This window comes from Lutra lutra, chromosome 6 (assembly GCF_902655055.1).
Source record: "Lutra lutra chromosome 6, mLutLut1.2, whole genome shotgun sequence".
NCBI classification, from domain to species: Eukaryota; Metazoa; Chordata; class Mammalia; order Carnivora; family Mustelidae; genus Lutra; species Lutra lutra.
In genome coordinates, this window is record NC_062283.1 from 152,225,353 (window position 1) to 152,294,813 (window position 69,461).

The 69,461-nt window shown below is 55.3% G+C and overlaps 2 protein-coding genes and 1 long non-coding RNA gene across 4 annotated transcripts; 1 reads left to right on the top strand and 2 right to left on the bottom strand.

Annotated features, from left to right (window-relative positions):
* Nucleotides 1-6,262: 6,262 nt before the first annotated feature.
* Nucleotides 6,263-9,007, bottom strand: TTLL2 (tubulin tyrosine ligase like 2). The gene is made up of 3 exons (XM_047732033.1): nt 8,930-9,007; nt 8,092-8,216; nt 6,263-7,879 (listed from the first exon to the last, which is right to left on the bottom strand). The coding sequence occupies exon 3, from the start codon at nt 7,859-7,861 to the stop codon at nt 6,263-6,265; it is 1,599 nt and encodes a 532-aa protein (XP_047587989.1). The 5' UTR covers nt 7,862-7,879; nt 8,092-8,216; nt 8,930-9,007.
* A 13,191-nt stretch (nt 9,008-22,198) lies between these two features.
* Nucleotides 22,199-39,682, bottom strand: UNC93A (unc-93 homolog A). 2 transcript variants are annotated; one of them, XM_047733775.1, is made up of 8 exons: nt 39,337-39,682; nt 35,858-36,039; nt 34,625-34,854; nt 32,936-33,061; nt 31,283-31,494; nt 29,504-29,639; nt 28,376-28,507; nt 22,199-22,950 (listed from the first exon to the last, which is right to left on the bottom strand). In XM_047733775.1, the coding sequence occupies exons 1-8, from the start codon at nt 39,421-39,423 to the stop codon at nt 22,685-22,687; spliced, it is 1,371 nt and encodes a 456-aa protein (XP_047589731.1). In that variant the 5' UTR covers nt 39,424-39,682; the 3' UTR covers nt 22,199-22,684. The 2 variants fall into 2 exon arrangements, with proteins under 2 accessions (XP_047589731.1, XP_047589732.1); XM_047733776.1 differs by lacking the exon at nt 39,337-39,682 and adding an exon at nt 38,390-38,653.
* LOC125102483 (uncharacterized) lies at nt 39,498-50,142 on the top strand. The gene is made up of 3 exons (XR_007128140.1): nt 39,498-39,572; nt 48,259-48,429; nt 49,565-50,142. It is a non-coding gene; the product is annotated as an uncharacterized LOC125102483 (long non-coding RNA).
* The last annotated feature ends 19,319 nt before the right edge of the window (nt 50,143-69,461 follow it).

The window sequence follows — 69,461 nt, forward strand, 5'->3', positions numbered from 1 at the left end:
CACACCTGTGCCGCAGGGACCCACACCTGTGCCGCGGGGACACACACCTGTGCCACGGGGACCCACACCTGTGCCTTGGGGACCCACACCTGTGCCGCAGGGAACCAAACCTGTGCCTCGGGGATGTGCACGCTCTCATAGGTACGCAGGCTGCCAATCAGCCGGCGCTAACCCTGAGCCGGAGAGACCGGGAGTCTGCGGGTAGCCAAGCCGACTGCCTCCTATGTACGCTATGTGAACTGACCTTGTTTTTTATGCTTCCATTAAACAACCGCACTAGCCCGTGTTGTGTTAGTCTGTGTTTTCTTATTTAGAACTCAGCCTTTAGTCTCCTGTTGCCGAAACAAATCTCTACCCACAGTGGCTTCTAGTTTGGAAGTTGGGATTCTGAAGTGGGCTGGCAGGGCCGCGTCCCAGCTGGGGGCTCTCGGGGAGGAGCCGGCTCTCTCCCTTCCTCCAGCTGCTACCGCCCGCCTGTCCTGGGCCACGGTGCCCTTCCTCTGCCCCCAGAGCCAGTGACGCAGAATTGTCATGTCTCCGACTCTGCTCCCGTTACCAGCCCTTTGCTGCGTGAGATGACAACCACACAGGCCCCCGGATTAGGGTGCAGACGTCTCTGGGGGACATCGCTGCCTCCCGTGGATACCACCCAACAGTGTTCTCTCCGTGCGAAAGTTTCTGATGAAGTGGGGCGAATTTAGGAAGCTAAAAATGTCCTTAGTTCTGTCCCTCGCTTGGTGGTCACCTGCCTCTAGTGAGAAGCTCTGTGGCGTCCCTATCCCTCGGTGGCTAGGTTTCTGCTGATGGTGCCGTGTGTGCGGTGGCAGGATGCTGGGTGCTGTCCTCCCGGCAGCGGATCTCCGCCCAGAGCCCACCGTCCCCTCGTGACAGCCCGGGACTGGACGACACACAGGACGGCTGAAACACCCCTCAGCCTGCCACGGGCTCACGCACGCCTGGACTTCACGGAACCTTGTCACTTGCAGCCCTGTATGGACCCATCGCCCCAAACCTGTCTCCTCTCCGGGCGACTTTCTCCACGGGATGTGCCCCATGGATTTTATTTTTAGTACAATCTTTCATTTTTTTTTATTTTAATTCAATTAGCCAGCATATGGCACGGCATCAGCTTCAGATGTGATGTTCAGTGATTCATCGGTTTATGGAACACCCCGTGCTCATCGTGTGCCTCCTGAACGCAGCCCCCAGCTGCCCCTCTGGGTTGTCTCCCCTCCGTCCCCTGCGGTCCTCCACGCTGTTCCTTATGTTCCGCACATGAGTGACCCCACATGATAACTGTCCTCTGCTCGGCTCACGTCATCCCAGGGCTCTCAGGAACAAGAACACTCCCTCCTGAGACACTTCCCTCAGCACCAGAAGATGCCAGGCAAGTGTCCCCCTGGAACCATGCCGTCTGCGGATGGTGCGCGTTTCCAGACCCGGGACACGAGGAATGAAAAACATGGTCTGCGCGGCACCAGCACTGCTATTAGAAACGCGATCCCGGCAAATTTGTTTCCTTTACTTGGTTTGGATTTATAGATTTTATTTTTTAAAGAAAAACTGACAGGGAGGGGTTTGGTTAAAGGCAAGACTGATACTGAAAGTTCTAGTGGGAATGTCGGGTCGCAACCCCCGGCTGAGGGAGGTGGCCTTATGTGGCCTGGGAGCCCCCGCCTGGGAGCACAGGGGGCCTGTGTCTGTGCTACCGCCTGGGCGCCTTCTGGCTCTCTGGATGCCGGTCAGCAGAGAGCTACGTGAAAATGCTTGGAAAAACAAAATAAAACAGAAACCTCTTTACAAACCTGAAAAGAGTCCCCGTCAGCCTTGACGGGGTCCAGCTTTCGTAGGAAGTACAGGTTTGACGACAGAACAGTCCCAAACCGACCCAAGTCCGATTTTTTTTTTTAAAGATTTTATTCATTCATTTGACAGAGATCACAAGTAGATGGAGAGGCAGGCAGAGAGAGAGGGAAGCAGGATCTCCACCGAGCAGAGAGCCCGATGCGGGACTCGATCCCAGGACCCCGAGATCATGACCCGAGCCAAAGGCAGTGGCTCAACCCACTGAGCCACCCAGGCGCCCCCCCAAGTCAGATTTTTAATGACAATAATATTTGAGTTATTCTAGAACTTAAATTTCTTGCTAGTGAATCATGTGCTCTATTTTGGGACACTGCACTGGGGAGGAGGAAGGGGGGACACACTCCTCATGACACCTGCGTTCCTTCCCACCCCACAGGCCGGACCCCAACCTCTTCCTGTCTGCCCTTGGAAAGCTCGGGTGCCCTTTGCTTGTTCAACCTGGGTGCCGTCTGCTTGTGTGGACTTCGGGGCCCTTCCGTGCTTCTGCAAGGCAGCAGCACACCATAGCCGGGGCCCCGTGGCCAGGCCTCATGGCTGTGACCCCTGTGGCCAGACCTCATGGCTGTGACCCCCGTGGCCAGGCCCCATGGCTGTGACCCCCGTGGCCAGCGACTGTGGCGGTGCACAGAGCCAGCTCCCCCGCCAACTCCGGGCCAGCCCCACTGCCCAGGACCCTCACCACCAGACTCCCTTGCAGTTTTCTAGCTCATAAGTGGGACAGGAGGTGACTATGCGGGTCTTGGGAATGTCCGCTCACCCCCATTAAGGCACTGATCAGTTCTGCACGGCTTCCCGGGGCCGACAGGCACCCTTCCCCACAGGCCCATGGCTGGGAAGGCCCGGCTCCGAGCTCCGCACGCACTCATACTCCCGGGGAGAGGCGTCTGCTGGGCTCCTCCTTTTCTGAGGGGACAAGGGTCCTGAAGCCCAGTGCCGTCCTCCGGGGGTGGCTGTGGGTGAACATGGTGGGGAGCCCACGAGGTGGGAGGGTCCAGAAAGTTCCAGGAGGGCAGTGACCACTTGTGGAGCCCTCGCCGGTGCTGCCAGCCGCTGCTGTCTGTGTTCTTGCTTCCGTCTTGTCCGGACCGAGGGTGGAATCCTAGGCCAGTGCGTCTGTAACTTTCTCCTGCGGCAGATGCTGCCCGACTTCCAGTATCCACCTGCAGCCTTAGGTGGCATTGAGGCCTCAGGGACTACCCCCTTCCATTTTCACAGGCAAACCGTGCCTGTGTCTGCCGAGCACCCCTTCTTCCAAGAACTGTACCTCCTGCTTTCCTCAAGGAAAGTCTTCCTGCTCTCCGGGGGCTCTGGGAGCCCCCAGGGGTGAATCTGAACCCCGATTCTCTGGGATAAAGGATACCCATGTGACCTAGACCTGCCCTGTCATCGTGGGCAACGTGGGCTAGGGTTGTCGCTGGAGTTTTCAGAGAGAGAGAGAGAAGGTATCTCTTTAGCCTCTGATCCTGAGATGAGGTGTCAGACTGATGTCAGAGCCGAGCCAGGGGAGGGTGGCATCCAGCAGGGAACGCAGCGGCCCGTCCCTTCCCGCCTGAGCCAGTAACCCTCCTCCATCCCTCCACTATCCCGTCTAATACATTGTCCCCCCGCAGAGGCCCTGCAGACACTAGCCCCAGCGGGGACTGGAATGGACAGTGACTGCAGATGGTAGCCTGATTGGGCACATCAGCATCTCAGCAGAGGACGCGGGGATGTGGCTTACCTCCCACCATCCCTTCCTGATGGGTGCACCCTGCAGGGGTGTGGAGACACCCAGGCCGAGCCTTCCCCCGCGGGGGGGGGGGGGGGCATGCCGTCATCGCACACATCTGCAGTTGGACAGGGTGAGTCCGCTCAACAGACGAGAAGGGTCTTGAAGGGCAGGTTTTGAAGACACTGCGTGGGGGGCTGCCCTCCTTCCGCCTGTGTCCACCGGACCCCTGCATGCCCATGAGGGTGGCGGGCTGCAGCCCAGCTGTGCCCCGCTGGGTCTGTTTCCTGCCCTCGGGCCGCTGTGCACCTGCCGCCCGCCTGCCCCTGCCACCCCGCACTTTCGGGCTCAGGCTCCACCCACTCGGGGGGCGTCCCCCCCACACCCACAAGCCTTGCGGCCCAGGGTGACCCCAGTGTCCCTGAACCACGCGTTCTTCCCCATTCCTTCCTGAAGATTCTCGTCCTGACTTCCTGTGGCCCTGCTGTTGGTTTCATCCAACCCTGAGTCCAGGGGAGATTGGACCCAGTTTGGAAATGACGCAAGACTCTCCCCTTCAGCGGCAGGAGGGTCCCGCTCCCTGGGAGCGTTCTCAGGGCCCGTGATCCCATCCGCGTGCCGGGTCCTTCGCTCGGAGAGGCGGCTTGGTTCTTCGTGTCCATGTGCCTTGTCAGCTCCCTCAGCCCCGCGCATGGGTATGAGGCCAACAAACAAACAAACAAACTCAAAACACCCAAATCCCCAAAGCCAGAAAACCCAACGCTGTTTTTCTTGGGGCCCCGGGCGGCACTGCCTTCTTCTCCCCTCAGCGACCCCTTATGTTGGTCTGTTTGTGCCGGCCAAGTCTTCAGCTGTACTTAGCGAAAGGACGAGGAAATGCAGCCTATTCCGTTTTCCCCCAAATGCAAGTCTGGGGGTTTCCTTGAAGAGCTCCCACGTTTCCTGGAAGTATCTGGTCTCTGTAGTTTTGACCTTTCTGCCTGAGAAGACTGCGTTTGTGTGTCCCTCCACGTCCCTCCCACAACTGCGTCCCGGCATGCAAATTCCGCGTTCGTACGGTTTCCTGGCACGTTTGAAGCTTACATTAACCCACCATGATTTTGGCTTAATTGACTCACCTTTTGCCATTTAAGAGATAAACTTCCCAGAATTGGCATGTTTTTCCCGACAGGTGGCCCAAGGCTCTTGCCGTAAAACTTCAAATGCTCCAGTAAAACCATCTTTCCTTAACAGCACACGCTTCATGCCTCTCTGCAGCGTTCGTCCTCCTGGCAGGGTCGTAACACCGGCTCGCGGTGAAGGGAGAGTATTTGAAGACATGGAGGTTTTCCAGTGATGCCAGCCTCCTGGTCTGGTCTTGGAGCACACCTCAACACTTGTAGAAAGAACCTGTTCTTTTCCAAATACTCATACAAAAAATCCGAACAATCATGGTTCACTCATATTCCCACTCATTCCCTTCAGCCCCGGAAGCCGGGCCAGGGACACAATGGGCATGTGGGCCCCGTGTCAAGAATGCTGAATTCTCTCTCCCCCTTTTTTCTGAACCACTGAGATCAAGCGCTCGATTTTCATTAGCCACGGAGGGGCGCCGCAGGTGCGATCCCAGCTCTTAATGGTAATCGTATGCTGCTACCTCCTGCGTTCTGTCACCCACCGTGTCCCGCGTCCCCGGTCTCTAGTTCCAGCCGGCCTGACTTAACTCGTTCTGCTCTAACCTTTGATTGTGGTAACATAAGCTTAATGTGAAACCTACCATGAGTGACACTCGGCACTCACAGTGTTGCACAACCATCTCCAGAACATTCTTGTCTTCCAAAAGGAAACCCCCTACGCACTTGCAGTCACTCCCCTGCCCACCCCTCTGGGCCCTGCCAACACTGGTCTGTGTTCTGCGTCTGTGGGTTTGCCGACCCACGGCGTTCCCTGTAGAGGAAATGCTACGACATGAGGCCTCTGGTGTCTGGATTTTCTTCACTCAGCATAATGTTTTCAAGTCAATGCTGGAGACTTTGTGTCTTAGGACTTCTGCTTTCTTATGAGGCAGGAGTGGTAACATGGTGTGTCTGGAAGGTTCTGCGGTCGCGTGCAGGATGATCTCTCAGCGAAGGGACCAACCAAGAGGCGGCCACCTTCTGGGTATGGTCGATGGGTGTCCTCAGTGGGAAGCTACGTGGCACAGTGTCTAGTTAGGGCCCGGGACTGAGGAATGACAGAGTTGTTTGGGTATTTTGGGGGGAGGTTTTCAGCAATTGGCCTCACCCCAGATGACCGTTTCATCATTAAGTTGACAAAAACAATTTTGAACAAAAAATGGTGTGTTAAAAAACAAGTTAAGGCTTGACCCTTTTATGGTACTGTTTTCACATAAGAGTCCTTAAAAAATATTGTAATAATCTTGTGTCCGTGTCTACACAAGTGTGTAGTGTAATTGAGGTGACGCATTTCCAAGTGCAGGCAAGAGGCAGGGTTGTATTCTCCCAAGAATCCAGACCAAATAAACCAGTCATATCACATAATTTAATCCCCGCCCACATGTGTCTGACTTTGCAGAGACCTTCTATTTACATACACAACCCCATCGGGGGCCCCGGGGAGGTGGTCGATGTGCTGAGCGCAGAGGTCTAGGGCTGAGTCATTGCCGTCCCCGTCCCTGGTGGAGGGATCCCTGGTTTCCTTCAGAGCCCATCACCTTCTTTTTGCTTCCATGTCCACCACATGGGGATGCTGCTTATTCATGAGTTTCCGGAGCTCTTGGATTATTCTTCTGACATTTAATCCATTCCTAGAGGCTCCATAAGTCGCTTCATTGAAAGGAAAAATGAGCACGAAATTCCCTGCTTGGAGACCCGGCACATTGCTGCTGTCCAAGGGGACACATGGGGAGACGCTGGTCCTGCCCCCACACGACTGAATGAGCGACATGAATGGAAGGAGCGTCTTATGATAGGTCGAGTGTCTACCCGTTAGCTTTGCCTTGGTTCTGGGGGGTTCTTTTGTGGACAGAAGTAGGTCCTTCCTCCCGCTCACCATTTCCCTCGGCTGGGACGCATGTTTATTTTCAGGGCATATTTTTAGGTCTTTCTTCACGGCAGATTCATCCTCCAAAGTTCTACCCGTCCGCTGTAAGAGGGCCTCAGAGGGGCGCGTGCTGCCAGGCTTGTTGAGTCTGCCCGCGTGCAGCTTGGCGAGGGAGACGCTGTGTCTCCCCTTGGCACCTTCACGCCATTCTGCCCTCTCGTTTCTTGGACTGCGTAAGTAAATCAGCTCGATGGTGTCATGGATAAGTTTCCTCTTCACGGATGCGTCCGCCGAGCAGTCTATGGACAGGGCGGGGCTGAAGTTGACCTCCAGAAGCCATGGTTTCAAGTTGTCGTCGACCAAAATATCAAAGCCAAAGAGCTCGAAGCAGTTGGCCGCGACAGGGACCGAGGGCGCGATGGCGAGCACCGTGAGAATCACCACGTGGTTGATCTTCTGCCACAGGAGCAGGTCGTCCACGTCCCAGCTGCGAAGGTAGGAGAAGAACCTGCTGAGGGTCCACTTGCAGCCGTGGCCGACCACTTCCTTGACCTTCCCGTAGGAGGCGCCGCACTTATTGATGCTGCTGTTGGTCAGATGCGCGTGGCTGTTCCGCAGGTTCCCGAGGTCGAACTTCTCCGTGGCGAAACGCGCTAACCCCTCCTGGTAGATGTAAATGGTCAGAGGCTGAAAGCCGGTGACGCACACGTAGATGCGGAGGTCGCATTTGTACCTGCCCACAAGCAGAGGGTTGCAGATGTATTTCTGCACAACGTAGGTGTCGTCGAAGACTAAGTCTTTGATGTCCCTGAAGATGAGGATGCCCCTCCCGCGGGAGCGCTCCGCCGGCTTGCAGATCCAGCAGCTCCGCGCGCCGCCTGCCCGGTGCTTCTCCCTGAAGTACTCGGCCACGAACTTGCTGTAGTCGTTGGGCATCACAAACGTCAAGGGGATGAACTCGTCCAGGGCTGCGCCGTACGTCTTCTTCATGTGCCTCAGGTGTTTGGCCAGGTGGTCCTTCCTGGTGAGCCTGGTGGTGCCCGGGTGGTGGTTGAGATGTTGCCAGGGTTTGATGTTGGCGTGCTCGGCCATGCGGAAGGAGGAGGTCCTCCAGTACAGGTTCCAGCCTTCCACGTCCTGCCCTCCCTGCTCGAACTTGTCCCACCCCCGCTCCAGCAGGACGCTCTGCACCACTTCTGGGGTGCTGTCGTCAACGCGAAACACCAGTGGCTTCCCGGCAGGCCCCAGAGCTCTGTCCTCTGCCATGAAGTACGGTGTCCTTTTCTAGAAATTGAGGATCAGGACCACATTAGTGGGTGGGCGGGGGGGGGTGCCCTGTAGGGGAGCTTTCCCATAAAAGACTCCACATCCCACGGCCCGCCGTTGGGTCTGTGCCTTTCCCACACACCAGGCAGTCTAACCAGATGCCTGCATCTCGGCTACCCCTGCGAAAACAGACCCGCCCTCCCTGTACGTTCTGTCTGTCCAGACGTCACCTACTTTGTCCTCGTAGACACCTGTTCCAAGTGTCGGCAGCTCCGACCGCCGCTACTCCTGAGGGCCGCCCTGCTCTGGACTTGGAGGTACAGTGGATCCTCTCAGCCTAAAACAGGAACGTTCTCTAGAGAAAGCAAACGTCAAGTTTTCTATAGTTAGATGAATTTGAACGTGCAAAAAAGACACGAGACGCTGGCGTTAATGTGACTGGCAGGGTTCCTACTGGCCTGAGAAGCTCAAGGAGCTTTGACCAGACACCTGTGACGGCCACCAGCAACTGCCCTGTAGCCCCAGTGGCCGGAGGTTCACTCAAACACGTGGTAACTTGCAAGAAAAATAGTTAAGAAAAATCTGACATCTTAGAGACTCATTCTGCAAAAACAGGGATTGAAGATTGTGCCTCACAGTTTGCAACATACACAGAAAGGGCATATTCGACATTTTTCTGAGCTTTTGAGGACAGAAAATAAGATCGTTTTTGAGAATATCAGAACTGATGATGGGGCATGTTCCCTTACGACCTAGAGGGGAAAAAGTAATAAAGTCAAAGCTTCTTGGGGGAGACGTCACGTCTTCCAAAGCCCTAAACAACGTGCTCATCAGAAATTCCGAGTTCAGGCCATTTGACTTGTTTCTCTGACAATGTTAGGGCTCCTCATGCCTGTTTCATCATCTAAGGGGGCATACATCACTTATTCTGTGGAAATTCGGTGGTGTTGGAGAGATTTTGATCAATCAATAAATAAACTTTTGTACCGTATTTTCCGTGAGGCTGGTCTGACCAGAGCGGAAGTGGGCGGGAAGGAGGGAGGCGGGGAGGCTGTCCTGCTCGCTCACCCGCCTCCTTCTCCAGACTCGAAAGTGGGAAGAGTCAAGGAGCGAAGGAGACACCTCGTCCCCCATGACCTTGTTTCCAAATCTGAAGCCAACCGTCATGTCTGGCTGGCATCTGGTCCTGACACAGCTAACAGGCTGGGGCGGCAGCTCCAAAATTATGTCCGAAGGGACATGAACACAAGCAACGCCAGCAGCTGAACGGCTCCGGTCAGTGCTGGTCCCGCTGTGGCCGGAGGAGCGCACGGAATTGCAGATCTGGGTGGCGATGGAGAAGGTCAGTTGTCGCCGTTTACCGCACGTTTTCAAACTACGTTCAATGACATTAAGAGGTATTATAGCCGAGAGAGTGTGCGTGTGTGCGTGTGCGTGTGTTGCAGGGGTAGGAGATCCAGAGTCAAAATATTCAAGTTGGATGAAACGCGGCTGAACGTGTTTCTTCTCTTTCTAGCTCCGAGAAACAAGCCATCTTTCCCAAGCTGCTTTGATCATGAAATCCTCGTGAGACTCCAGTCCGCTGCCATTTCACCGAAGCAGTGTGGGAAACACGGAGTCGGACAAACCGACTGAGCACGGCCCAGGTTCTGGCGCTCTCCAACCCCAGCAGGGGAGACAAGCCCATCACAAGAGACAGGCTGGTGTTCCAGTTAGAGCCTCATTTCACGGGGGAGCAGCACCCCGGGGGCTGGGAGCCTGGCCTTCTCCCTGCTCCGCAGGTCCAGGCCACGGGCAGACAGGGAAATTCGGCTCCGAGGACGGTCTGCAAACTTGGATTTCCCTTCACCATGGAACCCAGGCGGCCACTCAGTTATCCTCTCGCGAGGTGCGGGACGCAGTGAAGGATGCGGCCTAATGGGACTCTGGGCTACTCATGCTGCCACTGGCCCTGGTGCCTTTTCTGAGTGTCCGTCTTCCTGCTAAAATGTCGTTGAGAAACCGGATGCAGCATGAAATGTTTTCTCCACCGAATAAAAGTTCATCTGGAGCCTCTGAAATCTCTTTCACTCTGCGCCTTTCGGACTTACAGGTCCCGATAGGACCAGATGGTTCTGTCTGACTGGGAAAAGCACTGGGGGTGGGGGGGTAGGCACAGTGACGGCAAGCAGGTTGGGACCCACTCGGAAGCGCGCCCTGGGAGGAGAGGGTCAGACTGTGTCTGTGGCGGGAGGAGGCCGCCGTGGGGGGTGGACACGGGTGTGAGGACCGAGTGGGGAAGAGCCAGCGGAGGAGCCTTCCCGGGGCAAGGCACGCCGTCGGGGCCCGTATGCGGCAGCACAGGGCACTCGCCCGTCCCCCGGCTTTGGCTGCCCGTAGGTATAAAGGAGAAAGTGCTCATTTTAAGGGAAGGGAAGATGTTCCTGTGAGTCTAGGTGTGGCCGTGATGCTTGCCTGCGGGGCAAAGCCTGCCTGCGGGAGGAAACCGGGACAGAACCTCCGTGGGCTTGCAGGCACTGGGGCCACCCAGCCTGTGCCCCTTTCTGGAGCAGGATGGCCGAGCCAACAGTCACACCCTCATCTCATCGCGGAAGACATTGTCTTCCTCGTGGGTAAGAGGGAAGCTGTCCATGGAGGTTTTTGTAATTGCCATGTTCTTCCTTGGTCTGAGCTAAGGGAGAGGAAGTCCTCTAGGAGGGAGGAAGGTGACAAGGTGACAGCGATCATGGCCACTGCGGGCCCGGCCACAGGTCTGCTCTCGCCAGCCTGCATGGCCACGTGGTCCATGGACAGAAGAAACACCAGGAAATGCACGTGTCTTCCCCTTATGGGGCCCAAAGTCTGGTCTCCCGCTGCTGAAAGCAGAGCTGAGCAGGGAGCAGGGGGAGAAGCAGTGAGGGGAGGGAAGAGAGAGGTGAGGGAGGAAGGGAGGGGGGGCAGTAGGGGAAGAGGTGGGGGAGCAGAGCGGGGAGGTGAGAGAGAGATGGAGGCAGGTGAAGGGGGAGCAGAGAGGGGAGGTGGGGGGAGCCTCAAAGCCCAGCTGAGGCTTAGAGGTGCCCCCGCCACGGGGTGATGCACACTAATGTCTGTGTCCGCTGGGTGGTAGCTCCGCGGTCATAGTCCTTCATGTATTTTGTAGGATTAAATATCACGGGACCTTTTTTAGGAGGAGGAGCCGAATGCCCAAGAAGATCAGGGCCCGGGCGGACCTGGACGGAAGCAGGGAGGCCTGCGGAGGCAGAAAACACCTGAGACCACCACTGGGGTGCGCGGCCATCGAAGGGCAGAGAGAGACGGGGCCCTGGAGGTGGGGCTTCAGGCCCCAGAGGGGGTCAGACTGTGTCGACTGCAGAGAAGCAGCATCACGTGTCTCTCCTGTGGTGAGGAAAGGGGGCTTTGTGCTGGATGATTGTTCACCTATGACCGTGTCTGCGCTCACACGCGTGTTCACACGGAGGAACCGCTGCTGGCCAGGCTCGGACGCGGGCAGCAGCCCTGGGGATGGTGTGTGCATACCGAGCTCTCTGCACACCCACAGTGAACCTGCTGGGGCTGCCGGTGGCCCATCCAGTCTGGTGAGCGTGGGGCCTGCATGTCTGCGCTCCGGAGGGGCAATCGGGTCTGTCGCTGCTCTGGGGCCTCGGTGTGAGTCTCCACTTTCCGGGGGCTGCAGGCCAGCGTTGGTGGGGCAAGGCCATCCGTCTGCCTCACCCACTGAAGTAGGAGTTTACGAGGCCAGGGTATCCCCGCATTGGGCACCATGTCTACTGGAGGAATAAAGGAAGGAACCAGCAGACCAGTGTAGGCCGGGGCAGGGGAGAGAGCACGGGGATTACATTTCTCCTGTAAATTAGAGAAATACGAGATATCGCCCATTTTTCCTTCATTTCAGCCGCAGACAAATAACACCGAATACAGATAGATACCAGATTCCTACTCCATTGCTCTTTTCTGCCTAAGATCTTCTCTCCTTTTTATAACAGTTTAACATCCCATTTGTCTAGGTCAGAAGCCAAGAGGTTTATGGATAACTTGGGCTTCTCGGACTTGAACACAAAGTTCAGTGGAAAATTCTATTCCCAATTAAAATAGACATCACCAAACCTGACATTGTACCAAATAAACTCTAGACCTTCCCACCTTTTCTCCAAGTGCTTAAATCAGTAACTACGTGGTTATTTGGGTATCTGGGCTTGTAAACTGTGACATACTAGCTGTACCGGTGGGAAATTGGAACGACAGCTAACATAATGAAATTAATTAAAGATAAAATAACTTCTGTCATGAGGGTGGTGCTGGGCATTTCACTAGCACTGGCAGAGAGGCCCAGCTATTTCTCAAAGGTGTCCGTTTATATTAATTGGTGCTTATAATAAATAGTGAAGATATTGAATTGGGCTCACTGTGCTAAGGCTTAAGAGGCAAAGTAACGTGTCATGTGATGTGTCATATGTGAGCACACACGCATGACATGAATAATAAAATATGACATGTTGATTATTTTTAACTATTTGCCATTCGTCCAGGACGGAAGCGGAGGCCCCGGTCACACCAATGCCGTGGTTCTCAACCTGGGTGTCGATGGTGCTTCTGTTAGAAGAGCTCGCAGGGACCACAGACTTTCTCCAGAAAAGCAGCCAGTAAGCATTCTCTCCCAGCGTAGAAGCCCTTTATTTGGAATATAGTTCTCAGCCTCCTGGGGCCATCACGCGGACTATCATGATTGACCCAGAAATGTGTCCGGGTAACAATGATCACTAATAATACGTACACTCTCCCAGTTTGTTGCAAAGCAATTATCATCTAGACACAGTCGTGCTGATTCAGCCGTGATCTCCCGCCTGCACTTCCAGATGCTCTCTCTGGTGGAGGCTAAGCTTTCCAGGTGGGGCCCGCAGAAGGGGCACTGGGACGTGGGAGGCGCATGGCAGGTGCCCGGCCGCACACCCGCAGACACTGGAAACAGCTCGTCTGTCAATGAGGCTTGATGATGGGGGGGGGTCCCCGCGTGGCATTCCAAGATAAGGTCATTCCCCACGTAGAAACCATCCCCAAAGGGAGGGGGGTTCCCCGGTCCACGGGACAAAGGCCACATGCTTTCACCTCCTTCAGGCGAGGGACAGTCTGTGACCAGGAACACTGCTGGAACATTCCCAGGGTCACAGGCCTGGTCTGGATGGAGGTCATGGCCACGCGCTAGAACAGAACCACTGCCTGACTCTGGGCGTGAACCGGGAGCAAGTAAAAGCCCAGAGAAGCAGGGACGCGCCGCCAGAGACCCACATCCTGGGGCAAGCCATATTCTCGAGTCTTCCTTGGCTGGAACTCAGCCGGTGGCCACCGAGACTGCTCCCAAAGGCCTGATGAGCTCGTTACTATAACGATGGGGCTTGATGACCTCCGTGTCCCGGCTCGCTCTGTCCTGCGCTGTGGGGACACTCCTGGGCACATGGGACCCCACAGCAGGGAAGTCAGCCGCACACGGCGTTGCCATCGCTGCGGGAATAGCAGGTGTGCCGCTTCCCCCTGAAAAAGATCGATTCCCAAACGGGAGTCCTGCGGGGGGTGGGGGCCGTCCCAGCACGAGTCCTCACGCGCTTGCCCTTCCAGCCAGGAACCCCGAGAAGGAATCGGTGCCCATTCTCTGTCTGCGCACCCCTGCTTCAGCTCACTCACTGCCTGCGGGACCAGCAGCCCGCTGGGATCCAACCACGGTGTGAACCAGGTGGCCAAAGGCCACAATGTCTGTTGTCCATGGACGGAGACGGGGACTGTCTGGGGGTCGAGGAGAGGGATCCTCCTTAGGTGACCTTGAGCTGGATGCGGCGAGGGTAAACACAGATTCTGCTCACGCAGAGAACCTCGGTCCGTGGGTTAGCGTGGCATTCAAGGCGTCCCTCGTTCACATACAGAGGATGAGGGGATGAAACCGCACCCATTTCTACCAAACGGTCTCTGCTTTCTGAACCTCAACCACTGATGTCCAAAGTGTCTGCTGGGCCTTTGAGGGGATTACTGGGGATTTGCTCTACGTGCCTCGATGTTCACGTGTCCCACGTGGAAACCTGGTTTCCTTAACTTGCCTTCAGCCCTACCGCAAATCCAGAAACACACGCGCGTCCCATGGCGCACATGACAGCTCAGCACGGCCATTCTCACGCTTACGAGCGAGCAGTTCACGCGTGGAAAGCTCTCCGTTTGTGTCAGCTCTGAACAGGCAGCGGCCGTGGGCCCCTGCGGAGTTTCAGGCGGCGAAGCCGGATGGTGGAGGACGGCCCGACCCCTGCAACCATTTTTTGTTTTGTTTTGTTCTGGAAACATTATCAACTTAAACTCAGCACAACTTTAATTATTCTCATGTACTGTTCTTTTGCATCGATGACTGTTTTCTCAGGAAAGCCATCAGTTCCCGAGGGAAAAGACCACGTCTGATACCGCCGTGGCCCCCAGCCCCCCGGATCGCCGCCCCCACAGCAACCCCGGGGAATGGAACAGACGTGAATGGAACAGGCCCACCTTCCCAGGACTTGCGGGCCCTTTGCACACTGTGAATGGGAAGCCAGTGTCTGTCTGTCTGTTTTGTCTACTGGACAGCCTCAACATATCCCGTCTGTGTCAAAGGCCGCACTTCTTAGCGTGGGGTTTAAGGCTCCCCTGAGTCTTCAGCTTCTGTTCCGCGGAACCCGTACCCCGGCCGCAACGTCCCAGCACAGCACAGGAGGGTCAGGAGCCTGGGGTCTGGCACCAGCCCCTCGCTGTGGCCTCTGTGCGTCCCTACTTCAAGCCCCCCTTCCTCCCCTTCTCAGGGGCCCACGCCCTTCACACGCACCTTAGGGAAAACTGTTCCCTGCAGCCTTCTGCGTTCCAGGCGGTGTCTTGTTCTGCCCTGACGCCATGGCGTCCATCCGATCTAGGAAAACACAGGCTGCTCGGGATTCTGGGCCTGAATGTCCCCCTCTCCGAGGGGAGCCGCTGAGTTCCCGCCTTCACCCCCTTGTCGCAGAACGTGCTTACCCTGTCTGTCCTCTTGCTGCAGACGTGCACACAGTAGGTGCGTATCTGTGTATTTTCTGGACTGTTGAAACGATGCAAGCCAGCTGGGGACGAAGGGCTTTTCCTCCCGAGTCCTACGAAGTCTGGAGCACAGGGGCCCTGCCGGTCAGAGCGCACGCGGGCCGGTCCCGGCAGCCTGGGCCCCCTGAGCTGTAGGTCCGGGGATGGAGGCATGCACTGGGGCCCCCTCCTGTGCCGGGCGTGACTTCTATGCACTTGTCCCCAAGGCTGGCTTGGGGTGAAGGAAGGCAGGAACGATCCGAGGGGTCTATGGCTCGCCTTCAGCCGTGGCAGAGCCCAGGTCAAGGGCAGAGCTGGAAGGACGCGGGCTGGTCGCTCAGTGATGCAAACCCGCTCTCCTCACAAAGGGGGGCACGCAGCGCCTCAGAGGCAGGGCTGTGGGCTTCAGAAGCCCTTCGGATGTGGGCCCAGTGTCATCGGCATCTCCTCCACCTTCTTCCTTCTGCGGGGACCACACTCAGCCTGGGGCTCCGTGGCCCCTGTCAGCTGCAGACCAGAGACACAGAGGGGCTCGGGGAGGTGGACTGACAGACCAGAAGAGGCGGGTGGGCTCCTCTGAGGGACTGCCTGGGATCTCCTTGTGCTTTTCCCTGGTGGGATCTGAAAATAGATCACTTCCACACCAATGCAGTTGAGTTTGCAAAATGAATGTCTGTTTTCTTAAGTCAAGTTTATACCTGAGACCCCGGTCAGCGCCACCCTTCCCGCGAGGCTGTGCACTGCCCAACCCCCCCACCCCCCGCGACTTTGCCTGTGTACTCAGCTCCCTCGGACTCTGGCATCTGATCACTCTGTCGATCAGTGTTTGATGTTTCGATGCCCAGGCCCTGCTCCCCACTCGCAGCCCCAGTAGATCCCTCCCATGATACGTACAACTGCACAACAGAACAACCAGGGATGTCGGCCACGCTGTAGACTTCCCAGTTAGCACACCAAGACAAAAGTAATTCATTGTCTGTAGCCGACAAGGCATTTTTCTCTTTTGGTTCGACATGTTCACTTGGGGCTAATTATTTCTGGTCCCTGCGGCCGTAGGCGCTGGCCAGTAACGTAGGAGTGGACTCATGGAGTCCTTCCCCCAGCTGTCTTCACCAGCTCCTGATGACGGGGCGTTTGGCCATGATTTGGAGAGAGGGACAGAGACAGGGTTGGCAATCCAGACAGGAGTGAGGAGGGTATCTGGGCCGAAATCAGCTAGTTTAGAGATCTACAAATTCTGAATTTGCTCAGTAGTTTGAAATCTTCCCCTTCGACTGGAGACGTTCACACGAGCTTCCGAGACCACCGGTAACTTTCGGAGCGAGGGGGCGGCTGCGGAGACCCGAGGAGACTCCAGGGGCCCCAGGCAGTGAAGCAGCACCGGCTGCGCTTCCCAGAGAAGCTTCATCCACGTGCGGAGCGTTCCTCCATCGAATGTTGGTTTCATCCGAAATGAGCCTTCTTCCCCATGATCTTCCACTGGGTGGTTCCTCTGAATTTCTCGGTGAGCTCAGTTCTCCCTTGGCTCGCATCCCCCGTGGGGTCCTGTCCCCCTCAGACAGGGAGAGGTTCGGGGGGCCTCCTAGTAGCTGACCACACAGGCCTCGGAGCTTGGGGTCAGAGGATGAAGCCATGACGGCGTCGCTCCAGGACCTGTCACTCCTCTGCTCCAGGCGGGAGCCAACAGCCTTGGGGTTCGAGGTCCGTGGCTCTGGGGCTCACGAGTGTGTGCTGTTCACGGCGTCCATGTGGTCTCAACTTCAAAGGCAAATGCTCTTCATCCAGAACACACTTACCTTCTCTGACAGGCTCCAGAGGACGTTGAGTTCACATTATGATGTTTAAATCTAGAACTTTGGTGGCGTCCAAGGAAACGCTGAACCCACCTTTTTCTAATACCCCAGTCCTACCCACCAAGTGAGCACCAAAACTCACACCCCCGGGGGCCATTGGAAAAAGAATTCCTTCTACCAACTCCCAAGCCCAAGGGAGAGCCACGTGAGGAACAGCAGGAGCTCCAGGAACCTGGAAACCTCCCCGACCCCTGCAGGTCTTCCCAACCAGGGGCCAAGCCCCCGGTTAGGAGCCACCAACAATGACACCAAACCTGGCTCCCTGGAAAGATGGTGAATGTTTATTGAGAATGGATTTTGATTGATTGCCGTGATCACCTCAGTACTTCTTGAAGGACATTTACAAACATGATTCTTTTACAATAAAAGCATAATCAAGAGAGAAATACATGGAATTAAGTACAAAAGGAGAATCTATAGTTTTGGAAGTTGTTGCCCCCAGAGGAAGGGAGGGACTGGGTCCCCATGAGGCTGCACATGGCTGTGCTATTTCCTGGTCTGGGGCTGGGTTTTATGGGTTTTTTCAGTTTGTGAAGTCTTATCAAGCTATAATTGCACAATTGTACATTTCCTGTCTTTATTTTACAATTCAGTGGAAAGTTCCCCAAAAATTAAGTGCTTATATTTCAGCCGAAGAATGCCATCTGGGGTCCCTGACATCAGCTCCCCTTTTAGTAGAAAAATGACCAGGAGTTGAGAAATCAAGTTCTGTCCCATTTCTTCAACTAACCAGCCCCGTGACTTTAATCTTACTGATGATCCCTGCCTTCCCCATCACCGCGTAGGGAAGCTGAACTACAGTGACCCGAAAGCCCAACATTTCAGCCACGGAATGAGCCTCCAGCCCCCACCAAGGGCTGATGGCCAGACTCAGATACCCTCTGGCTGTGGGATCTGCCCACCGTCTCACTTACACTCACGCAGGGAGGGGACGGATAAGGGGACAGGCTGTCTTAGGTTCCAGTGTGGAAGGGAGGACAGAAGGCACTGGGAACCCGTCGAGAGGGCGACTAAGATCGGTGGGTTGCCGTCTGCAGGGCACAGGGTGGTGTTAAAGGACGTCCCCGAAGAAGGGACCGCTAAGCTGAATCCCAAGCCCTCAGGCAGACAGGAGGAGGAGGACAGGAACTCCAGGAAAGCCAGCAGGACCTGCAGTGTCACAGGGATGCGAGAGACATTTATGTCGCTGCGTGGGGAAAGGACGGGGTGGGGGGCCAGGGTGAGGGGGACCAGCTGTGGGGAACCCTGTAGGCCAGGTGAGGGCATTGGGACTTCATCCTGATTGAGAATGGCCATTGCTGGTGGACAAGGAGGGACAGCAGCGTGTCCCCCTCTCACTTTGAGGTCCGGTCCGTCGGGTTACCCACCGACAGAGACCATGGGGAATGACGGGGTCAGAGGATTCCCCAATAGCAGCGTCGACAGAGCAGGTGACTGACGGGGCTGAGAGCTGGGCTGCAGAGGCGTCCGGGAAGGGCCCCCAGCAGTGGGCCTGATGCCTGCAGTGGCTCTTCACGGGAGGGGGCCACAGCAGTGGGACGGTCACTGGGCAGGCCGGACCTTGGGATGCCCACTGCCCGAAGGAGCTGGGGACAAGGGGTCACGTGGCCCAGGGAGGGAAGGCAGGGGCTTCTGGGAGAAGTCTGCTGTCAGGCCAATGGAGGGGCCCGGACGTGGGCCCGGAAAGGGGTTCAGGAGGAAGAAGTATCCTTGGCTTTGAGTGGACGTGAAGCTGGAAGTGGGCGTCAAACACCCTCGCACTCACGCAGCTGTCGTTTGCCGTCACCTGGTGTCTTCTTTCTGGCCAGTGAAACTCACTGCGGTCACGCAGGAACGGGAAGCTCAGGCTGGAGCAGACCCTCACCAGCCAGGGGTAGGGGCAGGGGATGGGTAGAGGTAGGGTAGGGGCAGGGGTCGGGGCAGGGGTCAGGGTAGACATAGGGAAGGGGTCAGGGTAGAGGTAAGGTAGGGGCAGGGGTGGGGTAGGGGCAGGGGTTGGGGTAGACGTAGGGTAGGGCAGAGGTAGGTAGGGGTAGGGGCAGGGGTGGGGCAGGGGTCAGGGTAGAGGTAGGGTAGGGGCAGGGGTAGGGGCAGGTGTAGGGGTAGGGGTAGGGTAGGGGCAGGGGTAGGGGCAGGGGTAGGCATAGGGGCAGGGGAAGGGGTAGGGACAGGTGTAGGGGTAGGGGTAGGGGCAGGGGCAGGGGTAGGGGTGGGTAGGGGCAGGGGTCGGGGTAGAGGTAGGGGTAGGGTAGGGCCTCCGAAAGGCCCTTGGTCCGCACTCGGACTGGGCTCATCCACACTCTTGGTGGAACGTCCCTTTCTGATCTGGGACCTGGAAGGTGATTCTCTCTGAAAACACTGACAAGGCTGCTGTCCTCCGGGAATGATGATGGTGTGATCTGCGGGTTTCTTACTGCCCTGGCTTGGCTGCCCCTAGACTTGGGCTCGTTTCTGCAAACTGGAGGGACTGCCTAGATTTCTCTCATGTTTCTCTTCATTAGATGCTTTTAACTTTGTTATTTCTACATTTAGCGTTTTCTTTCCGCTATCTCTCCCGTTTGCAGGAAGTTTTTCTTAACATATCGTGACACACGTCCCCACGGTCTAGAATTTGTAACCCTCACCCTTGTTAGTGACTCAGAGGGGGTAAGCACGGCTTAGCTGCTGGGCCCTGGGAGCCGTGCCAAGAGGGTGAGAACGGTTGGGTCAAGCCCTGGGAGGCTGGGAAGTGCCGTATTTCAACCTTGGTCCAGGGGATGGACGCCCCATCGTGCACAGCCCCTCACAGACGTTCACAACAACACTTTGTCGTGCTGACTCCTTATGACACGGGAAGAGTCTCACCGTGGGAAAGGAACACAAAAAGCAAGGTGACATCACTTACTTTCCGCTACAATCCGGCCTTCGTGCCGGCATGTGGGGAGCTGGAAGTCCTGGTGTAACCTTGGGCGCTGGCCATTCACCCTTCACCTGCCGGCTGGGCAGAGGCCAGAACTGGGGCGGGGGGGCTCTCTGTCCAGGCCCCGCACCAGGGTTCCGGGGCACATTCTCAAACACTTCTCACCAGCGAGTTCAAAGCAGAGAAGAGAGAGGAGAGAAGAGAGGAGGCCCTCATGCCATAGGCGATGGTCCCGGGAGAGCCAGGGATGCAGCCGAGCAGCTGTGGGCAGAGGGGAAGGGCTGTCTGCTGAGACCCTCTGCGACGAGCCACCGCCCGTGTCTGCGTCAGGGTGCACCTGCGGGCCTCCCATCCCTTGAGGGGGCCTGGGCTCCGGGCAGCCGTGCCGTCTGGCACACTTCCCCACTGGCATCAGCAGCAGCGGACAGGATCCGGGCTCAGCCATCTCTCCAGCACCCTGGCAACCCCTTAGCCTCGAGGGAAATCGTTCAGCCCTTGCTATGGGGACACTCGGAGATTCCACCCTGTCTCTCACAGTCCGTCCTGAGGTGGCCTTTGCTCCTGGTATTGGGACCAGGGCGGTCTTTGGGCCAAAAGTTCGAAGCTAGGCCCCTCTGCCCACGTTCTCATCTCCGAGGGTCTGATGGATCAGGGAGACCCCTTCGGGCAGGGAGGGGTGGGGCACCCCCAGCAACAGGGGCAAGGGTCCAGCCTCTGCCTTTTAAGCCTGGTCAGCCCGTCCTCCTCCCTCAGACACTCGACAGCATGCCGCCCCTGGGTCAGGAAACAGCCAATGTCACCAATCACAGAGGACACTTCCCTAGCCTTCCAAAATAAATAAATAAAATAATAATAATAATAATTAAAAAAAAACAAACAAACTAAGACAAAACAACAAACTATCAGGATGGCTTGCATCCCCTCTGGGTCTGGGCTCTGACGATGGACACTGGCTGGGACAGGTGTCCCCGGAGGTCTCTAGCCCTTTGCCCGACACGTCCCAGCTCAGCTCGCAGCCCATGGGGCCTTTCCCCTGAACCTTCAGCTCAGGACACACTCCTCAGTGCCGTCTATGTGTCAGCAGATGTCTAGCAGGGTCAGGTGCGCATGGCCCATTGTCTCTAGGATAACCTTCAAGGGCGTCTCTAGAAGGTACGAGGGTTCCTTAAGTGAGGGTGTCTCACTTTCAAAGGCTCTGAGCTGAGTAACCAGAGATCAGTTCCGAACCAGCCCGTCTTATCCTGATGTGCGTCCGGGAGCCACACATCCTCTACGCACAGAACCCTGAACCTCCAAGTTGGAGGCACCGCACTTATCATCCACCGCTCGTGCCAGGCCTTCCTACAAACACCTGCTGAGTTTTGAGTTTTCGTGAGATGACCGAAACTCTGTGTTTGGAGACGGTCAAGATCGTACACAGAAATGCAATGCGAGAGGGAAAACACACACGAGATTCAGAGAACGTGAAGACTCGGTCTTGTGGAGCCCACGGAGGGCTCAGGAAGTTACAGAATTCTGTGTGGGCCCGGGAGGGCAGGAATGCTTTGGATGGAGAGACGCAAGGGGGAGGTCTGGCCCGTCCGGAGGTGGAGGAGAGAAGAGGAGGGTGTGAGGTAGGTGGTGGGTCCACGAGGCCACGGAGGAGGTGAGCCCACTGGAGGGGAACCGCGGGGCCAGTGAAATAGGCTCAACTTGTACTGAATGAGGGAGGGGGGCAGGGTTTGGCAGGAATTTCATGGAGAGACCCAGGAATGGGTGAATAATTCCTTGAATTATTGATAGATTTTCTTCACTTGACAAACAGTCACGAGGTGCCTGTTGATACTGTATCGAAGCACAGCGAAGCTCAAGGTTCAGTTGGGGGAGATGCTGAGGCAAACAGTACGGCAGGATGGAAGTTGCTTGGCCTGTGAGGACGGCCCGCCTGAGCTGTGGGGTGTGGGGGCTGGAAGGTTCTCAGGGTCAAGGAAGCCTGTGAGCAAAGGTCCAGAGCGAAGTGTCCGGAGAGGAGCCCGGCAGCCCCCGTGGGCCTCGGGACTGGACTACACTTGCCTCGTTGAAGGGGGGTGTGTGTGTGAGGGATTTACACAGATGACAGGACTTTGTTAAAGGCCGGAGGAGTGCGGGGCTGGCGTGCGGGTTGGGGCCAGAGGGGCACCGTCCACAGGGAAGCAGGAGGTGTAGGAATGTGCAGAAGACCGCCTCCTGGGACTGAGGATGACGGACAGCACCGCGGGGTGAAGGGGGAGGGAAGAGCCCAGGGACGCTGTCAGGGGGGCCGGGTGTGCTGAGCTTCAGGGAGAAGGAAGACGCCTCAGGGGCGGCAGAGGCAGCGTTGGGGGGCGTTAAAGACCATGAGGGTGGGGGCAGGCTGCGGCGGACACGGGTTCTGAACGGACGGGGCGCGGGGCAGGCGTCAGATGCACCCCACGGGCCGGGTCTACCGCGTCGTCAGCCTCCACGTGTTAACCGCCTGCACTAGCTCCCCGACCCGACGGCCGCGGTGCATGCGAGCCTCCAGTGCTCAGAACAGAAGCACCTGAGTGGGAGACACGTCTGTACTGCATTTATTTAGAAACTCACAGTCTGTAAACTTGGAGGGACAGTAACTCTCGTCTGGCTATGTCGCTCACTGACCCTGGGGGTGTCTGCGGACTTGCCTGCGCTTCGGGTTACCCGTGGGTACGACTATAGCGTCACACGCACTGTCGTCACATCCTTCCGATTTTTAGGGACAGCAGCGCCCGTGGGCACAACAGCAGGTGGGAGCTGGGGGCTCTATCTACCCAAGCCTGGTGCCGCTGGCCGACGACGTCTCCCTTGCGTCTGGCGTTGAAGGATTCCTACGTGCACACTCTCCATCCCCACCGGAGACACGGTGGGCTGCAAACTTGTCAGAAGAGAAAAAAACCATACAGAAGCAGGTAACTATGTGTTGTGCTCAGGACGGCTGGAAACCGCTGACGCCGCTGGGAAGAATCATCTAGAAGCCCAGAGGCACGCGGGCGTGCGTCCCCATCACATGGCCGTCTCCATAACCGCCTCCTCTGCTGGCTTTTTCTGTTCTGTGGCAGCTGGCCTGGCCAGGCTCTGGGCCTCCAGATGCTCCACCGTCCCGTACGCCACCATGGCCAGGCTCAGGACGCCCAGGAGGATGTAGAGCTTGACGTTGACACACAGGAACGTGCTGTACCCAAACGCGACGGTGAAGCCCAGGGCCTCCCATAGGCGGTAGTTCGAGAAGGCGGCCTCCTTGTCCTTCTCGAACAGCACACCGTAAAGCACTGTGGGGAGACACGGCATGAACACGTGGTTGTGAAACCTGAAAGTTTCCCATTACTGCTGAAAACAGGGCAGCTTTTCTGCTGCCCAATTCTCTCAACAACATCAGGAACGTTTCCTTCTCAAAAAGACAGAATTGCGTTACGTTGGGGATTAGGGAAGTCTGGAGACAGTCTTTAGCTGTGAAGAACCAGGGCACATAAGAGAAATGCAGAACTTGTGCAGGGGGAGCCCTGGGGGGAGCCCCGTCCAGCCTGTCCCTCGGTGGGTGAGTACGCAGGAGAGTAAAGTAGGGCTCAGAGGCCCAACCTGGGTCAATGAGGCATGGCCCTTCGCTGGAGTCTAAAAGCAAAGACACACACGGGCAGCCCGAACCCCAGGACCTCAGAACATGACTGTGTTTGGAGCCAGGGCCTATAAAGAGGTGATGAAGGTAAACGAGGTCACTAGAGAGGGCCCTCATCCCACCACTAGTGTCCTTATAGGGACAGGGGTCAGGACACAGATGTGCACATAGGGACGACCATGCGGGGACACATGGAGAAGACGCTGTCTGCACGCCAAGGGGAGATGCCTCAGCAGGGGCCAGCCTGCCCGCACCCGGCTCTCCGACCTCCAGCCTCCAGAACTGTAAGAACAAAACGTCTGCTGTGTAAGCCGTCCACCCGTTGCGCTCTGTGGACAGCCCGAGCAGGAGACCGTAGTCTGATAAGTGCTTCCAGAGGAAGGTCAATTACTGCTGTTCCAGTTTGCAGGATGGGAAAATGGTGGAGGTTCCTGGATGAGACCAGAAGCCCCTCTCCCGACCTGAGTGGGGTGGCCGATGGACGCTGAAAGCACTCAGCAGAGACATGCCCTTCCTGCGGGATGGGCGGTGGTGGCAGGGAGGGCCCTAATGGACGTCAGTGCACAGTCCTTTGCCAGCTCTCTTCCTGTTCTTGCCTCTGCCCATTTCCTCCTCCCCACATTTCGCAGGGGAGGGACATAGGGAGGAGAAGCCTCTCCGGCCCTGGTTTGAGGCCAGAGCAGCGAGGTCTCCTACAATCCTGCCTGGAAATGTCAACGCTGACAAGGCCCTTGTTGGCATTTGGTTACTCGGCTGTTCACCTACCATGGGAGGAACCAGGAGGATGAAGCCATCAGAGAGATACAAGATCAGATATACATCATAAATGACTTCATGCACTTGGAAAACAAGAGGCCGTTGGAAGGCTCAGAAGAAGGGGCTCTTCTTGTCCGAGACTGTGATGTGCCCGTTCTCACGAAAGCACACCCACGAGGATCTAATAACAGAATCTGGGATTTAGTGACTCCTAAGCTTATTTTAAAGGTTTCTTGTTTGTCTTTGTACAGATGGCCAGCAGGTACAGGAAAGATGTCCACCGGCAGGAAATGCCAATCAGAACCACAATGAGATCCCACCTCACTCCTGTCAGAACGGCTAAAATCAACAACGCAGGAAACCACAGGCGTTGGCGAGGACGCGCAGAGAGCAAATGCTCCTGCACTGTTGGTGGGAATGCAGATGGGTGCAGACGCTCTGGAAAGCAGGGTGGAGGTTCTAGAAGTTAAAAATAGAGCTGCCCTATGGCCCAGAAATTGCGCTACTGGGTATTTATCCAAAGATACAGAAATACTAAGGGTACATGCGCCCCTATGTTTATAGCAACATTATTTACAATCGCCCAGTTACAGTAGCAGCCAGCGCCCAGCGACTGCTGCATGGGTGAAGACGATGTGGGTGTTTATATGCAACGGAACGTTATTCGGCCACAGGAAGGAATGAAACCTCGCCATTTTGGCGGGGAAGGGGCAGATGAGGATGGGGAGAGAGACTCTCAAGCAGGCCCCACACCCAGTGCAGAGCCCCCTGCGGGGCTTGATCTCACGACCTTGAGATCATGACCTGAGCCAAAATCAAGGGTTGGATGGTTAACCAGTGGTATATGGGGACATTCTGTACAGTCTTTGCGACTTTTCCGTAAACTCAAATTATTCTAAAATAAAAAGTTTATTTAAAAGAAAAAAAGCCTTGCTCCTGCCTCGTCCTCCCCAGGAAGGCACGGGTGGGAGTGACCAGAGGCTGACCTCTGACCACGTGTGAAGGTGTGGACGTGCCATTGGGCCGTCCTGTTTGCTTGGAGAAGATGGGCCGGTGACCTGAGCCTGTAACGGGGGCACGTTTTCTGTGTTAATCAACACAGACAGCCCTCTGGCCACTTACATTGCAGAAGCGTATTTTTAGACCAGAAATTCTGAATCTCAAACAACGGTGCCATCTTTGCTGAACCGTCAGAACAAATGAATAGATGGGGGTCCGCAGCCCAGATCGGCAGCCCCGAAGGCTGCAGGAGCCCCGGAGCCCCGTGGGAGCGCTGGGGCCTCTGGTCGGCTTCTGAGTCAGGTTTTAAACAGAGAAGCCGTGGCGGAGAGGAGGGCTAAGTTGCATGGAACCGAGTTCAGGCTCAAGAATTAGGAAAGGGCAGGACTCGCCTTGCCTATCCTCCCAGACCAGAGACACGCGTTTGGGGAAACTGAGGGGAGACACCAACCTGCTGTTTAGGAAACCAAAACCAAGAGAGCGCTCTAGTGGGGCGCGGCAGAGGGCACACACTAGGACCTGGGGACGGGCGCTGCAGGGACGCGTGTCTGCGGGGAGCCCAGCGCGGGTCAGCACGTGCGGGACTCAGGGATGAAAGTGACCGTCCCCACGAGGAGGACTGAGAGCTCAGACTCCGGAAGAAATCCTCAAGCAACGACAAGAACAATTTTCCCCAATAGCTGATGTGTCCTTGAAAAAAATGACTTTTTGTCTGCACGAAAAGACAGAAATAACTCCTTTCACATCTGTGCCCCTATTCCAGGGGGTCTGGCTTCAGGCCACCCGCTGTGCTGGACCATCCCAGGCTTTGCCGGGCCTCACCAAACCCCATCTGCACAACCTTGACAAGGCTCAGCCTGCCAGGCTCTTCCGTCCTCGGCAAGAAAAGGACGGTGAAAGACGTCACCATTCCTGTGTCTCCGGGAGAAAGAAAGCCAAGCATTTTCACGGCAGTCGTCCGGAACATCTAGAGGATTATGCCTGGGGTGTTCTGGGACCCCCTCCCCCTGTCCCCTACCTGACTTGTAAGGTGTAAACACTTGAAAAGTTCCCGTGAGCTTGGAGGCATTGCCTAACACTGTGGGAGGCAGGACAGCGTGCGTGTGCGCTCCGGAACGCCCTGCGGCTCTCACACCTGCACGCGGAGGCCCAGAGAAATTCTCTCCTGATGCTCCCGGAGGACGTGGCCTGACCCGGCTCACAGTTCTGGGCTGCCCAAAAAGTGAGGGTGTTTCCATCTCCCATTCCTCACGGAATCAGCACGTCTCTGCAGGGACCCTCCAGCCCAGCCTGTGACAGTGTCCGTCCCTGCTGCAACCGCGTCCGATCACGGCCCGGAGTCCACATGTGCTTGTCAGTGGCTTCGGGAGTTTAGCAAAGACACCTGCACCCGCGGGGCCGTTGGGAGGCCGGGAAGTCTGGACCCCTGACTCCTGCAGCACCGGATTTGTGCAAAGACGTTTTTCCAGCTGTTCTATGAGCCGGCCACAACGCAGCTCGCAAGGAAGGGGCCACCGCCGGGACACCGAGGCCACGGTGACCGAGGTCCTGTGTGCTCCTCCCTGGAGGCAGGGGCAGCGGCCAGGCCCCTGCCCTTGTGTTGTCTGTGGATTGGCCTGACCCACTTTCTAGCCCCCACGCGTTTCCCGGCTTGGGGCCGGGCAGTGATGTCACTAGGGGAAGAGGCTCTCCTTGGAGCCAAATCCCTGGGCCCAGCACTGGCTGCCCATCCAGGCTGGAGATGGGCCTGTGGGAAACGCGGGCTGTTACTTTCACTCACCTCTCAGAATGGAAGCCCTTGGCCACCGGCCTTACACGCATGCTGCCGCACCCCTGCGTCCTGCCTCTCCTCATGGCATCTCCGACACCCCTCAGCCACGGCTCATCTCACCACGGAGAGCACGACCCATGGCTGACACAGGCGCCCTCCCAGACACCCCACCCACACGGCTGCTGCTGCTGCCCACATCAGCCCCTGCTCCGATGGCCGCTGGGCCTTCCAGTCTCCCGCTGGTGTGCCTGGACCTGCCGCTGCTGTGTGGTGACCATGACGTCCCTCCTGCAGGCGGCCCTCGGCGCACAGCTCCCTGCCCAGAGCCTGAGCGGTGAGCCCTACACACAACCACGTCTTAGAGCTGCGTCCCCCAGCACCGTCCTCTCTCTGCTCTGGTTGTCTGCCCTTCATACCCCATCCTGGGGACGCTGCACCCGAGGCCACACGCATCCCCCTCCCCCGAGCTGGCCCTGTCACTTCCTGCTCGACCCGCTTCCCCTCTCCTCCTGCTCCACGCCACGTCCCCCTCGATGCCGCTCTGTCTTCCCCAAGTGAATGCAGCAGCTCCCTGTCCCCCCATAACCCGAAGGGGCTGACCTTGCCGTTTCCCACCTGGACCCTTTCTGTTAATTGCCCCAACGGGGAGCAAATCTAGACCCCTCCCCAGGCAGCCTGGGCCTCCATCAGGCCCCCAGCCTCTCCATCTCACCCCCAGCACCTGGCCCAGCCTGTCCCTTCCGCATGTCCCATCTGCTATGGCCAGAACACTTGTGTCCCCCAAATTCATAGGGTGAACCCTAACCCCAAGGTGTCCGTGTTAGGAGGTGTGGCCTCTGGGGGGCGATGAGGTCTTAAGGGGGAGCCCTTACAAGTTGGATTTGTGTCCTTGTAAGTCTCCAGAGAGCTCCCGTGTCCCTCCCGCCAAGTGAGGAACAGCGAGAGAGGAGAAGGCGTCTCCACGAGCCAGGAAGTGGCCTCTGGCGACCCAGACTCTGCGCCGTGGTCTCAGACTTGCAGCCCTCCTCCCAGCTCCCTGGCCTCCCATCTGCAGCCCGGCCCCAGGACAGTCAGCCAGGCCCTGACTCAGGCTTGACCTCCAGACAAGCCGCACTGACCGGCCCTCAGTTCCCCAAAGACTGCGACCCGGTCCCAGCGCCCCTCTTGGCTGCTATCACAGTGACCTGCCCGTCTTCCACTCAGCTCTCTCCCCGTCGGGGCCGAGGGTGCCTGGAGGCCTCTCCAGCCCCATGGCTCCAGCACCCAGCACTGCCGTGTCACTGCACAGGGACGCTCTCCAGACGGAGAGCCACGAGGGGACCACCATTCTTAGGGAAGAAAGCTGTCCCGTGGGTCATTTCCCTTTTTCACGTCCTGGGCCTGAATAAACGCTCCAGTCCAGGCCAGCGCCCGGAGCACCCGTGGTCCCTGTTTGCCTCCTGCTCTAGGCTCGCTGCAGGTGCCACCTCCCCAGGGAGCCCTGGGAGGGCGGGTCCCCCGCCTGCCACGTGTCCCCCACGCTGGCCCAGGTACGGACCCCCGGGGGGAGACTCACCATTGTTCTGTGTCTGCCAGACGGCGTCGGCCACGCCCCAAAGCCCAGAAAAGACGAAGAACACGGCCAGTTGGCGGGGGTCAGGTCTCCAGAGCAAGAGGGCGACAATGCAGGACAGGTGGGTCACTGCACCTGCGGGCGCAGAGGGCGGAAACCGGCAGGACGTGAGCGTAGACCCCGGGAGGCGTGGACCAGGCAACGCTCAAGGAGCCTCTTGTTTGCTTCAACGTGTAAGTAATGTTCCCAGAAACGCTCCCAACCGCCCTCCGCCGCTGGAGGCTGACACTGAGCGCGCCAGCAGACCTGGGAGTGCGCCCTTCACAGCCCCTCGCCGCCGCGCCGGGTGGGGGGGCCGCTCTGCCCACCTTTGCCCCCACCCCATCAGCGGGGCTGGGCCACGAGCCCCTGGACCTTGCAGGGGGTCTCCTCGTGCTCCAGACGAGGAGACCCCAGAGTGACAGAAGGGGGGAGTCGTTGACCCCTGGACTTGTGGTGAGTGCTGGGGGCGCGGGGACGGTGCTGGGCTCCCCAGCAGGTGCAGATGTGAACAGAGAGGTGGGCAGAGTCCCCCAGGCTCGTTCCTCCTGACTTGACACCCATGTCGTGAGTTCTGGCCTTGTGATTCCTGTGGACACTGTGGCATCTAGGACGACGGGTCAAAGGGAGACACCCGCCGCGTTCGCCGTGGCTGTGTGGTCCAGAGCAGCTCACTACCTGCTTTGTTCCTGAATTCCCTCATCTGTAAAGTGGGCAGTGTCCCCTCCCCAGGGCGACCAGAAGGATGAAACGGAGAAACCTAGTCTGATGACGTGGCCCCTGGAGGGCGCTGACTAGTGTTTGTGGCCTCTTTGCTGTGTCCCCGCCACAGCCACGTGAGACCTGGACTGGGCGGCCTGGTCGTGGTATCGTCAATGCCCCGGCTATCCATGCTGCTGTGAATCTTCCCTTCCGAGAGACCAGAGGGTGAGGTGCGCTTAGAGCGCAGTCTTGTCCCGACGGGCGAGGACAGGAAGCCTCCCACAGGGCCGCGCACACTCAGCCCGCACCCCTGAGTGCTGAGCCCCGCGTGCCCTTCCACCCGCCCGCCCGCTGCCGCTGCTGCCCGCAAGGGGCCACGGGTCCGCCTACCCAGCGCGTAGAGCGTGATCCTGCCTGTGTGCTGGGAGAGCCTTCCGTACAGCACGGAGCACAGTGCGTTGGTGGCCGAGAAGCAGATCATCACGTACCCGACAAACTGGATCCCGAGGGCGCAGGTGGTGTAGGACTGCGGGGGAAGCACAGGGCACATTACGTGGCCGCGCGGAGTGCGGTGGTGGGTCTGGGTCAGGGATGCGGGTGGTGCTGGCACGAGTTCTGCCGTGGGACGGCGGCCGTGCTGGGTTGGCCCGGACCTTCATCTAGGCCTCGAGGCGGCCAGGGGAGGACAACATGCCCAAACCGGGTGGGAACGAGCGAGGACGGGCCCTGCACCCGGTCGTCCCCACACGTCCTTCACCGTGTATCACGGAGGTCCTGTGAGCTGCGTGAGGATCTGGGCAGCTCTGGCTCCACTCACCGCGCGCTGACAGAGCTGGGCAGGACGAACGGGGGGAGCACAGAGGACTCTCGGGGCAGCAGAGCCTCCCCGTGTGACACCGTGATGGTGGACGCGTGTCCTTATGCACGTGTCCATACCCAGGGAACGCAAGCACCAGGAGTGACCCCTGACGTGGGCGATGAAGACGCATCATGGCAGGTTCACGGGTGGGAACAAATGTCCCCTCTGGGGCAGGACACTGATAGTGGGGAGGCTAGGCCTGTCTGGGGCCGGCAATGTGGGGCCCTCGGCTCCTTCTGTCCACCGTGTGGGCCCCAGAAACAGCTCCGCAAATAAAATTCCGATAGAAAAGCAGCAGATGTGAAGGAAATGAAGGGACTCTCTGTGCAGACAGGAGGAAGGGAGTGTTCCTGCACCAGACGGCCTGGGTACTGAGTGACCCCGGCCTGGACCCGGGACAGCCCGTGCCGCCACTGTCCCCAGGCAGAATCAGGACAGACGCACAAACGAGTGGGCTGGACAAAAGCTCTGCTGCTTTGGGACAGCGGGGGCCGTGGCTGAGTCACATGCCACGTGGCCAACAGCAAGGCCCACGGGAGGACCGTGGCCAAGTGCCAAAGGACTGTTTTGTCATTTTTGTCCTCAGTCTTTGGAACTCCAAGATTCTCCATCAAGACTGTCCCTGGAGCAGGGGGTGCCAGAGAGAACCCAGGATGCACGCATCCTGCACAGGGTGTATGTGTCCTGAAAGAGCTGGGGTTCACTGGAAATTCGGATTTAACTGGGCATCTGGCTAGCTTGGCACATCGGCTCGTCTACCTGGGAGCGAACTGCGATGGGCACGAAGCAAGAGAAGTTTTCTGGTCAAGGAAAGGCAACCCTCAAAGAGCGGCCTTATTCCCGGCTCTCGGCCCCTCGGCTCCCCAGCCCCAACCGGCACTTTCAGGAGAAGGCGTCTCTGTTCTCTACTATCCCCGTCTGAGGCATCCCTCCCAGGGCACCCCGTGACCATCTTCAGGACAGGACACCACACGGTGGGGAGCCCCGGGGGACGGGTGTCTCTGCTGGCTTGCCCCTGAAGAGGCCTTCCCTGTGCACACAGCGGGCAGGCCGGCATGGCACAAGGACATGTTCTACGTGATGGCTCCTGGAGCGCTTGGGCCCTTGCCCTGAAGACACATCTCCGGTGAGAGCCAGTCCCCGGAGTCAAGGCCAAGCTCTCGGGGAACGGGGAAGAGACTGGACGCTGAGCTTCTAAACCCTGAACCTGCTCTCCGGCCCCAGAGGCTGCGCCTTCCACTCGGCCCACGGGCAGGGGGCCCCAAGACACGGGGGTGCTGGGGTGCACGTCCTGACGGGCTCCTGCGTACCCTGGTGTAGTCGCCCGCGAGGAAGGCTTGCTCGAACCCGCTGTACACCGGCAGCAGCACCAGCAGACGAAGGCGCTTGTCTCGAAGAAGCCTGAAGGTCGACAGGAGGGTGAACCAAAAAGGTAATTTCTTCTCTCCTTCACCTTCCTGCTGAGCGTCCTTGATGGGTTCGAGGAACACGGCTATGAGCAGGACCGCCAGGACACCGCTGCCTGGAGGGGACACAGAGGGCAGGTCTGGGGCGCTCTCAGGAGCCGGGGTCTCCTGGTCGCTCCTTCTCTCTCCTTTGGGGCATCGGGTTCAGATACTAGTTTGAGGGAAACGAGGCTGCCGAGCCTGAGCAGGGCCTCTGGCCTGCGCCGCACACCCCACGAGGCCGGGGTCCTCTGCGGCCCTCACCGCCACGGTTCCCCTCGTCCGCACCCGCAGGCGGCTCCCAGCGACGGACAGTCCCCCTTCTTGGGACCGCGGGTCCTCCGTGGCTATTGTTTGCCGAGCGTGACGGTCACCCACAGGCCTCAGGCGGGGAATTGCGACCCGAGCGCCGGGGGTGCCATACACGTGCCGACAATAGGAGGCGCTGCATTTACCCGCTGTGGTGGGGTATCTGCGTGGGGGGCAGCTGGGCGAGAGCCCCCGTGCAGGGCCGCTGCGTTCAGAGAGGAAGGGCGTGACGTGGCGGTCACACCTGCCACTCGTGTCCAGGAACTACCGGCCACGGGGGTGGTCTGTGGGGGGAGCAGCGAGGAGGAGGGACGGGGGGCTTTCCCTCTCACCGTGGTGCGTTCTGAACTACGTGAGTGGGCTGACAGCTGTCCGCCCCGGAGGGACACCTGTGCCCACCTAATCCCACAGGCGTGACGGCCCCTATTTCTGCACCATGCACCCCGGTGTTAAGTGGATCGAGGGCTAGTGTTTCCTCCTTTCCCTCTTTGCCCAGAAGCCTCCTCAGTCCTTCCTGGCTTTGTGACACCTGTGTGCCTGTCCCGGGTTTCTCCTCTCCCCCACACCAATGACACTCAGTTCCCCGGGGAGCCGAGGGTTCTTCCAAGAGCCGATGCCTTCCTCGTTTCTCTGAAAGGCAGTGAAAACCCTTCGGAACGAGTTTCAGCCACGATTTCCAGTCCAATAGCTTCGACCCATCTGCCTCTAAAGGTGACCTGAATTATTTTTTTTCTCTTTGCTTCATCTCACTAGCCTGATGTGACACTGTGTGTCCTGCCACGACGTGCTGGCTGGGTGCTTCCAAGCCCACCGCGCTTACAAACCAGCCCTCTCCGGAGGTGTGGGCAGAGCCGGTGGAGGTGCGCAGAGGAGGGGAACGTCGCACAGGGGCTGGGGTGCAGAGAGCACGTTCCTGTGGCCGGGGCTGGTCCTCAAGACCTGCTGTCCTCGCCCCTGTGACTTTGGAACAGGGTTTCTAGCTTGGTTAACAAAACCACAGATAAACACCTGTGGCTACTGGCTACTGTATTGAACTTTGCAAAAGAAAACGATCCTATCGTGGTAGGGAACTGTTAGACTGCCCTGTTCCGCTGTCTTTGATTCCATCTGAAGAACACCGGACGACCCAGCTGAACTCGTTTTGCAGGAATATTTGCACTTTGGGAAGACACTCGTTCTGCAGGGACTCCACCCGCAGTGAGCACCTACCTGTGTAGATACCAAGCAGCGTGTAGATGAGGGTCTGCGAGGGACGCTGCGTGCTGTTGGTGGACGCCGTGGCCATCAGGCAGTCACTGGCCCCACAGAACAGGAGCTGCTCCTCAGGGATGGCCTCTGTGCATCGGAAGCAAAAAGGTGACGTGAGAACACAGGGAACCGATAGGACAAGGGGCCCGAGTAAGGAAGCACAGAGCTAACAGGAGCCCAGACACCCCGTCGCTGAGAGTCATGATAGGTCAAAGTCAGGGGCTTGTCTGACCACGTACCTCCAAACACGCTTGCTTCTGGGCACACATCTGTGTGTGTGATTTTACACAGACACATGTGCCATAAAGGCTCACTGCTTGTGTGACTTTCTGCACATTATGAAAATGCTCAACGTTTCCAACCTAACCAAGAAGGAGTAGGTACATTGACGTGAGAGCAGGTGTCGGGTGGAACTGCTGGGCCTGTCTGAGATTCCTCAGTAGCCATTCCGTGACCTTGGGCAGGTCGATGCCCGCCTCTTCTGAGTGTTACATCCCCTATCTGCTAGAAGAACAAAACGTGCACCTTCCGCGAGTCTCTGACCCCATCAGAGTCTCTGGAGAGAGCAGGGAGACGCCGTGCAAGAAAGAACATTTGTCATAGCAGAAATTTCCTCACATAGAACTTGGCTGCTGAGATCCGCAGCACGGAGACTGAGCGGGGGTGGGAGGGAGGCTGAGAAGCCTCAGGGGGATCTGGGGATGCCTCACTCCTTGGAGTCTGGGTCCGGAGACCCCTTGGAGAATGAAGCTCGCTTGTCTGGTGTCTTTAAAAGTAAAGATGTTCACTCCATTTTGTACCAGTCATGTGTTAGAGACTGAAGCTTAATCCCAGTTCCTGTTAGGGTCTGTCAAGGTCAGCAATGAGTAAAGACGGGCCTCCATCCTCCTGAGGGGTTCCCTTCTTCCAACGCACTTAGCAACTGATGACATCACGTGAGAAACAGGAGGAGGATTTTGGAGTTCTGCGAAGGTGGGACTTTATAGGGGATGGCAGGATGGAGGGCCAGGACAGAGAGATAGGCGTAGTCCCGATAAGAGTCAGGAGTCAGGACTGACCCTCACCCCAACCCATGAATTAGGTTTGTGGGTGAGAATTGGTGACATTTATTTCCTCTGCCCTCGGTTTAAATCCTCAGACATCAAAGGGTGCGGATATTAAACAAATACACACGTTATAGTCATGTCTGGCCAAGGTCAGGTCAAGACGTGAATTAAGTCATCAGCTGTCAAATGTTGAATCAGTCAAGGGACAACTGGTCTTAGTGGGACATTTGAAACACTGGACAGTGGAGCAGTTTAGTGGGACAGTAAATCAGTTGAGCCTGTTCTTGGTCTGAAAGGACGGTGATGACTCCGTGAACCCAAGTTCCACTGGCAGTGGCCTCCATTTCCCCCGGGCACTGTTCTGCAAGCATTCCCCCTGCCTCCGGGAGGGCAGAGCCAGCAAGGCTGGAGAACTTGTGGACAAGACCGACCCCCAGAGCTGCACAGACTGTCCTGGAGAAGAGCTGGGCACAGGAGAGGCTGGGGCCCAGGCGGTCGAGAACCATGTCAGGTGGTGCACCTGCCCTTGTCGTGGAATAAAGACGCGTGTGAGCGGGATGGGGGGCCCTCTCGGGGGCCATCACTGAGCCCCGTGTCCTTTTACCTTGCGTGGGCGTCTGGCCAAACACCAGCGATGAGATCAGGTTGCCCCACACGCTGGACGACTGGAATATGAAAAAGAAGATGCCGAAATACTGGTTCACCACGTCTCGGCCAACTTTTCCCACCTTCTCTGCTTGCGTGTTTCCCATGATGGTGAGGTACGTGCACTGGGCGGACCACAGCGGGGCTGCTCCGAGACCTAGCACTATGGAGGTGGGAATCAAGGTGTACCTGCGAGATAAAAGGCAGACAGTGTCCCTTCCTCCTCCGTTCTCCCCTGCCTCTGTGGAGAAGGAGACTCCATGCCTCATCCTCACTAAGCTTTACCATGCTTGTGGATTAGCCAGATCAATGGGTTCCCCATCCATCGCCCCCAGAGAAATGACCAGACCCACTGCTCTTTCTGGTTCAGGTTCATTTGCAAGAGAGAAATTCACTGCCAGGGAACTTCCTTGCGTTTGAAAGCAACTACCAATGAGCTGGTACAAGTAAGGCTGAGTCTCTAACAGCTAATGTCGAAAATGACTGATTTTTTGAATCCCTAACTGGCTGGTTGGCTGGTTTACCCTCTTCACTGAAGGCTCCGTATGGAACCACTACAGCAGGATGAAAGAGAAGACTGTGAAGTCACTGGAATCGTCATGTCCTAGATCACAGTGGCCATCTCTCCGAAGAGACGCTTGACGGGTGTGTTCTTGGGAATATGCGCGTGGGGCCAGTGCTCGTAGAGCTTGGTCCCGGAGGACCCCTCCATCAGGGAGTAGGCAGAGCCCAGCCCGGGCCCCTGCACCAAGTGCAGCCCTGCTGTGTCCACTTTCTGTGTTGCGGGGAAGGTATGGTTTGGGTCCACCGGTCACATTCTGCTAAATCCCCTGAAATTCACCCTGAATGCCAGGGTCCAGTTCTCATCGCTGGGGACACAGAAGTGCCCTGGTGCAGGGAGGGGAGCTCCAGGCCCACAACAGACCTGAGGGAAGGTCGGGGCTGGGAACTGGGGGGAGAAGATGGGCCCGACCAAAGGGACAGAGACATCTCGAAAGGAAAAAAATGGGAAGAAAGCCTCCACGTTATCCTGTCCAGAAGCAGAGAGGAAAGTCAGGAAGTGGCGCTCATGTTACAGGGGAGGCAATGGGGCATCCTCGGGCAGGTGCCAGCTGAGGGCTCGTGAGCAGCTGACCCTGAAGCCTGACCCAGAAGCCGGGTGGGAGGCGTGCGGGAGGCGTGCGGGCTGTACCAGCTGGCGTAGAAGTTGCCCAGGGAGAAGGCCACGTAGCAGCACATGGAGAGGACGATGGTCCACTTGCAGCCAAACTTCTTAATCAGGAGCGGCGGGAGGAACATGGAGGACAGGAGCACCCCGCCGTACAGCGTGCTGAGTGCCGTCACGCCCAGGCCTTCCTCGCTGTATAGGCTGCTCTGTGGGGGACAAAACCACCCTGGTCAGAGGGGCCGGCAGCCAAAGGAAAGAGCGCTAGGTCAGCACTAGGTTCCTGAGACCACCAGCAACAGGCTTTCCCTGGCTGGCGGCCCCTCCCAGCTGACAGGTACGGCGCTGGGGGAGCCAGCACAGTCCCAACTCTCTGTTGGGCAGGGGAAAGCCCAGGGCCCACAGTGCTGGGGTTGTGGTGCGGCAGAGGGCCTCACACCTTCTGTGACATCTGCTTTATCTGTAGGACAGCTTTGCACGCCTCCCCTTTAAGGCTGAGAAATGGGTGCTGTTTTCCCCATGGGAGAGATAAGGAAGGGACGTTGTCTCCTTGTAGCCTCATATGTGCGGCTAGACAGGCGGACTTTCAGGTTCCTTCCTAGCTGCTGTGCCACCCCCTACCCCTGACATGACAATGTTCTGCGACAAGGGACCCTGCACTGGGCAGGTGCAGCCCCCGGCACTCCCTCACTGTCATTCCGTCCACTGTGGACCCGCACCCTTGGGCTGAGCTCTGACTCGGCCCAGCACCCACCACTCCGAGGTTCTCTCTTCTCCCTCGCTTCCTTTCTGGCCTCACCCCTCAACGTGCGGGACCTTCCTTGTTCTCACTTTCCAAAGGGCTCCCATTCTTCAAGGGCAGATCAAGGGTCTCCAAGGGCCCCTGGATAGCACCATCCGCAGAGACCTCTGCGTCGATCCTGCGCTGGAATGTCACCTGACCTCTAGCCCACACCACCTGGTGACCCGCGATGTCACCCCCGCTGACAATGATCCCTGAACACGGGAAATGTTCTGCTCTTTCTGGATCTCTCCCGATGCCTTGCTCAAAGCAGGGACATAATGGTATTTGTGGATTAACTGGAACTGAGCATGACCACAGCTAGTGCCACGAAAATTCTGAAATCTGCCTGGAAGATGGAAATTGAGTGCTTTGCTCTGAAGTGGGGGTTATCTGGAAATTCCCGCTTGTGTGGAGTCGGGGAGATGGCTCAGCCTGAGCCTTTTGCTTCCTTAATACAAATGTAGGAAATCCAGTGCTACTGAGCTCGGCTCCCCGTACGCTCGTGAGAAGGAAGCATGCAGCCTTTCTGTGCCCTGGAATTTCTCGTCCGCACACTCTGCTGCTGCAATCTGCAAAGGTATCTTGGTCACGAACAGTCAAATCTGACTGCAAACCACTGAAAAGGAAGACAGATTTCAGTAGCCAAAGTGGGAATCAAATTTTAAAAGTAACCCTCTTTTCTACGTGAATGCCGGTGTTGAGATCCCTGTGTCTGCAAATGTCAGCAGAGCAGGGCGTGCAGAACAATCCAGAATACTGTGGGAGGATGGGTATGTGTGCCTGTGAGATCTGCATTAGGCAAGACCCACTCGCATGAGCAAGTAGGACGTTCACTCAAGTCACTCAGCAAATACATCCTTAAGCACTTGCCAGGAGAGGCCCTGTGCCCTGCTCTAGTGAAACCAAAGGGAATTACAGCAGCCCCGCCCTTCCAGGAGTGCGCGGTGGACCCGAGCTGCCGGGGGTCAGGGACACCAGCAAACAGACCATTGCAATCGGGCCCGAGTCCTGCAAGGGGCGCTAGCCCAGGACAGCGGGAAGACCGTCGAGAAGGCGTGAAGACCGTATGGGATCGGGAGGACGAGCGGGTAACGGGAGGAGGGGAGGGGGTGCGGGAGGCAGGAGTTGTGGGAGAGGAGCTGCCTGGGGCTCGTCCCAGGCTGAGAGGCAGCAGGGAACATCGCGCTGCTTTATCCAGAGCCGTGAAGCTCCTTTGGGGAGGCGAGGCTGGGAAGCCTGCCGGGCTGCTGCGGGAGGGGTGCCAGCTCCGGCCGGGGGAGGGGGTCGGATCTTCAAGCCCACGGAGAGCCTGGGGCAGGAGGCAAGCTGGAGATTAGATGCAGCACTGCCTTCATGCCCTGGGTTAGCCATCGACTGCCTCCTGTGTGTCGAGCACTGTCTCAGTCAGGGGGACAAGGTCATGGAGCAGTGACCTTCCTTCCAGCGTCGCGGACTCACGGGCATACTGCGGGGCCTGCCACAGCATCGGGGGAACACACACAGGTGTGCCCCTTCCAGAGTTCAGTCCCAGGGAGCAGGGAAAGGGGCGAAGGGGGTGACATCCAAGGGGAGAGCCCAGTGACTTGCAGGTGACCATTAGCCACAGGAGGGAGAGGCCACAGCTGCTACAGGGGGAGGCTGTGTAGGTGTGCGCCTGGTGGGAGTTCGGATCGGGGATGCCTGGGACCTGTGGGGATGCCTGGGACCATCTGTGCCACCCCTGGAGGCCTGAGAATGAACTTGACCAGATGAGAGCCGAAGGAAATGACAGGGACAGGCAGGAGCCTCCAACATCGTGGGGACGCAGCCATGCCTAAGGTCACATCTGTCCATGTCATCTCATTCTCTCACCAGTAGGCCACTCCAGACTGGTGGAGACAATGGTCCCCGTTAAACCACGGTTACGTATTCAAGATCAGCACGCAAGGAAATATGGTGAGTTAGGGCTGGGATAGAAGACAGAGAGGTGGACGGGGCAGACTGCCCCACGCCAGAGCTGGAGGTCTGGTCCCCTAACATCTCTGCTCTTCCCAGGAAGAGGGGGTCTCCTCAGCACTGACCGTGATCACGGGCAGACCGGGGAGGACTTGGGTGTGCGGGGGACAGGGCCATCTGCTCTCCCTGAACCGCGGCCACTGTGCCAACTACACTTCAAAAACACAAGACAAAACAAAACAAAACACCTATTTGGGGAAACATACAGCAAAACTACTCCCGGCACACACGGCCCCTGCTGCAGCTGTTAGAGAGGCCCAAGGGGGAAAGACTGCTGTGGGGGACAGACTTACAGAGACCAATTTGTCCAAACTTTGTCCGAATTCACCATATTGCCTAACCAGGCTTAGAATCTAGAGTTTAGTGAAACCTGAAAAATTCCCATTACTACCCCAGCCACAAAGCCAAAGTTGTGAAACCATAGAATTCACAAAGACTCATCCCGTGTCTCTCCCTTTAACTATCCAAAGGCAAAGAATATCTTATCTCAACACTAACCCAAGACCCACACCCCCGTCCAAGGGTCGAGTGCACACTCCCCCGCCCTGCGGTCCTGCCGGGGTGGGGGAGGGGCCGTGCTCCCTCGCACACGGGAACTGCCGCGGGAGAGGGAGTGGGAGCGAGGGGGTGCGGGAGAAATGCCCGGTTCCCGCCTTCCGCGGCCGTGGGGCTTCTTGGAGGCCAAGAGACAGACGCTCGCTCGCAAGTGTCCTCGCAAGTGCCTTACCTGCAGGCTCTGCAGGCCTCCGTAGGCTGTGAAGAGAAGCAGAAACCCGAAAGACACCACGAGGACATTCCTCAGGCTTCTTTCCATCGTGCGGATTCACGGTGTCAACCATCCGTGGGCACCACACGCGTCGTCCCTGAAAGACACCGGCCGGAGCGCAGGGACGCCGTCTGTACCAGAAGTCCCGTTCCCTCTCTCTGTCCTCTGAGCGAGGTGTGCAGGTCAGCGAGGTCCTGGTGAGTCAATGGACTTAGTTATTGCAGAGGCCGGGGAGCGCCGTGGGGGGTGTTAGTCACTCGTCATCTCGTGAGCTGCAATAACCACTTCTGAGCAGCGCAGAGATCAGGACGCTCACTGCCCGCGCCCACCTGCAGTCCCCCCCTGATTTCTAGATCGAGTCCTTACAGTAACAGAACGGCTGTCGTGAGAGTGTGTGTGTGTGTGTGTGTGTGTGTGTGATGGTACCTTCCGCATTAAAAGAAACCATCAGAATATGGATGTGTTTCAGTCATAAAGAATGAAATATGAGTGTGGGCTTCGAGATACACGGCTCAGTTTCTGAGAAAGACTTAAGGTGATGGTGAGACCTGAGTGGCCCGGTCCGGCTGTGTCAGACTCTGCGTGATTTTACCGCACTGCCAGAATGAAAGGAACAAGAGCACGACACCTCCTGAGCATAGAGTCTTACAGTTTGCGAAGGACCTTACATGTGTCCTTTTATGTTGTCCCATGGGCAAGCTGTGGCGGTTGTCACTGGGACTCCCAGACGTGACCAGGTGGAGAGCTGAGCTTCTGAACAGGTCACAGATTTGGGTTTTGGAAGCGAGGTGCACTGTGCAGGAGAACTTTCTGCCCTGGCCAGGGCAGCCACAGGCTTCATGTGGCCACTGAGCCCTTGAAACATGGCTAGTGCAACTGAGGGGCTGAACTCATGGCTGCACTTAAGTTTAATTAATTTAAATTTAAATAGTGACCTGTCGCCGTGTCTGCCACACTGGGCATCACCCATCTGATTTCAAACAACGTAACCCAGGGGCTCCTGGGTGGCTCAGTGGGTTGGGCCCCTGCCTTCCGCTCAGGTCGTGATCTCAGGGTCCTGGGATCCGGCCCGCCTCGGGCGCTCTGCTCAGCGGGGAGCCTGCTCCCTCCTCTCCCTCTCTGTCTCTCTCTCTCCCTGCCTCTCTGCCTACTTGCGGTCTCTGTCAAATAAATAAATAAAATCTTAAAAAAAAACAAAACAAAACAACGTAACCCATATCTCACAGCTAAGAAGCAAAATCATCTTTCACCCAATTGTCCATTCAACTGTTAGTTCATTCAGTTGTTCTTGAACTTGATGTTTGTAGCCTGACTCCAAAGTGCTGTGAAATCACCCATTTTTATTTAGTTTGGGTTGATAAGAAAAGCCTTACGGTATTGGCAGACCTAACACAGTTAGGTTACTGGCAACACTGTCCCTGCGAGCGTGCCGTTCCATTCAAAGACCACGATGGAGCCCTTGCAGCGTAATTTACTCTTGTGAAAATAACACTTTTAGGAAAATAAGGGTTTTACACACAGACAAAACGTGGATTGCCACGCTCAATACAGACGTGCAGGGAGCCTCGTCCAGTAAAAGACACTAACATGGAAACAGACGGGACCTGTGGGTTCAAATCCCAACCCTGTCACTTCTCTGCCCGAGAGTCTCACAGGAATCACTCCACTTTCCAAACCCACTTTCCTCTTGGAAAAGGAGAGTTGCGAAAGTTCAGAAAGCTAATAACTGTGAAAGCCCCTGAATAGCCATCGCGCATCGTCATCACCAGGAAGTGTTAATGGGCTGGTATGACATTCTCGCTTCCAGAGAAAATACCACTCAGGACAGTTTTTTAAAGAAATCTAATACCTAGCACAACACGCACTTTTCCACACCAGTCTTACTGATTAATGCACTCTGGCTTCTTTCTTATTTTCGGCAATGTTCTAGCTTGCTCAGTTCTGGCCTGTAACTACTCACAGTGACTTTCACTCTGATCTTCGAAGACGCAGCTGAGGTTTCTTCCGTCGCCCACTGTTCAAACATGCCAGGACCACCTTCTGGGATTTGCTCACTGACTCTGGGAGCAGCTCCGGGAGCTACCGTTCTAGCTCCGTGCTAACGCCGCGAAGCTTCTGTCTCCTCCTGTCTTTGCAAGCCATGTCCGTCCCTGTCCCTCTAGCTGTCCTTCTGGTAGTCAGGAGTTCACATGGAAATTACTGCTTTCATCCTATCTGCTCCCACTTTCCCTCCCACTTCTTCCCTTTTATCCCTCATAATAGTGACTTTTTAAATGAACCGTATTTTATAGTCTGCCCTCGCTCTCTAGCAGAACAAAATGCTCCCCTGCCCACTTTTAATGGGAAATCATTCCCATACATCACCATATAAATTTGAGGTGTGCAGGACGGTGGTCTGATCTACCTCCATTGTAAAATAATTAGCACAATAGGCTTGGCTACCGACCACCTTCTCATATAGATACAGTAAAAAGAAAAGAAAGGAAAGAGAGAGAGAAAAAACATTTTCTTGTGATGAATTCTAAGGATTTAAAAACTTCCCTGTATTTCCCAGACATGCACACAGCGGTGTCAGCTGTACTGGTCATGCTCTACCTCCTGTCTCCAGTAATTATTAATCTTGAAACCACAAGTTTGTACCTTTTGACCACCTCCTCCATTTTCCCATCACCCTCTGTCTCTGGTAACCATAAGTTCCATTTTTTTTCCTATGAGTTTGGTTTTTAAGTTTTTTAATTTTTTTTAAGATTCTACATGTACGAGAGATCATACAGTACGTGTCTTCCTTTGTCTTATTTCACTAATCATAATGCCTTCGGAGACCACCGTGTTGTCACAAGTGATACAAGTTCCATGTTTTTTACGGCTGAAAAATGTTCCATTGTATCTCTGTACACAGATTACCTGTCCATTCATTGAATGTCCATTCATTCATTAACGGCCACTTGTCTTGGCTGTTGTGAGTAATGCTGCTATGAACACGGGGGTGCAGGTGTATTTTTGAGTTGGTGTTTTTGTTTTCTTTGGATACACACCCAGAAGTGAGATTGCTAGATCATATTGTAGTTCTACTTTAACTTTTTGAGGAACCTGCATGCCATGTTTCACAGTGGCTACACCGATTTACATTCCTACCAATAGTGCATAGGGATCCTTTTCTTGACATACTTGCCAGCTTTCGTTAACTCTTGTCTTTTTTGATGGTGACCATTCTAACAGGTGTAAGGTGATAGCTCATTGTGGTTTTGATTTACATTTTCCTGATGATTCGAGATATTATTCATTTTTTCAGGTACCTGTTGGCTTTTGGTGTATCTTCTTTGGAGAAATGGCTATTCAGGTCCTTTGCCCATTTTTAAATTCTTTTTTGTTTGTTTTTGCTATTGATTTGTATGCCTTCTTTATATATATTGGATATTAATCCCTTATCAGATTATGGTTTGCAAATATTTTTCCCCTTCTATAGGTTTTCTTTTCACATTGTTGATGGTTTTTTTTCTGTACAGAGCTTTTTAGTTTGATGTAGTCCTGCTCATTTACTTTAGATTTTGTTGCTTGTGCTGTAGGCGTCACACCCAGACATCACCGCCAAGACGCATGTCAAGCAGCTTTATTACTGTGTTTTCTTCCAGGAGTTTCATGGTGGCAGGTCTTATATTTAAGTCTTTAATCGATTTAGAGTTCATTTTTGTCTGTAGAATATATATGGGCCCAGTTTCATTCTTTTACATGTGACTATCCAAGTATCCTAGCACCGTATATTGAAAAGACTGTCTTCTCTCCATTGAGTATTCTTGGCTCCCTTATCAAACATTAGTTAACTTTATAATGCTTGGGTTTATTTCTGGACTCTCACTTCTGTTCCATTGGTCTATTCTGGTTTTTATGCTGGTACCATACTCTTTTGATGACTACTGTTTTACAGTATAGCATGAAATGAGGAAGTGTGATGCCTTTTGCTTCATTCTTAGGATTTCTTTGGCTTTTGGGTGTCTTTTGTGGTTCCATATACATTTTAAGAGATTTTTTTTCCTACTTCTGTAAAAAATGCCTTTGGAATCTTGATAGGGATTGCCTTAACTCTATACATGGCTTATAGTAGTACTGACATTTATACAATATTAATTCTTCCAATCCATGAACATGGGACACTTTTCCATTTAATTGTGTCTTCTTTGATGTATTTCGTTAATGTCTTGTAGTTTTCAGAGTACAGATCTTTCACCTCCTTAAACTTATTCCTAAACATTTTATTGTTTTTGATGGTATTGTAAGTGGGATCAATTTCAATTATTTCCTTCTCTGAGAACTTGTTGGTGTATCAAAATGCCACTTATTTTCATATGTTGATTTTGTATCCTGAAACTTCACTGAATTCATTGATCAGATCTAATGATTTCTTGGTTGAACCTTTAGGATTTTATGGATATAAGATAATGCCATTTGAAAATAGAAAAAATTTTACTTCTTCCTTTTTAATTCTGACCTTTTATTTCTTTTTCTTGCCTGATTGCTTTGGCTAGGACTTCTAGTACCTTGTTGAATGGAAGCAGTGAGGTGTGCACCATTCTCTTCTTCCTGATCATGGAGGAAAATTTTCAACCTTTCACCACTGAGCATGATATTAGTTATGGGCTCATCATATATGGTCTTTATTATGTTGAGATATGTATTTTCTATGCCTAATTTGTTAAGAGCTTTTATTGAGAATAAATGTTGAATTTTGTCAAATGCTTCTCCTGCTTCTATTGAAATGATTATGATTCTTTTCTTTCATTCTGTTAATGTGATGTATCATAATGATTCATTTATATATGTCAAACTATCCATCCTCATATTCCAAATGGTAAATCCTATTTGTTCATGGTGAACGGTCCTTTTAATGTGTGGCTGAATTTGGTTTGTTAGTATTTTGTGGAAAATTTTTGCATTGATCAATTCATCAGGGATATTGGCCTGTAGTTTTTTGTTTGTTTGTTTTGTTTGTTTGGTAGCATTCTTTTTTGAATTTGGTATCAAGATAATGCTGACCTCATAAAATGGGTTTGGGAATGGCCCCCTTCCTTGATTTTTTGGAAGAGCTTGGAAAGAATTTGTATTAATTCTTCTTTGAATTTTGGTAAAATTCACTGATAAAGCCATCTGGTCTTGGGCTTTTCTGTATTGGGAGTTTTTTTTATTATTGAGCCAGTCCCCTTACTAGAATTTGTCTGTTCATATTTTTTAATTTCTTCCATATTCAGTCTTAGTAATATAGATTTCTAAAAAGTTTTCCATTTTCATTAGGTTTTCCAGTTTGTGGGCATATAGTTGCTTTTCACAGCCTCTTATGATCCTTTGAATTTCTGTAGTATCCATTGTAATGTCTCCTTTTCCACTTATAATTTAGTTGATCTGCATCCTTTTCCTTTTTAATTTGGTTAGATAAGGGTTTATATAAATTTTATCATTTCAAAGAACCAAGTCTTACTTTGGTTAATCTTTTCTACTGTTTTTTCTATTCTCTTTTTCATTTATTTCTGCTCTAATCTTTATTATTTCCTTTCTTCTAACTTTGTGTTCAGTTTGTGCCTTAAAGCATAAAATTTGGTTACTTATTTGGGATCTTTCTTGCTTCTTAATATAGGCATTTATTGCAATGAACTTCCCTCTTAGAATTGTTTTTCCTGCACCCCGCAAGTTCTGATATGCTGTGTTTCCAATTTTGTTTGTCTCAAAAAACTTTTGTGTTTCTCCTTTAATTTCTTCTTTGATCCATTGATTGTACAATTTTCATGTGTTCATAAATTTCCCAGTTTTCCTTTTGTTATTGATTTCTGGTTCATAACATTGTAGTCAGAGAAGATACTTGATATAATTTCAACTCTTTAGAATTTGCTAAGAGTTCTTTTGTGGTCTAACTTACAGTTTATCCTAGAAAATGATCCATGGGCACCTGAGAAGAATGTGTATTCTGTTGTTGGATAGAATGCTTTGCACTTGTCTATTAGGACCATTTGGTCTACAATGTTGTTCAAATCTATTGTTCCCATATTGATTCTCTGCATGATCTCTCCATTGTTGAGAATAGTGTATTGAAGTCCCCCACTATTATTGTATTCCTGTTGATTTCTTCTTTTAGCTCTGTTAGTTTTTGCTTTATGTATTTAGGCACTCTAATGTTGAGTGCAGAAATAATTACAATTGTTATATCTTTTTTTGATGTACTGGCCCTTTTATCACCATTTAATAATCTTCTTTGTCTCTCTCTCTCTCTTTTTTTTTTTTACCATTTTTAGTTTAAAGTTTGTTTTGTCCAGTGTAGGTGTAGCCACCCCTCTTTTTGTTGTTGTTGTCATTTGCTTGAAACACGATTTTCCATCCCTTCACTGTCTGTGTCTTTAAGGCTAACCTGAATCCCTTCTAGATGATATATTATTAGATCTTTTTTTTTTTTAAATCCACCCAGCCATTCTGTGTCTTTTAATTGGAGAATTCAATCCCTTTATGTTTAAAGTAATTACTGGTAAGTAAGAATTTACTACTGCCATCTATTTTTGTTTTCTGGTTGTTTTATAGATTGGTTGTTCTTTCTTATCCTGCTGTCTTTTTCATGTGTTTTCATGTCTTTTGGTAGTCTGCTTTGACTTCTTTATCATGTTCTTTTGTACAGTTACTACAGGATTTACCCCTGTGGTCATCATAAGCTGACATAAAATATATTAATTTGAAGCATCTTATTTTAAACTGAAAATAACTCAACTCCAATAAAATTCATAAACTTTATACTTTTACTTCTCCTCCCCTTCACATTTTAGCTTATTGCTATTGTAATTTACATTTTATATTGTATAATTAATAAAAGACTATTGTAGTTACAGTTATTTTTAATACTTCCTTTTTATTACTTTTAAACTAGAGTTGCAAGTGAATTATGCACACTATTACCATATTGCAGAATCTAACCATGGCTATATATTTACCATTGCCAGTGAGGTTTGATTGATGTTAATTGATGTTAATTAACATTCCTTTCCTTCACTCAGAGAATCCCTTTAACATTTCTTGTAAGGCAGGTCTAGTGGTAATGAACTCCTTTTACTTTTGTTTGTTTACTGAAGTTTTTATTCCTCCTTCGTTTTCAAAGGATGGCTTCACTGGGTGTAGAATTCTTGGTTGACAGTTATTTCAACATTTTGTGTATGTCATTCCATTTTCTCCTGGACAGAAAAGTTTCTGTTGAGAAATCCATTTCTAGTCTCATGGGATTTCCTTTGTATGTTATTTCTATCTTTTCTTTTGCTGCTCTTAAAGTTACTATTATTATTATTATTATTATTATTATTATTATTATTATTATCTTTGACTGTTGATAACTTAGTTACAGTGTGTCTCACTATAGCCCTAATTGGGTTCAACCTATTTGGGGTCCTTTGGACCTCATGGATCTGGATGTCCTTTTCTCTCCCTAGGTGTGGGAAGTTCTCAGCCAGTGTTACTTTAAATATGCTTTCTGTTCCTTATCTTTCTCTTGTCCTTTTTTAACTTCCATAACGTGACTATTGTTTCTTTTCATTGTGTTCAGTAATTCCCATAGTCTTTCTTCACTCTTTCATTCTTTTTTCTTTTTGCTCCTCTGACTGAATAATTTCTAACATTCTGTCTTCCAGGTTACTGATTCTTTATTCTCCATGGTTGATTCTACTTTTAAAATATGCTACTGAAGTCATCAGTTCAGTTATTGTATTTCTGCGACTCCTGGATTTCATTTGTTTGCTTGTTTTGATGGTTGTGATTCCTTGTTGAACTTCTTATTTTGTTCATGCATTGTTTTCACAATTTTGTTTAGTTGTCTTTTTTTTAAAAATTTTTTAAAAAGATTTTATTTATTTATTTGAGAGAGAGAGAGTGAGAGAGAGGATGAGAGGGGAGAAGGTCAGAGGGAGAAGCAGACTCCCCGTGGAGCTGGGAGCCCAATTCGGGACTCAATCCTGGGACTCTGGGGTAATGACCTGAGAGGCTTAACCTACCAAGCCACCCAGGTGCCCCGTTGTCTGTCTTCTTATATACCACTCAACTTCCTGAAAAGGATTGTTCTCAGTTCTCTGTCTGACAGTGCATAGACCTTCATTTCTTCAGGGTCAGTTACTGAAGCTTTATTAGTTGCCTTTGGTAGTGTCATATGTACCTGGTTTTTCGTGACCCTTTGTTCACTTCATTGGTATCTGTGCATCTCCTCTTCTGCATGTTACAGTTTGGCTTTGGCATGACAGCTCTTCACCAGTCAGCTCCGTTTGGGTTTCTGTGTGTGTCTGATGGTCATGTCCTTGGGCAGATGGGCCCTGATATTATGGTCTATTTTTGGCAAGGCAACTTTTCCAGCACTGTGGATGGGAATTGGGGTTGTGCTATTGGCTGAGAACAGTTGAATAGGACTGCTGGTTTGGTTCCCTCCCCAGGTGAGGATGTAGGATGGGCTCCACAGCTGGAGCCGTTGGCTTGATTTGCTGGTCAGGTTTACTAGATGGTCAGGACTGGGTACTACATTCAGTACTACATAGGACTATGAATTGTTTTCCTGCCCTGGCAAGACAACATTACCAGAGCCTGCATAGCTCACGGTTTGGGGGCCTGAAATAAACCAGAAGCCCCTGGTCAGGGGAGGCCCCTGCCTTTGCTCTGCAGAGGGGGAAGTCAGTCTGGGCTCTCCGTTCAGGTGCCCCTGTATGCAGCACTATTGCATGGGCTCTGCAGCTTCCCATGTGCTTTGGTTAGGTTGTTTACAGGCTGAGGCTATATTCAGTGATGGTCTGGGCTGTGAGTTAGATGGGCAGGGACGGCCAGGAAGAGCAGGGGAAGCAGCTCTAAAGCTGGTAAAGTTCTTTCTTTCTTGTCTTAACTCAGGCCAACCCACACCCCAAGTTCCCTGGAAGAACAGGGCCACTAGCTTTTCTCTGCAAACTGTCAGCTGTGCCTGCCCTTCTCTCCACTCCAGCACTGCTGGGTCACACAGCTGCCAGGAGCTGTCACCAAGCCCTCTGGCCAGCTGGGGCTAGAAGACACTCTGCACCCTAGGTGAGGCTATGTCTCAGCCCCTGTGCCTGGAAAGGAAGGGGAAAAGCTCCTCTCAATTTCCCAAGCAAGCTCTCCAACTGGGAGGGGCCGGGAGCGCCCCTGGGACTTGGGCACGTGTTCATCTCCCTGCTTGTGTACAGCAGAGGAAGCGTCCCTGCTTGGTACTGGCTTTGCTCTGGTGACATCGGCTCTGCCCGCCCGGCTCTTGGCTGGAGCACGCCAGGCCACACAGCTTCCGGAATTTGCTGCCAGCCCTTCTGCTCAAACGGGGCTGGAAGCCCTCTCCACGGCGCTGTGGCTCAGCACCTTGCCTGGGCGTGGGCAAGCTGGGCTCTAGGCCCAGCAGAACTCCTTGTCTGAGGAGCCAAGTCAGGCAGGTCTGTGGCCCACTAAGTTCCCCAGTCAGACTGGACCCCGGGCCTGGTTTTGCTGGTGAACAAAACCTCTCGTGGAGATTACTACTTGGGCACTGCAGATATGAACTTGGTCTGCCGAGGTCCCAGGGCTGCTGTGGCAAGCCCCTCCTCCACTTCTCCCTCACAGTCAACGTTCCCAGTGGTCAAGCCCTGCACTTTCCCCCCATAATCCCCGCCATGTGAAAGCGGATTCGGGTATCCCACAAAGGACCCACAATGCTGGGGAGCCTCGTTGTAACCCCAGGTTCCCTTTTCCCACTGGATGAACCAGAGGCTCCGGGAGACCTCTCGGCGTGGGGCTTTGCTGGCCTGGGGGAGGGACAGAGTGGTGCCGTGTGGAGCCGTGTGGCCGTGTGGCCATGTGGCCGTGTGGCCATGTGGCCCTGTGGCGGCTTCCCTTCCCCGGCACACACAATCCGTCCTGGTCTCTGAGGTGCGGCTGGTGCTTCAGCCTCACGCCCGTGTTCTAGAATCCTCTCAGGGTGGTGGTCTTTCTCTACCAGGTGTTGGCTGTTGTTCTTGCGAGAGGGGGCAAAGTCCGGGACAACCTCTGTCGCCACCCTAGTGATGGAACTCTCCCAAACTATGTCTTAGGAGATGTCCCCTGGGACCGTGCCCGAACTGTTCCTGTGACAAGAACAAGCTTATTTAGCTGATGCCACGATACTTCCCTCATAATCAGACAGCCCCGGCCTCCGCTAATTCATATATTGCTGCAGCTACGTGGTTGGGACGGGGACGGGAATGGGGAATTCCAGAAACCCAAAAGCTGTTCTGACCGGTCAGCCAGTGTCAGTATTATTAGCAGCCCGTAACGGGTGCTGTGAACCCCGCGCCGGAGAGAGCCTCGGACGGCTGAAGACTTAGGTATAAACAGCTCAAAACACCAATAATCACTTCATTCCCTACAATTAACACCCACACCTTTTCACCAGGAGGAAGAAAAATGGTTTGTGGATCTGCTTGAACCCTCATGATCCCTTACTGGGTATTCAGTGAAAGTCCCCGTCTGGCACCCAGCTGAGAACGAAGGTTCTAGAAACTCGGGGTTTGAGGGCGGTGGATTTTACCAGCCACGAGATGTCACTGCTTTGCCGACCCTGAGCTCACCCACCGCTCAGGAGTGTGAGTCCTAGAGGACCTCATTTCCCGTCGGTGAACCCCTGCGGAGAAGCTCTCCACTCCGGGAAGTCTCATCAGCGATTTGCTCTTTTGAAGAAATTACTTATATAAGCAAATTAACATCAATTTTCTTGACATTTAGACCTGATATGTTTGTTAGTAAAAGCACAGAATAAATTCAAATTTGTCCTAATCATTAGTTATACTTTCTCCGATCAAAGACGAACAAAGCATTTGTAAGAAAGGGAGCGAATTATTGCTTACATTTGGAATTCTTACTCTTTGGAAATAAGTGTATGTGGTACCTTTTTTTCTTTTTTAAAGTAAGAGCAATTTATACCCTCCCCACTCTGGCCTCAGAACGCATTCGGTTCGTCTCCGAGCAAGTCTTCAAAGCCGCTGAAGGCAGGCTGGCCGGCTGGCTGGCGGGAGAGGGTGGGGGGTGTGAGGACCCAGCTGGCCCCAGTCCCCTGGGGACTGGGGGGGGGTCCTTCCGGATCCCATCCTCCCCCCAGACGAAGCCCGTTCAGCTCCTTCCCATCACTTATCCAAGAGAGCAGAGTCTTCCCACCCCCAGGTCCCTCGTGCGTGTCTAACTGGGCCACAGGAGGGGCCTGCCCACAGCCCACATCCTCAGCAGGACTTTAGGAGTCCCCCCCTCCCACCCCCAGCCACTGCCTCGGCAAAGGCCACACCCCCTCATTTTGTCCCAGAGACACAGAGCTGGGCAGGCTTCGCTGAGCCCTTGGGTGCCCTTCACGTGCCCGGCCTGCGTGGTGACATGAAAGAGTTGGAGAGGGGACAGTCCTCATGCCATACTCACGTATATGGGGGCACGACAGAGGTTCCCCATCTAACGCACACGCGTGCTCACACACTCCTTTGTTTTTCCAAGTGCACAGTCCCTCGCCCTCCGGTGGGCCCTCCGCTGCCTGCACGGCCCAGTCGCCTTCCGCTGCAGTCAGGCTACTTGTCCGGGCCTGCCCTGGGCCAGAGACGGCTCTGGGTGCTGAGGCCACTGCCCTGATGGTCGGCAAGAGCCCCTATTCCCACCAAGGTTTCCCACCACTGAAGGAGACAGGGAGTAAACCACAAAGCAGGTAGAGAAATCACACCAGTGCGGGTGGGGTACACACTGCCCTCCAAAGCCAACAGGTGACGTGATAGACCGGACGGGAGGGTGAGCCCATTGGCCAGCGCCCCACACCTCCACGACGGTGACAGAGTCCGCCACTCAGGCAGCGACCCAGCTCCCAGGTGCTCAGCCCGACCAGTCTGCGCCCCACAGACAGGGAAAGTTTCAGCCCTGCATCTTGTGAGCCCAGCAGACCAGAGCCCATGTCCCTCTGCTTGAACAGGTGCCACTGAGCCCTGGGAGCGGCTGAGAAAGCGGGACCTGTCATGGGGACAGCCAAGGACCAAACGCACGCTTGCCCACGTTCCTCCGATGAGGGCAAAGTGGTGATGACGCCGGAATGTTCTGGGTAGTTCTCAGTCCACTATCCGGTCTACAGAGGCAGAGCGGCAGGGATGTAAATTACCTTGGTGAACCTCCAAAGACGACTGTGGGCCTTTGATCCCACGACACACAGACACCCATGAAGTCTGCACGACGTCCGCCCGGACCGAACAGCAGCGAGGGCTTTACCTGGTTCTGTGCCTCCTGCGTTCCTGTCGTTACCGTGGCACATGTCCTCTTAGGTCTCGGAGGACGCTGACACTTTCCTGTTTGCTTTTGGTGGCGAGGAGAATGACTGAGTTCTCAGAGCGTTGGGAAATCATTCACACGGCGCCTCCTTCGCTTCGGCAAGTGGTACAACCTGTTTGCAGATTACCAGCCCCGGGCGGCTGCTTATCTGGGAGCTCCTTGACTCTCTCTGCGAGAGATTTGCTGGAGAGATGCGGAGAGGCGGCCGGGGAGAGAGCCCGGTGTGGCTGACAACGTTTTAGAAACGCTGCTACTGAGGTCTTACTTTTTACACTAAAATAGCAGAAGCTCATCCTAATTTAAAAAAAAAACATCTTGTGGAATTTAAGAAACAAAACAGATCAACAAATCAAGAAAAAAGAAACAAATTTTAAAAGCAGACTCTTAACTGAGGAGAACACACCAGTCGTTGTGGGGGAGGGGCGGGGGAGGGGCGGGAAGGAACAGGGACGAGGGGTGCACACGTGGGGACGGGCACTGGGTGGCCTGCAGAGGTGTTCGCTCTCTCTGTTGTACACCAGAAACCGACATAACACTGTGTTAATTATACTTAATAAAAACATGAAGAAGTTAAAAAAAAAAGCAAAAATCACACACATACAGGCATATGTGAACACACGTACACACGCGCACACACAGGGAGTCCACAGGCAGCCTGACAGCAAGCCCTTCCCTGAACGACAGAAGTGTGGAAGTCGGGGCCTCTGTCCTCTGCTCGATGCACCTGTATTCTGGTCCCATGTTATTAGAAAAAACATTTAATTCTATAAACAGTAATGGTTTTTAAAGGAGAATGGATTTATCTGAAGAAGCTTTGTTAGGAAGAACTCTGAGCATTAAAGTAAAACTCATTATTTTTAGGCCGAGTTAACCCTAACCCGTCGCCCTCTTACTTCTCTTGACTGTTCCCGGCTCCCTGCTCCCAGAGCCAGGGGTTTGCGAAGCGAATGCAAACAGGCCCCCGGTGTCTGCCTCCTGCGCCCGGCTTCCCGCGCCCCCGGGCGAACCTCACGCTGTCTCCCACCCCGGCCCGTGGCCACCCCCGTGGCCACCCCGCAGGCCGTCCTTTCCAATGGGGTTAGTGTTCCCGGCTGTAGCGCCGCTGGGGTCGCTTAGCCTCGGGCTGGCTCCATGAGGGATCAGCAGCTCCTTGAGGCCCGGCCTGTCCGTGCTGAGCTGGAAAGAAGGGAGACGTGCGGTCGGGTCCCCGGAAGCAGCCCAGAGGCCAGCGGTGCAGGGGTCTCCCCACGTTCTGTTCCCGTTCCCCGAGTCCTGCTCCACACGGGCTGCAGAGACACGTGCCCCCTCCCCCAGCCCGAGACCCAGGCGGGAGCGGGCCCGCAGCGGCGGCCAGCACGACTGGGCGGTGTTTTCTGCCCCCGAGGGCCCGCCGCTCCCCAGCTGGGAGGGGACCACGTACCGCCGGCCGGTGCTGTTCAGTCAAGAAGGACCTCCTGGCCTTTTGTGACGGGGACAGGCCGCAGGACTGCTTTTGCTCCCGGGTTGGGGGGAGGGAAATCTGGCTGATGATGTGCTTTGAGAACCGGGAGGGATTGTGACTCACAGGTGAGTAAGGTTCTGTGCTCACAGCTCTCGCCCGAGGAGCAGCTTGGCCCTTGTGGGCCTGGGTTCGGCCATGGGGGCCACGCGCCCCGCGTTTCCAAGGCAGGGTGCCCAGCGGCTGGGGAGCCAAGAACCTCCATGCCGAGCTGCCTCCAGGTGTCCTTAGCCTGGGAGCAGGCAGTGCACCTGCTGGGGCAGCTCGCCTGAACCCGGCCGCCGTCTGCCCCTGGACTCAGGACTGAGTTTTCCTGGGGAAAGGGTGTGTGTGTGTGAAGGTTCTCCAAGCAAAACCGTGGGTTTTTTGGAGTAATCCCCAATATCCTGGTTCTTTAAACACCGTGAGGTTAACTGATGTCATGGTGTTTCCCGGCATCCCTGGTGGCCGTGGTTCGAGTTCTGTTTTGCGAGGTGAGTGCCCCAATGCACCAACCAGCTCGTCCTCGCTGCATCCACACTGTGGGTCTTTTGTTCCTGCGAGCCACGTGTTTGAGTCCTGCTCACCAGCTCTCCACAGTGGTGCCCCCGGCCCGTGCCGTCCGCCGTGCCGAGGAGCCTCAGGTCCTCAGGCTCTGCAGAAGGAAATGGGCTTACAGTTTAAAAATGAACCCACAGAAAAGCCTTCCCCTGCTACCCTCAAGGTGGTCGGTATTTGAAAATGTCCGGACAGGTCCCTGCAGCCTCTCCCGGGCTCTAGAGTCTGTCGGAGCCGCGCGGTGCTCCGCAGGGCAGGGTGGCCAGGTGGGGAGCCGGGGCACGCCCCGCAAGTCTGGCCATCTGCAGCCGGGTGTCCAGGGCTCTGACTGGCATGTGGTCCTGTGCTTGCCCTCGGTGTGCAGTATTTTGGGATTTAGAACATAGACTCCGCCAGAATAAGAGAACATGTGACTTGTGAGTATAACCTTCCCCAAAGGGACGAACATTCCAGGAGATTCAGATTAAAATCATTTACTGAAGTGGCTCGAGGCCTGGAAGAGCCAATTTATTGTTGAAACGTTTGCCAGTGACTGTACTACTGGCGTCCCGAGTCCCGAGCGAGGACTCATGTCCTTACTGGAAGTCCGTCCTTCTTAGGGCTCTTTCCGTGATTAAGCGGCTGTAACTTCTTCCTCGTTGCGGGGGGGTCCCTGATGGCTTGTCTCCTGTTCTTCAGACCCACGTCTAAAGAATCAAGTTAGGTTGGATGTGTGTGTGCGTGTGCGTGTGTGTATGTGTGTGCATGTGCAAATGTGTCTCAGTTTTGCCCCGTTCCTCACCAGCTGGGAGGCAAGGAGGGGAGCAAGGGAGCAAGCAGAGTTCAAGGCTGGGTTTAAGGCCCAAATAATGTCCTCTGGGTCCAGTGCCAGCTGACCTGTTTCTCCCACCACCTCCCTAGCTTCACCCTCACTTACGGGTCCACGTGTCCCCCTGGGGCTCGGGAGGGGATGAAACGTCAGCCTCACCGTGCTTTGTGACAGATGCTGTTTGGCACTGAGAACACGGAACTTTCCAGACGGGAGCACAGTGCTGGCCACAAAGAACTCCTTCCTCCTTTTGTGGCCCAGGCGATGCCTCGCCAGGAAGAGCCCCTCCCAAAGTGACATAGGTGAGACCCTAGTCCGCACGTTCTCGCGACCCCATCGCACTCACGGGTGACCCTGTGGCACCTGTGCTGGGGCAGACGCTTTGGCCGGCCAGCTGTCCCCGTCGTGCTGAGCAGCTGAGCCGGGAGCTGTCTGAGCCCCTGGAACCAGCTCGATGCAGGGACGGTCGTGGTGTGGTGTGGTCCCTGGTGTGGACGCCGCGCTGTGGGACGCCCGCCTGAAGCTGACCCAGATGTGCCCACGGACAGCCTGTCTCCTGGCCCGTCTGATGCTTGACGGGGACCCCGCCCCCCAGCATGCTTACCTTTGGATCCCAAGGGAAGACTGGACGGAGTCAAATGGCTCCTTCCCGGGACATGGAGGGCTGGCGTCGGGCCGTGATCATTGCCCGGAGGCAAACGGTTTGCTCCCGGGACCATGGTTCAGCCTTTCTCTGAGCGAGGATGCCTGTCTCCTCAGGAGTATCAGGAGGTGTGCCGGGGCCGGAGGGCTCCACCATGAGGGGCAGCGGCCCCAGCCTCGGCTCCCCACAGACCCGGAGGTGGACGAGCCTCGTGAACCACCCACCGGAGGCCGCGCACCGGCACGTGGCAGACGACAAGCCCACCCCCGGGCAGGACCACCCCCGCTCCCGCGTGCCCTCCAACGGGGGACCCCGGGCCTTTCCAGCATCCCCCTCACCACAGACCATACTGGGAAAATGCACACTTTCTGGAGTGTTAGCTGCCCGACCTCAATGGCTTGACCATTGACGTGTCCCCGCCCCCCACCTCTGTCCCTAATGCACCTGCCTCTGTGTTCCCGAGTGTTGAGGGAGCAAGCGTTGCCGGCTCTGGTGCCGAGTCTCCCATTGCCTCATCCTCAAAATGAAGTCCTTTGCCTTATATTGTCCTACACGGACACTCGTTCCAGCTCCCGGTCAGGGACATGCACTGTCTTCTGGTCTAGCTGTGCACATGCGGCTCTGGTGGCTGGGACAGCTCGCTAAGCAGCCTCCCGGGGCTCCCATTGGGGATGTCCTCCAGGGCAGTGACGAGCTTCAGTAGAAGCTTCTGGAGAGTGGCTGGGTTTGCTAGGGGCAGCACGCAGGGCCGGAGCTCACTGGTTACCATGCCCTGAACTGGGCCGTCGCGCCTAAGTCTGTGTTGCCTTCTGTCACTGCCACAGTGAGGTCAAGGTGAGCTCCCTTTGATGGGCACGCCCGAGGCCAGCCTGGATGAGACCAGTTACCTGATTCAGCCACTGCTCTACTCCGCCTGGCAGTCCCGAAGCAGAAGTCTTGGGACAGAAAGAGGCAGATGGGGCCCGGCTTGGGCAGCTTTCCACTGCTGGTCTGATTCACCCATGAGTGTGGCAGGGTGTTTAGGGAGCCCTTACCTGGCGTGAGGCCATCCCTGTGGCTGGGACCGAGCGCCACCCCCCCAGGGAGAGCCCGCAGGGTCCCAGGGCTCAGGACACACCCCACTGGCTTCCCCTGTGAATGGGGCTTCAGGAGAAATAATTCCGGCCTCTCCATTGAGACTGGCGGGACAGCTTCCCTTCTGCAAGTGTCTCCTTGGTCGTCCGAGGATCTCCGTGGGAGGATCAGCTCATCACAGCGGTTTTCTCCTCACTAGTCACGCGGCCGCCGGTGGTCCTGTGTCCTGAGTCACGTTTCACATCTGCCGTATGTTTCCAAGCAGTACAAATGCGACATAAACTTATTTGCAAAATAACCTTGCCTCAGAGAAAATTATAATGGGCCCCAAAATCCTATTTTTCTTCTAAGGTTTGAGTCCTTAGGGCCGGGTGCATGGTCAGTCCCATTGGATCCAGCGTGCTCACGTCATACCATCCCGGACGCTCCCCGTTCTCTAGAGAATTAGAGAGAAAGACACTTCAACCCAAAAGAAGGCCCTGCCAGCCCGGCTTCCAGAAGTTGTTCCCAGTGGCAGAGGACGCAGGGCAGTGTGGCGTCCCCGTCACCATGTGCGAGCAGGTGGGACCGCCCCTCACCCTCCGACCACTTGTTGTTCAGGATGCACACCCCCCGATGTCACCCCGTGCCACACGGATGGGGAGCCGGGGCAGGCCTGCAGGGTCAGGGCCAAGGGCGCTGGGCTGCTGAGGGACACGTGGAGGCAGCCCCGCCTGTCCCTGGCAGCTCCACTTCCCCAACTCCCTGAGCCCCCGCGTTCCCTCCCCACCCCCGACCAGGGGCTGAGCTCAGAGGACAGGGCACGAGGAGTGCTTTACTCAGTGGGGCCTCCGAAGCCGGGGTGGTGTTTCCTGCTGTGATCTGAGTGGGCGGCACGGGCGTCCCCAGCGCAGGAGGCCTGTCTGAGGCACCTTCATCGGGGCTGTTCCTGGGCAGGCTGGCTGAGTCTGCCTGGAAGGCCCTGCTGCCTCCTCCCGCCACGGCCTCCTCCTTCCATGGCCTCCCCCTTCCACAGCCTCCCCCTTCCACGGCCTCCCCCTTCATGGCCTCCTCCTGCCATGGCCTCCCCCTTCCACGGCCTCCTCCTTCATGGCCTCCCCCTTCCACGGCCTCCCCCTTCATGGCCTCCTCCTGCCATGGCCTCCCCCTTCCACGGCCTCCCCCTTCCATGGCCTCCTCCTTCATGGCCTCCTCCCACCACGGCCTGCCCGGCTTGATGACTCGGGTCTGGGGCACAGCCCCGCTGTTCCCCATGTGCAGGACCTATGACTCAGCAGTACTCCTGCTCATCACCGGGCATTGTTAAAGCATAATTTTCAAAGAGGTAAAATCATGACTCTCGTGCAGATCCACCAGACACACATCACGGGTTTTTCCACACCATTAAGCCATGAGAGAAGCAGATGGTTGGTACAGCTAGTCCGAGAGAGAGTCGGGAGAACAGAACACACCAGGCCGGCCCTTGAATTCTGTGCGGTTTGGGGCACCAACCCTCTGCCCCGGAGAAAATGTGGGTATAAATTTTGACCCCCCCAAAAACTTTCCTACCAGCCTGCTGTTGACCAGAAGCCTTACCAATCACATGAGCTATCGACTAACACATTTCATACGAAATAGGATACTTTTCCTTACAGCAAAGCTAGAAAGAAGAAAATATTAAGAAAAACATAAAAAAGAGTAACTATATTTACAGCACTGTACCGTGTTGGAAAAACAGCAGATTCGTGCAGAACTTGTGTTGTTCAAGGGTCAGCGGTGTGTGTGTGTGTGTCCGGCACAAATACACGTGCAGAAACAGAATCAAGGATGTTGAAGTACATTTTCTAGTAGGTGCAAAATTGGTTAAAATATTGGTTAAAATGTCTCATAGGAAAGTAGCGCCTGGGGTTACTCTTTCTGCATATTGAACGGAACTCGCTTTGCTTTACTGCGGACAAAACTCGCTGTCCGTCTCAGCGGGTGAGCTTACAGTCCGTGCGGAGCCGCACAGTCGGGCGGAGGCAGGAGGAAACCAATGGAGCAGACTCCTCTGGAACCACCCAGAGGCTCGGACCCAGGCCTGGGGTTCCGCGGAAAGGACACGGGATCGATGCTTCGTCTCACCGCTAAGTCTGGGCAAGCTTTCCCGCGGCGGCTCGCGGGCCAGGCGGTTCACACATCTCACCTAATGCCGACCTCGTGGCAACGCTGTGAGCTGTTTCCCACCCAGCCGACGAGGCAGCCCAGGTTCGGCGACCTTACAGGGTCTGCCCTAGCCCCGCAGCTGGCCGGCGGCCCTTCCCCTCTGGAGAGCTCGACTGCTCCGAAGAGATTCGAGGTCGGTGACTAATGTCTCGAGGGAAGCAGAGTGTGCACGGGGACATGCTCTCTGGCCAGCAAAAACTGGATAACACCATGACTTCCCAAAATGAAAACATTTGTGAAGGAATTAAAAATGGAAGCTAGAGAGGTCGCTGTGTGGGGTTTTAGACGGTAGACCGAGGCTCATGGTCTGTGCTCGACCCCGAAGGCAGGTTTCCCGACCATCTAACCACGTGGAAGCCCTCATCGGTTCAAGGCTCACCTGGGCATGTGGTTTCCTTCCGGCCCAACGCTTTCTGGTGTTGGTTCTGCGAGGCCCAGCCCACGGAGGGCACGGGCAGTCCTGGGCTCCTGCGGTCTGTGGCAGAGTGTGCGGACCTGCCCTTAACTTAGAGTCTCTCCTTTTCTGGCTCACAGCATCCCCCGCATGGTTACGAGGTCCCCCCCTGGGCTGTGGATAGCCTCAGTGTGAAGGCTCGAGCCGAAGACCAGCTTCTGATAACCAGGCGTGCACGGGAGCCCTGAGAGGGCAAAGCCACCTTGTCCGGTGTGACTTCCTTTGGGCTTGTTTACGAAAATTAAGTCTTCTTTCAAAAATATGGAAACTCACCCAGATGTTTCTCAGGTACCTGTGATCTAGGATAATCTTTGGTAGATTAAGACTACTTTGTGTTTTGTTGCTTTAATTAAAATAGGTGTGTCTTCAGCATTATCAATATCAAAACACCGTGATGTACAACTTTTATTCTACCTGAGTTCACTGAAAGTCAAGCGGGCTCACGTTACGTCTCTTAAAGAATTTGTCAGCAGGGGAAAGAAATTAAGATGATGGAGAGTATCATAATGTTTCGTAAAATTTTCATGAGTAATCTAGATATAATCGTTAAGAGCAAGTAAATTAAGTAGATGTAAGATAAAGGTTTATAAATATACTTTTCAAGAATAATTATGTTTTATGGTTTATCTACTTAAAGATGTTTTCCAAAATCTTTTTTGAAACTTGAAATCTTAAATTTTGAGTGAATTAAATGATATGGTTATTAAATACCTTGATCTTTTCCAAATAAGATAAAATATTGAAATGTAGGTCATCTATTTTTGGCTTCTTATTGAAGAGGAATTGAAGATAATTGAGCCTTGTAAGCATTTTTATGCCACGTTGAAATATTTACCATGAGGAAGAATATACTTGTGGAAATCGTGGGATGTACTTACAAATTTGCCTGTCCCCAGAATGCTGGTGTAACAGAGTCCATGAGTTTCTCTTGGCTTTTACTAAAATGAAGGCTTTTAAGGGTTAAAACTTTGAATCATTGCATGTAATTAAAATCCACCAGAAATAACACAGCTGAAAGGAAACCACTGTCAAAGGAAAGTAGACCATGTTTCTTGCGTGAAGAAAGGTGTGAAGGACAGGTTTGTTTTTGTTGTTGTTAAGGAGAAAAGGGAGTAATTTTGTCCTAAGGTAGAATGACTAGTTGTTCCAGAATGATGAGCGAAACCTGAATGGAGATAAAGACGTTGTAGAAAAGGAAATGAGGAAAAGGAAATTTGTACATGGCCAGGCTGGCTGAGGTCAAAGACAAGTCTTGCTGTCAAAGTCCGTTGGTACAATATGAGAATTTGTTTTTCTCCTGTTAAAAGGGCAGTTTTCTTGGTCGATTGGTCTGTTCCTTTTTTTTTTTTATTTTTTTATTTGACAGACAGAGATCACAGGCAGAGAGGCAGGCAGAGAGAGAGGAGGAAGCAGGCTCCCCGCCAAGCAGAGAGCCCGATGCGGGGCTCGATCCCAGGACCCTGAGATCATGACCTGAGCCGAAGGCAGCAGCTTAACCCACTGAGCCACCCAGGCGCCCCGACTGGTCTGTTCTTGATAAGAGGTCATGGGAAGTTTTTCTTTGCTTTCTCAGTAATCTGCATGGAACGCAGGATTGTGTGTCTCAGCAGACTGTCCCGTACTTGGTGTCCTCGTGGAGCTTTCGACCGTGAGGACTGATGGGTCCGCTCGCTGAAGGAGCCGAGTCTGTGTTTGCCTTCAGCAGAGCGTCTGTCCTGTAGATGATGAAGCGTTTTCAGTTCCTACTTCCGATCTGGTTTTCTAGATCGTTAAGCATTATTTCGTACTGATCTGTGATCCTGTTTGACCAAACGTTCAAATTTTCTGGCATTTTGACAGTTTCCCCAAATCGAGTTCTAAACAGAGTCTCGCTGACCTCAGGCTAACGTGGAGGTTTCCCAGAAGGTCCGTGGCTGAGGAGGCGTCAAGCTAAGCTTACGTGGCCTGCGCGCTGCGTGGGAAGCATCGTCACACAGGAGGTGACTGACGTAACCCGCCCCGGGTCACGCGTGTGCGAAAGCTCGTTGCCAGGGTGGGGATCCAGGACTTGCCTGAACGTCACAGAACTTTGTCGATACCCTCCTTGTCCACTTCTGACCCTAAATTGCTGAGTGCCGCCGCACAGAGGATGTTTCCTTGTCAAACGAGCCCTCATCGGGTCTATGGCCACAGCCATCTGTCATTTGCAGGAACTGCTTTGCTCTGATGCTCTGGCAAAGGTCCCCCATCTTCACAAGGGTTCATGGCAGCACCGACAAAAACATGTCTCTGATGACTTTCGGATTAGCCCACCGACCTGGAACAGGACTGACCTTGACCCCCCTGCAGGGGCCACTCCAGGTCCGGCTCATCACCCGGAGGGCAGCCGCACCAGGGTCCACCTCTGTCACTTAGAAGGGGCCCTAGAAGGTTCCCTAGGAGGGAACTCACTGTAGCTGCAGACCTCAAATTAAAACTGACCAGAGAGATCACAAAGCAGACGGCATCTCCAGGTCGTGGCTCTGCCAAGGTCGCAGATCCCGACCTTCACCCCCGGTGTGAGGCCTTTATTCTTCCTTTTGCCTTTTTGCGCTTTGATTTTTGTGTCCGTTGATGCAGGGAAGACAGCGCTCCCTAAGTCGGTCACATCGCTGCCTGTCCGCCAGGTGCGGCTCCCTCGCGAAGGCGGCCGGGGGAACGGGGTTGCTCTGGCGCACGTGTTGGCTGAGCCGGTCTGTTGCAGAGCGAATCCGTCCTGCTGTCCCCGGATCCGCGCCACTGCAAATGCACAGACGAGTCACTTGGCGAAACTGGGCTGACGCCCCTTCAGGCACATCCTCCCGCTTACTTGACACCGGCTCTTGGGGCTTTACTGTCCTCGGCCATCGCTGCGGCCTCGCGTGCACCCGTGTCCTCTCTCTCACCGTGTCCCCGGTCTACGGCGTGTGGTCCCGGCCGCCGGCAGGACAGCCCCGGGTCTCGTGCACCTGGAGAAGCAGAAACCAGCGGCAGCCTGGACGGTGCGTCCCGGACCTGGCGTCCGCCGCCACGAGTCTCGCAAGGGGCCGTGAGCGGCTGGCCTGGGATGTGCCCCCGAGTGGCACCGACGCCAAAGTCACAGCCCGCCCCTCGCGGGTGAAGGATGACACGAGGCAGGGACTGCTCACGCAATGCACCAAGGAGGCTGCGAGGCTGAGCCCAGGAACCGAGACAAGATCTAAGCCTGAAACGCACAAGGCTGAGGTGTCAAAACGAGGGACGACCCCTCAGAAACAGCCACCAGGCTGTGCGCCGAGCCAGGCTGACGTTCCCTTCCTTGGCCTTTTCTCTCCGGCTCCTCCCCCCGGAGCTGTCGCATCCGCGTTGTTGCTGCCCAGGGGAAATCAATGTTGCTCACATCAACTCCTAAAATGGCTCCCCTGCCTCCGTTTACCTCGTGTCTTCCTCACGTCGCTCGCCAGCTCCCCACCTCTGCAGATGCTTGGTGAATCGAGGAGGGGATGGGTGACTGTCCCTCCTACACATTTCCCAGTTACGGCATGAGCATGAGCTCACTGTTTGCTCAATCGCCCATGTGGGGAGGAGGAAATAATTCTCCTTCTACGCTTCTAAGTTCTGAGCTGGAAACCCTGTAGCCAGAGACAGGTTTACAAGGAAAACAAACGTCAGCTTATTAACATGCGTGTACGGGAGGCCCCCAGGGAAAGTGGCTCAGGGCTGGGTTGACTGCCGTCTTCGGCTAAAGAGGAAGAAGGGTGGGGACAGCAGAGGCAGGCGGGGGCCGGGAGCACCATGAGCGCGGTAAGGCCGTGGGCTTCTGCACTGACCAGATTCCCCCGCGGCTGAGTCACGCCTCCTCCCTGCGCAGGAGTGAGACCCCCCCTCAGACGGAGGTGTCCTTTAGGGATGCACTTGTCCCTACGAAAGGGAAACTTCTGTGTTTCAGAGCTTCACCTGCATCTGCTGGTTCTCAAAATAAACCTTGTGCCAAACAGGCATTTTCAGGGTGACATCATCTGTCCCTCTTTGGGGGAGCCTTCTGGTACCAATGCCCCCTGCAAGCTCCAGCTCTGAATTTGGGGTTCAGACTCGCCATCGGCGCAGGAGGCCCCACCAGCCCCATGCACCTGCTACAAAGAGGCTGAGGCCTGGGTGGTCCCACACACTCCGGGTATGGCCATCCGGGCACCCAGGCACTCCGCACCTTCGCCTTTGTTCGCCGCGAGCTCCTGTGAGCCCAGCTGTGGGCCCCACAGTGGAGCTGCCCGATGCCCCCCAAACCAAGCGTGCATCAGGCTTTCTCGGATCTCCGCGAGACCGGAGCGACGGCTGCCCCAAACAGCAGGATCAAACTGCGAGGAGCTCCCCGGGCCTGGTTAGCACGTGAAGTCTTCAGAAGAGACACAGGAAGGACAAGGAGTGCAGCTTTGAAAAGCACGTTTCACTTAGAGGTGAGAGCGCCCGCGGCCTTCTCTGAGGGGCAGTTAGGATGTGCTGGTCACCCCCTTAGCATTTTCTGCGTAAGCACAAAGCCTTTATTCTGATAAGCAAGTATGAGTCCATACCCAGCCCGCTCCGTCCTCTACACACATGTGAAAGGTCGAGTCCGCCCGGCGTGAGGCAGGTGGACAGGAGGCTGGTCTCCAGGCCAGGAGGCTCGTCTGCTGGTGGTGGGACCTGGCTTCCTGCTTCTGAACATGGGACACACAGGTGTTTCTGTAGCTTCCAAGGTGAGCTTTGCGAAACACAAACTAGGAGGTGGCCAGCAAGGGCCATGGCAGGAGCCAAAGAGACAGGCACTGGGGTTTACCCAGAGCAAATGCTTTCTTGAGCTCACGACACCTTTGCTTTCGTGGACTTCTCTGAGAATGTACTTTATGCTGCTACTTCACAAAAAATTGTTCATTGTCTGGTAATGTCTTGGAGGTGTTTCCTGTGGTCCTGTTTTCCCAGATTCAACCAGGAGACTCGGGGGGTCTCACCTCAGGCCAGGGTCTTGGGAGCTCTTTCAAACACTCTCCTTTTTCTCCTTGGCTCTCCTGCCCCTTGTGGGCATACAGGTGGTGCTAAGTAAATGCTTCAGCCCTTGCTGTTTTGTAGCAATGCCTGGCTTGAGCCCAGCTGTGCAAATATTTTCCGCAGACATGCTATAAATCTTGGACATGTTGTTAGGGTTACACCAAGGACAGAATCAAGAAGCGAATGTTTTCTAATTCCGGGATACCCACAGCCCAGCATGGTTGTGCACATAGAACAGAACGTTAGCAACGATTCACGAGACCAGACAGTACAACACGTTCTGGGCATTGTGTCTTTGTGTTATGCCCAAAAGATAGTTTTCGGGAAGGGTTTCAGCCTGGGGGGGCACTAGTCACACCTCCATCTGGGTGTTCTTGAGCAAACGGCCCCCAAGCTCCCTGCGTGGCCCCACACAGAGTAAGAATTTGTCAGCAGTGTAAGGAGAAGGCCTCCTTTTTGAGAGTCTTATGAAACTTAGCTTTTGAGAAAAAAGGTCTTATCTTCCCTGCAACTGACAATATTCTTAAATTCCTCTGACCTCGATGTTCCCTGAGTCTATCCTTGTCCTCTGCGCCCTGATCCCAGAGGACTGAGCTCAGATCCAAATTGAAAGCAGCCGCCTTCTTGGGTGCCAGAGCCTGTGGTTCCGGGGAGCACGGCGTGTGCCCAGCATGGAGCAGGTGCCCCGGTGGGACCCTGAGCCTCACAGGGGGCCGCGTGTCCCTGTCACTCAGTGCGGGAGTGCCGGCTGGCTCTGCCGGAGGGCAGGTGTAACCCCGGAGGAACCGACTGGTCAGGCAAGTCTGCACACTTCTGTGCCTTCCAGAAGCCATGCCCACTCCATGTGACCATTCGGGACGTATTAAACATGGGCCTTGGGGCCACGTTCCAACAGACTTCTCCGTGGCTCCTTCTGTAGCCGGCAGGGGCTGGAAAGGGCTAACCCCCACGGCCCTCAGCTAAGCCCGGTGAGATTGGGGGGGTCAGAGGGACCAACGCCCCCACAGCCCTCGGGCATAGGAGGGGTCCGAGCTGAAGGCAGCTGAGAGGCAGACACAGAACGAGTCTGTCCTCCCCTGACCAGGAAGGGCAGGGAGATTCTGAATCATAAGAAGAGTCTAGAACCAGGTGCAAAGACCGGAACCAAGTCCTCCCCACAGTGGGCCTGACGAGGAAGCCGGGCGGTGTGTAACTCTGACACACCCTGGACAGGGCGGGGCCGCTTCAGCACACAGGCTGGGCTGCTCCCCGCGTCGGCCGGGAGGGGCTGGATCACTGCTGCTTCCCTGATGTGCAGAGGGCCAGCGGTGACGGGAAGACTGTCCTGGACCACAGGGCATGGCCCGTGGGGAGGCAAGGGGAGGAAATGCAGACACACAGGCACACACATGGACGCACACACATAGACACGTTGATACACAGACACACACACGCACACACAGACGGACACACAATTTCTCCTCACAGACGTAGCATGGTTTCATCTGACCGCCTGGCCATCGTCTCCTCTGTCCTGGTGGGGGACGCCCAGACCTCGTCCCTTCTTCCTTGGCTGGAGCAGGACCCGCCTTCCCTGCCCCTCCCGCAGGTGCCCCCGGACATCCTGCTCCCTGCCTGAGTCTGCTGTTTCTGGGGGGCGCACGCGTCCCTCTAGCCTGCCCCGTGCGGACGCTCTGTCCCTGTCCTGGGAGGCAGTAATATCCTGGGGGGGCGGGATCCACACCCTCCAGGTCTGGCGCCCCACCCAGCCTCACACGCGGCCCCATCCTGTGGGCGTCCCTTCTCCCCGCGCCTGGCACGCCCCAGCCTGCACCAGAGTCACCCGCAGCCCAGGTGACACGGTCCTGCCAGTGTGGGGACACAACCCGGACACCAGCCCCTCACAATCCCTGTGGAGCACCTCCCCCCCAGAAACCTTCCTGGGGCGGCGTAACCATGCACAAGGATGGGGTGACCTATCGTCCAAACTGAAACCTGCCGTCTCCCAGCCCTGGGGCTGCAGTCTGATGGAGGGCCGGGTGGGGGGAGGGGCGCTCCCGCCAAGGCTCGAGGGGCTTCTGCTCCCGACCTTCCTCTTGGCTCCCGGTGGGGCCTGCAGCCCTTGGTGGTACTTGCCGCACCACGTGTCTCCCCGGTCTCGGCCTGCGTCACCGCAGGGCTGTCTCGCTCTGTGTCCCGTCTGCGTCCCCGTCCTCTCCTTACAAGGACCGCAGCCCTATCAAAGGAGGCAGCACCCTCCTGGGTACAACCCCACCTTCCTGGGCGACGTCTGCAGCTAAGGTCACGTGCACAGCAACTGGGGCGGCCTGCCACGCGACTTTCTTAGGGACACAGTTCACCCCTGACCCCTCTTTTGTGTGAAGTCCTCTCTGATGCCCCAAACCAGAAGGAGCCCCTTCCCCTCTGAGCCCCCACAGCCTCCATGAGCCCCTCTAACTCTGGCCTACGTCCGGGAGGTCGGGAGACGCGTCCTGGCCTCGGCTCTGCGCCCTCCGTGAGCGGTAGGAGGCCTCCCTGCGTGGCCAAGGGTTGCACGTGGCACCTGATGGGTCCTGAGCGAGAGCTGGGAGGAGCGCCCGTCCATGGGCTGCGCGACGGTGGCCTGTGGGGTGCGCTCTTGTGTCCCCAGTCCCCTCCTCCAGACAGAACAGAGGTGACTCTGGCTGTCGTGTGTGCGTGCGACCCCCCGCGCACAAGGCCCGCAGGGAGACATTAGCGTCCTGTGCCGGTCGGGACCCTGTATGCCCAGCACACTCTTGGTCGGACAGCCTCTGTCCTTGCGTCTTAGCTCCTGCCAGGGCAAGCCCGGGGCAGGGCGGTGTTGGGGGCGGTGAACGACGAGGGGCCCGTGTGCAGAGAGTGGGCAAGTGTGAAGGCGGGAACACGCGCGAGCTCCTTCCCGCTGTGGCCTCTCTCTGCGCGTCCTGCTGGTCTCCTGCTACGTGACGCCCTCCTCAGCAAGAAAATGAAAAGTCGTTTGCACGGATTTTACTGTGTGCAACGCCAAGTTTAAACACAAACATGCGAGCATTTGTCTCATTTGCAAAATCCTTAAAATCGCTCCGTGTGCTCTTGCGAGAACCACGAATACGCCCACGAGCGACCTGCTGCTCGGGTCCCGCGTCCCGCCTAGCTCCTCCGCTTGCCGCACTGGGAGCAACGAGAACGGACGGAAGGGGAGCTGCGGCACCCATCGTCCCTCCGTGTCCTCGTTCTCAGGGTAAACAGAACAGACCCAGGGTCGTAACCAGAGCCACCAGCACGTGGACAGGAAGGCTGGCCTCTCAGGGGAGGGGCTGCCAGCACCCCCTTTTCCCAGATCCGGGGACGGAGCTCGTAACCCTGATCGTCCACCATCATGGGCGCCCAGATCCTGTGCTCTCAGGGCGTCGTGATCGCTGCCTGCGAGGGGGAGGCCAGGAGCAGGGCAGACGCACCTCGAGCCTCCTCTGCCCTCACACGCCCCACGGCCCCGTGGACAGAGCCCCAGGCCATGAAGCATCCAACACGACAGCAGAACCAAGTGCGGGTCCTTCTGAGTGCGGGCGGGTGACAATGTGGATCCGCCTGAGGTCAGCCCCACTCCTTCCCGGCCTCCCCCGGTTCAGCAGACGTCAGTCATGTCAACTACCCCACCCCCGCCCCGTCCCATTCCCTCACCCAACAACCTCCCCTGTGGGTCACTGAGGAGCAGGTCATTCGGTCAGAGCCTCTACACTTGGAGCCCAGCGGGTGCCAGGTCCTGCCCCACATCGTCACCCTGCACTGTCTGTCCCTCCTGTCTCCCACCCACACCTGCTCTGGTGGCTGCTGTCCACCATCCCCGATGCTGGTGTCTTTCAGGCTTCCTTACCTCTCAGCTTCTTGGTATTCCTCAGACGTTTGAGGGGTTCAGAACACACTGCTTGGGCCGCTTTGGCTCTCCAGAAGCAGCAGGTGTGGAGGCGCTGTCTGCCCTCCCTCTTCTACAGCAGGTCCGAAGGCTCCCCGCGAGGAAGGCGCCCTCCCTGCACTGGGAAGAGGGCAGTCTCGTCCCAGAGGCAGGAGTCCCAGCCCTGAAGTGCGTCTGGACAGACGGACCAGCAAAACCACCCAAAGACCATGGCTTTTACCACCACTTCCCGCCGCTGCCCCGAGCTGGCCGCCCCGCGAGCCGTCGGTCTCGCCACCCCCTCAAGGTGCCGTTCTTCGAGCCAGTCGGCACATGGGCTCTGGTCCGCACAAACCAAACCGAATATATGGCCTCTTCGGGTTTTTGTTTCCCTTTGTGAAGATTCCCATGTGCGCACAGACAGGAAACACATCCACGCGCTCCTCTGCGCTTGAACAGCGTGTGCGAGTCCGATTCCGAGTCCAGCCACGGAGCCGCAGAGGACGGGAGCAAGCCTTCTGCTCTCAGGTCACCCACCGGGACCCTCTGGCTGCCGTGGGCTGGTCCCCAAATGGGCCACCGGGTAAGGGTCACCTTTATAAACAGAGTCGATTAAGATCCACACGTCATGCTCGATCATTCTGTCTCAGCACAAAATGGCTGCTATGACATTCATGTGGGCTCAGGAGAGGGGAGTTTTGTCCCGAGCCTGGCCCTCCACTGAGTGACCGCCTCTGGACAGTGGACAGGAAACAGCAGTGGATGGGGCCCCAGGGGGCTGGTCTTAGGGCCCAGGAGGGCAGGCCCTTTGGGGTTTTCACCCTGAAACTGAGGTGAGCTCGGGGAGCACAGGGATGGGATGGGCAGATCAAGCAAGTGCCCAGGGATGACCCACGAGTGAGTGAGTGTGTGTGTGTGTGTGTGTGTGTGTGTGTGTGTGTGACGGACACCTGTGTATGCTGTGCTGGGCGTCTGGCCCTAGGGACTTGGTCGGACCTGGGGACCGTCCCTTGGGACAGCGTCCTCGACAGGCCTGTCGCCTGAGCTGCCACATGCTGAGGGAATCCTGTCGGTGTCCACATCCAAGGCAGGCTCTGGACTCGCAGGCTGGTCGGAGCCTGACAAGAGCCTCTGTGCTTCTCAGGCCACGGGGGCCTGTCTGGGAAGCACCATCAGCCATGAAGAAGGAGGACATGGTGCCATCACGCAGAGGAGCCTGATGGCGTCCCCCACACGGGATGGCTTCGCACAGAGAGACGAGATCCTGAAGGGAGCAGCAGTGGTTACGCCCCCAGGGAGTGGGATGGGGCCTGCTGGGGCCGGGCAGGGGTCCCGACCCCCGATTCAGAGCTCGGTCTGTCCCGGGGCTGCCGCCCAGCACAGTGACCCTGGTCAGCCGACCTGTTTTGTGCATCGAGTTTGCTCGGGGAGTAGATCCTGGGTGTTCTCAGCACTGGACAAGTAGTGGTCCGTGGGTCGGGGGGAGGGGTGGCTAGCTGGGTGGTGGAGACGCTTCACAAGGGACCTCGTGGAAATGTCGCGCTGTATGCCTCGTTCAGGCTGCGGTCGCTTGTCAGCCCGTCCTCAGTACAGCGGACCAAACAGAAACGATTTCCTCAGCAACGGTGGCCTGGCTCTGCGGGACGCCCAGGGGCCTGGGCTTGGCACAGCTGAGTCGATGCGGCCGCTCGGGGCTGAGGCTGTCCCCCCGTGGGGCCG

Coding starts and splice junctions, on each gene's coding strand:
- TTLL2 (XM_047732033.1), bottom strand. CDS start 7,861: ATGGCAGAGGACAGAGCTCTGGGGCCTGCCGGGAAGCCACTGGTGTTT.
- UNC93A (XM_047733775.1), bottom strand. CDS start 39,423: ATGGAAAGAAGCCTGAGGAATGTCCTCGTGGTGTCTTTCGGGTTTCTG. Junction 33,062..34,624: donor TGGCCAGACGCCCACGCAAG/GTAAAAGGACAC, acceptor TCCGATGCACAG/AGGCCATCCCTGAGGAGCAG. Junction 22,951..28,375: donor CTGGCAGACACAGAACAATG/GTGAGTCTCCCC, acceptor GTCTCCCCACAG/TGCTTTACGGTGTGCTGTTC.